The sequence below is a fragment of the Rattus rattus genome, chromosome 5 (assembly GCF_011064425.1).
Source record: "Rattus rattus isolate New Zealand chromosome 5, Rrattus_CSIRO_v1, whole genome shotgun sequence".
NCBI lineage: Eukaryota > Metazoa > Chordata > Mammalia > Rodentia > Muridae > Rattus > Rattus rattus.
This window is the reverse complement of record NC_046158.1, coordinates 81,916,466-81,988,554: the sequence shown is the minus strand read 5'-3', so window position 1 is coordinate 81,988,554 and position 72,089 is coordinate 81,916,466. Positions and strand designations below refer to the sequence as shown.

Below are 72,089 nucleotides of genomic sequence, written 5' to 3'. Positions count from 1 at the left end.
ACCATGGGAAAGAGAACCAGCAGTGTCTATTAACCTGGACCCCCAGATCTCTCAGGCACTGGATCACCAACTAAGCAGCATTCACCAGCTGATAAGGAGGACTCAAAACATACAGCAGAGGACTCCCCAGGTATGGGTTCAGTCAGAAAGATGCATCAAACCCTCAGGAGACTAGAGAATACAGGAGTTTAGGAGGTCTGACTGGGTGGGTGGGTGGGGGACATCCTAGGAGAGATTGGGGTGAGGTGGCAGGAGGAGGTATGGGATGTCAAAGGAACAGTAGGAGGGTTGACTGTTGGACTGAGAGGGGAATAAAATATTGAGGTAAAAATTTTTAAAAATTAAAATTCAAACGCCAAAACCCATGTTTTCTCTATGAATCCAGTTATACTCACAGTGTATGAGGAATTTCTCCCCTGTAGGAGCTTTGGAGGCTTAGCACCATGCTCTACATTTCACTTCAATTAGGAAGTCTGATGGCAAGGAAAAGGGAAATTATTTACCTTATATAGGCTCTATACATTATCAAGAGTTATTACAATTTCTGAGCCATGATAAAATTATAAAACTTATCAAATCATAGAAATTTAGGAAGTTTTTTAATATATATATATTCCAACCCTCTGAAGGTCTCGATGCGGAGAAACCAGATGAGCTTATAAAAAATGTTTGGATGCCAGAGGACTTAAAAGAAAAAACAAAACTACTTCCATTCTTGTCCACTTAGTAAACAAAATGGGACAGTACCTTGAAAGGAAAACTGATGAAACTTATGGGATCAGTTTCTTCTTATTGGATTATGATAATATATCTCTAATACTCTATTTAGCTTCTGACTACAAAGAAAAATTATTCACCTGGCATAGTAGGCACTGGATGTCAATTTTACCCACTCATACAGGGTTACATTTACAGTCCCATTCTTTGTCCTGAAGACAAAGGATTCTCAATTTTCTGTACACAATTTACTGTGAAGGATGGTTATATAGATGATATAAACACTAGCCTTTAAAAAGGATTTTATGTTTTTTAAAAAGTAACTAAAATCCCCAACTTCATCTAAAGGGAGTGAGACCGGAAGAAATCAATTCTAGCATGTGACAAAGGCAGAGTCACAGTTGTAAAAACTTGGTGGCATATTATGTCAAATAAAAATATCATGCAAGGGTATTTAGAAACTCCTACCACAGCTAAATATGTAAACAAACCAGCTATGAATGATCCCTAGGACCCTAGGATATATAAATTTTCACACCCACTTTTCATCAGTAGCCTAGCCTTTCCTTTATATATGAGTTAGGGCTTCTCTTGCCATGATAAAACATGGAAGTCAAAACAACACTTGGATAAGAAAAGTTCTATATATTACTACCAATTCAAATCATTCTTCATGTGAAAAAGTCAGCGCCAGGAATTAAAATGGGAACCGAGGCAAAGAAGTTAGAAAATGTAAATGCTGGTTCTGGCTTGTGCAGCCTGGTTTCCTATAGAGCTCATAAAGTTCTATAAATTTTTTGAGTATGTGAATGTCATGAATAATGATATCAAATGCAAATTTAATATTTTAAATATATATATATGTGTGTATGATACATATATGCATATAAAGCATATATCAAACACACACACACACCTACATACACACACATACATAAATATGAGTGTGTGTGTATGTAAATGTGGAATGACTGTGTTTAATATGAGTGTGTGTGTGTATGTGTATGTGTGTGTGTGTGTGTGTGTGATTGACTCCATGTTCCTGAATACATGAACATGAAATAACTTGTGGACTGAGCTAACAGTATCACAGATAGCCAGGACTTCAAGACTTGATCTTAACAATCTATAAGGTTGGGTTGGCCAGTAAAAGGGCTGATTTATAAATGACATGGAGAAAGGGAGAACTGCTAGGATCTTGTTAAAACTACAAGGACAACAGATTAAGAAGAAAATATAGAATAGAGTTTAATAGAAATCCAAGTGCCTGACACTTTTACCATATATAGTAATCCACAAAAACAATTGAGTTTTCTAGACGTTCAGAAAACTTTCCCTTTTAAAAATATAAGAATTTGCTATTAGGTACAATTGGATGATCCTACTGGTTTAATATGAAGTCCTGGCAAAGAAACATATATTTCTCTGAATGTTCTCCTGTCTTGAGGTTTGCACTGCCTGAGACTGCCTTGAGAAATCAATCCAGTCGTTTTAAATGCAACAGTTCAGGATTTTTCATTATATGGCAGGATCACCACTTGGTTTGACATAATAACTCACCAAATTCTTCTTGAAAATGATGTGTGCAAGGATCAAAGCTGTACATTTTTTCCTATGCAAAGGAAAATAGATGGACACTTCACAAATGCTTTAGCTTAATTAAGAGAAATGTCACAAAGGTAGGTTGAAAATAAAATGTCGTAATAATTGTTGTAAGTTTCATGTCGTAGATTGGATATCATCATATTTCTCTATCTTAGTCTTCTGAGCTATTTTAGGTAAGTATCAGGATTTGTACTGTGTATGATGAGTTCTACTTATTTATTGTGCAAACTGATGTTTTCTGTCATAGTGCTCACAGAAATGCATTGAAATAAGCTAGCTATTTCAGAAGTTACAACCCACACTGGTATTATTCCAAATATTGGAATACATTCAATTATTCCAAAACAATGATATTATACAGTTTGTCTATATTCTTCATGGATGATTTTAAATATGTAAATGAGGAACTAATAGATTTTTATGGTATATCAGACTCTTCAAAGCCCAGAGACTCAAATAATAAAGGAAGACAGTTACATTAGTGTTCTTGCACAGAAAAGCAGACCATGAATATGTAATTAATGTTATAAAACCATTCTGTAAAACTTAGAAGTTGCTTTGTATATGTATATGTGTTGTGTCGGTATGTTCCAAAAGAAGTCAGAGAAAGGAGACTGGAGAAATGTGTTCAGTAGATAGGGGTTGAGGAAATATAAATACAAATCAGCAGCTGTGTCCACTTTGTTTATCAGGTTTGCAGGGTACATAGAGCTTTTGAAAAAAACTAGTCATCAGTTACAATGGCAGTTTCAAAGAGAATTTGATTGATCAAATCTACAATTTTGATACGGAATTTCCTTTTGCTCTGTGTGTAGTAGACAATCATTTTCAGTATAAATTAATCAAGACTTTCCTAGTAAACATCCATATTTCCAATAAAGGTGAATTGTTTTCCAAGACTAAATACAGTTAGGACTATCAACAGTTACATCTTCATATGTTCTATGCTTCTCCATTCATATAATCATTCACAAATATAAATCTTTATTTTTAGTAATAAGACCAATAAGTACATGTTTTTTTAAAGATTTGGAACAATTTTTGAAAAAATCTAATACATTAAGTAAGATTGACTACTAAATCAGTTGTTTTTTATCTATAAATCCTTTTCCATTCAATGTTTCATCAACAATGTTTATGCTTCAGGAATTGGCTCTTACAATAAAGATTTTTAAACAAATGTATTTATATCATTGCAGTTCTTGAAAAATGAAATAGACTATTGTGAGGGCTGTCAAATGATATATTAGTGATCTAACTCCACCACAGGTAAAATACACCCTCCACTGTCTGGCAAAGGCTCCTAACACCACAAACATTACTTTGTTACGAAAATATTTATTACTCCAAAATAAAACTATTTTTCCAACAGCTATTGGTACATTACAAAAGAAGAACTATCTCTCCTGTAGTTCAGGCCTTTTATACAAGTAGAGACTGAGTAAAAACAAGCATGTTGATAGGCGGAGACTGGAATGAGACAAGATTACTGACAGCAATCCCAGAGTTAAATCTGGCAGAATTAAGCAACAGAGACAGCAAAAGACCTAGGTTCAATAATTTTATTGAAAAGGCCAGATAAAAACAAGTGTAAATGTTACTGCAATTATCTTAGGGAAATATTTTAATTGTAAAAGAAGTGTCATAAGAGGAATCTTCAGCTCAATCTATTGTTTGATGCTTTTTCTGTAGGGGTGGTTTCTACTTTCCAATTTGACACATCACCCTTGATTTTTGCCTATCACCAACATGTCCTTCAAATCCATGTTGCTCCTCAGTTCAAACAATGTATCCCAATGGGAATCCATACGAAAGCAAGAAAATGATAATGTAATTCTCACCAAGATTCCTCACCCTCTGTGCATAATCTTGTTTCCTCAGCAAGAAATGTGTAAGCCAATATCATATCACATTAAAATGTTATTTTATGCATTAGCACATGATACTATGCACCCATAAACTCTCACTCCTAAATACTTCCTCTCTCTCCATCACCTAACTCCACCTTCCCACACAGCAACAACCTTCCGTATTTATGTCTACTCACATTGTCTGGTAACTCACAGAAATTAACCAAGGAAATCTATACGACTCTCAGGTGAGAGCCAATCACTCAAAGCCCTTTTGGGACTCAGTTAGCATCGGGTCAAAATTAGAAGACAGAAATTCTCTCATGTCCCAGCCTCTATCAATAGCCACATACTGTAAGAGTAAAAGTACTGCTCTGAACCTCTCTTGGTTCTTGACCACTATTTGCTTATGTGGGGCCCAATGAAGATGATGCAGTGCAAAGCAAGTCTAGAGGATCTCTATTTGTAGATGTTCACCCTGTCTTCTGACGATATATGTGTGTGGTATATATATATATATATATATATATATATCCTGTCTGCTCATCCACAATGTTTTCTAAGCCATGGGGTTGTGGGGAGATATAATTTCTTATTTTAGGGTTTGCATCTTGTGCAACTATGAGCCTCTGCTTTTACCATTACCCATTTTAAGATAAAGCTTTTCTGATTAATGCTATGATCTGCTTTTATTTGTGTTTACACAAATGGGTATTCAGAATTTAGTATGCTATGGCTATGTGAGGTTAGATAACCATCAAAATTAGGCTCCGTGCACACACCTAATATCTTCCTAACCTGTGGTTATTAGTCAGGCTTTATTCAGGCTTACAGTACTTGGTGGGCATTGTTAGATATTCATTACAACAATCAAGCTACAGCTTGCTGTAAAGAGAAAAACTGAGAACTTCTATTTTTACATTATTTTTCTGAACATATTTCTTCTGGTTAATACACTTTCAATTACCGAAAGTTCTTAAATTGTTCTTTTCTTTTTGTTGTTCCACCCAAAAAGAGTCACAATATCAAATATTTCTCAGAATTCTTTTGCGTGTATTCACCATGACAGTTAATGTAAGCAAAGCTTATGAACGGTGGAGTGTAATCACAGTGATCGCATTCTGCAGAGCAATAAGTATTAATTTGTTGAAATTTTTCTATTAATTATTCTCTCCACTAAGAGTTTTTATTTATTGTTTATATATTTCTTTGACTTGGGCCCTGATTGCTTGGCATTTTCATAAGATTGTATCCCTTCAGCAAGAACTACAAGATATTTCAGATGCTGTTTGCACATGAAGTCATTTCATTACCATGTCCTCTGTCACCTATGCTGACACAATTGTCATAATATTTCCCAATAGATAGAACCATCAAAAAGTCCTCTGAAGAAAATACTGATGCAACAAAATCCCTCTACTGGATTTCTATATCATGTAAACCAAAGTAAGATGTTTCAATAGAGCAATTTTCAGATATAAAATTAAGAAAATATTGTAGACAGAAAGAGTGTTAGAATGGATGCAAGACATGAAAGAAAGAATACAATGTATTATTCTGGTACTTACTTACTTTCTTGGAACATGTAGTGTTTTAAAATTTTTAAAAAACTAAATTTGAGAATCATAATAAAATAAATATGTAATAATGATCTCTAATACTATTATCTATTATTGAAAAATACCAGACAGCTGACAAAAGAATAGTTAATCCAGGGTTGGGGATTTAGCTCAGTGGTAGAGCGCTTGTCTAGGAAGCGCAAGGCCGTGGGTTCGGTCCCCAGCTCCGAGAACCAGAATATTTAATCCATATTATTTAGTACTACAATGAATTATATTCAGTTTGATAATGCAGCAATATGTTCATCTGGTAAATATTGAGATTTGAAGGTGTCATGTCCTCACCAAGTAGAGGACAGACGACCAGAGTACATATATGACACATGCTTATATTTGATTTCAAATGGCAAATAATATATGTCTCCAAATGGAATCTAGACAGACAAATTATTGTAAACAACAGTGAGAGTCATTCACTATTACCTAGGATCATGTCTATAATAACAGTGAACAAGTAAAATCAACTCTATCCTCTTCTAAAAAGAAGAAAAATAATTAAAGCAAACATTCTATCTAGGGTAAAGAAACAATAAACAGTACAAATAAAAAAGCTGCAAATAAATGACCTTTAATTTCTCTCTCCATGATAATAAAATCTTTCTAATAAGAAAGATCATAAAAACTTTACTAAAAAACAATTCTACAAACTAAAATAATATTTCAGTTTCTGATTAAAAGATTTTCTTGCTTAGAGTTTTTCTCAAGGCAAGTTTAACATCTTTGTTCCTCAAGCTATAAATTAAGGGATTCATCATGGGAATTACAGAGGTATAAATAATAGAAGATGTCTTTACATTATTTATTGCTCCAGCTGAGTTGGGTTTGAGGTAAATAATTGCACCAGATCCAAAGAATAGAGAGACAGCAATTATGTGGGAACTACAGGTGCTAAAGGCCTTTGACATGCCCTCAGTGGACTTCATTTGGAATATGCTGGAAAGGATGAAGCCATAAGAGATAAAGATGACAGTTGTGGGCACGATAATGTCTTTCCCTGTTACAATGAAAATTGCTACCTTATTGACATAGGTGCTGGTGCAGGAGAGCTGCAGCAAAGGGAGGAGATCACAGAAGTAGTGGTTGATGGTGTTTCCATCACAGAAGGTCAGTCTCAGGATGCATCCAGTATGGATCAGGGCACCAGAAAACCCCATTAAATATGAAGCAAGCATAAGATAGGAACACACCTTAGGAGACATGACTATGTTATACAAGAGTGGATTGCAGATTGCCACATAACGATCGTAGGCCATTGATGTGAGAATGTAACACTCCGAAATGACACAGAAACAGAATAAATATAACTGTGTCATACACCCAACATAAGAGATAAGATTTTTCGTTATCACAAAGTTCATCAGCATTTTTGGTGTAATTACAGAAGAGTAACAAAAGTCTATAAAGGATAAGTTAAAAAGGAAAAAATACATAGGGGTATGTAAGTGAGAATTCAACACAATAAGAATAATTAGAGCCAAATTCCCCAATGCAGTTATCATGTACATTACTAGAAAGACCACAAACAGGGGTATTTGGAGGTCAGTCTGGTCTGTTAATCCCAAGAGAATGAATTCAGTAACCATAGAGCTATTTACCAAAGCCATCTTTTATAAGATATTTTGGGAAATATAAATGAATGGTGGATTAGTGGATCATACAGTACTGACCACCATTGTGTTACAGAACTAAGAGCAGGGCTGACAAATCCTAGAACGGCTGTACTCGACAACCAGGGGAAAGCGAGAAGTATGATGCACACAGCAGCATCGCCTTTATCTTATCTCACTATTTCTTTTTGTTTTATTGTCTCCCTGACAGAAATAGAAACAAGCAACTGGATTTTACAATCCATCCAGACTGAGCTCTGGGTGACTTAGAACCATGAACACTGTTTCTAATTTAATACATAAGAACCAGTATCTAGGAATGTTGAGCCTTCTGCCACAGTCACATTAGGCTCCATAATGTGAGAAGTGTGCATGTACAGTGAACTTACTAATTTAAACATTACAATACAAGTATCTACTGACTTAGAAAAGCATTTTGTTTGCTTGTCTTGGCCATCCATCTGGAAATTTTTTGAACCTTAGGACCTTAGGAGATGAGAAGAAAATAGCACAACTCTTGTTCTTGGACTGTATCAGTATGAAGTCACTAAAACAAAGCACATTTTGAGACATATTACATGACTTGGACTCCATATGCAGACACAGTTACATTCTAAAAAGAGTATAGTGATATCAGCTGATGCTCAGGAGGTAAAAATTAGATAATTCTGATAAAAATTAAATAAAGCTCTATTATCTAATATGACTAGTCTCTAGACTGTTCAATATAATACTGAAAATTAGATATGCCACATTTCACATCCAGACTTCTTAACATGATGCATAATAAAAGAAAGTTCTCATTACATATGTATGCACACAAATGCTTTCTAACATTGAACAGAATATAGGACAATTAGCATCATTGAAAAATTACTTCAAAGTGAACAAAATGAGCATATATCAGTTAATAACATTAAAGTTATTTTACAATGAATTACAAGAAATTTTTATATATGTGTATATATACATATACATATATACATACATGTATACACATATATACATACACACACACGCACACACATATATTTACCTTTTAAGTTATCTCAATTTGTTTTAAATGCCAGGCAACTAATGTGACTGTTTCTAAACTTACTTTGTCATTTAATGCTGTCTTCCTTGTTAAACAGCTTTTGTCTTGGCAGTATTGTTTCATTTTATTCTACGAACTTAAAGTAGAACAACAAATGCTCTATTTGTACAAACTTTTTCATATCTTACAGTAGTAAATCTTAATCCAGTAAAATATCCCTGGAAAATGAGGATCCTGTCTATTATCACACTAGAGAGGGAGAAAATAGACATTTCAAATAAGGTTAGTAATATAATACACATGACTATTTGCAAGGTAGAAACTCACTCAGTATTCCGAAGAACAGAACATAAATATAAAAACAGAATGAGGTGATAACACTTACATACTCTGCCATGATGGGTAATTCATATCTTGGGGATTTGAGTTGTGCACAGATTTCTCTGTGGAGATTGTGCATATTCTGTGCTTGAGCCAATTCTGAACTCTCATCTTCCAATCAGTTTTTTTCCTCAGGGATAGCTTTTGTTTTGATGGTTTCCCCTATTGTTCAGAATTCTCCATTGATAATGGTATATACAATCCCCTAATTATTTGATGTAAATATAGTAGCACAATTCAGGTACTGTCTCTCATGACATATATCTCCAATCATAAAAGTTTTGTCTTCTGGAGTGGAAACTATGTGCTGCATACATATCCAGAAAAAGTAGTCTACTACACAATGTATTTTGTTAGCCCTCAAAATCAGTATAATATGTTTTGGAATTTCTAAGATTTTGCAATTTCTACAAATTGCTTTTTAAATGTCCTGCTATTTCTCTTTAAAACCAACTACGTTACTGGCCCCAAACAGCAGATTGTTCTTCAGTGATAAGATTCTGACAGAGAGGACCGTATAAAAAGCATTAATAGGGAACTGTCAATATTGGAGCATCATATTGTCCATTCATATTCTCTGTCTCACAAATTAATGGTCTTCTTTTTCATTGATTGTTGTTATAAGAATAAATTTATATGTATATACACATATATTCCTCAATATAACCTGAACATCATGTATAATTTTACTGATAATTATGTTTTCAGGGCTGATCATTTGGCAATAAGTAACTAATTTGGGTGTTCTCCTTGGAGGAAACTATTTCTTTTTGTCTTTTGTTTGTTTGATTGCTTCCTTTAACTATTTATTCACTTTACATCCTGATTGGAGCTCCAAGTTTTTCTTTTTCCCCCAGTCACACCTCATACAGCCCCTACCACCATTCTCTCTTTCATTCTCCTCTGAATAGGGAGGACTTCCTGGGTACCAACCCACTCTGGAACATCAAGTCACTGCAGGACTTGGCATTCCTTTCCTACTGAGGCCAGAACGGCAGCCCAGTTAGGGGAACAGGATCCATACCCAGGAAACTGAGTATAGTCTCAGTATTCTTCAGTTGCTCATAGGACTTTTCTATATGGTTAGCATCTTTTTTATTTCTTTCCCCTTTACTTTATACTTTAAGAATTTATCTTGTGTAGAATGTAATTAAATTATATTATTAATTATATCATAGTATAAAAATTAATGTGCATAATTTTGTCTTAACTTGTCTACGTTGGTGGTAAAAGAGATATAATTAGAAGTTAGCAACTGAAGTACTACAAAATGCTAAAACAGTTTAAGTGCTTATCTATGTATTATACAGAAGTCACTTTAAATCAGTTTATATATGCAAATAAGTGAATAAATTAATATATATTTCCTAATGCCATAATCAATAAGTTTCTCCATCAGAGACCACAACTGTAGTCTTCCTATGTTTGAATGTGCTTGTCCAGTTAAGAAGCAGGGTCATAGCACATATAATCATGATTTGTACCAATCAACAAAAACAGAACATTTCAATCATTAAGCACTGCCATTCAGGTAAATATAAAAGAGGTCATCAATTGATAGAATGAAAGAATAATACTGAGCACACAATGCCTAATTTTGACTTCATCAGCTTTCAGAAAGAGGGAACCTTATCATGGCCTTGCATTGAATACTAGCTCTGACAGGCAGCAGCAGCTTGCATAAGAAGTGGTTGATTGTAGCAGTATCATACTAAAACTGCTCTATGCTCCCGACAGGTGCATGCACCTCCTCTGTACCTGGCCAAGGGCTCTGGGTTTACTAATGAAAGACACACACACACATACTGGCTTTCTTAATTTATTTATTTTACTTTTAGTATGTACACCTCTATGTCTTGATGCTTCCAAACCTCCCCACAGCTAAAACTTCCCCTGACACCTTGCTTATCTCTGGGTTATTTTTTTTACTAAATCTATATTTTATCTTTGCTACCCACAAACCCTCCTGGGCAATCCTCCTGGGGCTGCTTTTCCCTTTGCACCTACATTTCAGTCATCTCTGCCTCTAGTATGTTGCTCATATTGTCAGTTCTACACCCTCCTCATGCTGGACTCCCCTCTTTGTCCTCTATGTTTCTTGGCCAGGAATCCTAAAGTCCCAACTCTGTCTCCCTGCCCAGTCATTGGCCAATGGCAACTTTATTTCCCATCAGAGCAACTGGGGTAGGCTTTGTTAGCCTGCGTTTTGGGGTAAAATAATTAGCATAACACAATCTGCGACAGTTTGTTAATTTAATTGAGTGTAGTTCTAGGAAACTTTGTTGGCTTTTTATAAAAGATACATATTTTGTTATAGACTTAGAATTTAATAGTTTTCCACTAAAGTAGAAATACATATTTCTGGCTAAGGTAGATTCCATGGTTTCCAAAGTAACTCATTACTTTGAATGTGACAACTCATTAAAATTACCTTTTCTCACATATATTCTGTATGCATTATATATTAGTAAAACAGGTATAACCTTTGCTTTACCACAACAGACATGCTAAAGTAGATAGGAGAAAGAAAAATGGCCCAAAATGAGCACAAAGACTGCAGTCAAATAAACAATACTGAAAGCAGGAGAACCAAATATTCAACATTGAAAAATAACGTAAAAGTGAAATCATACATATGTAGCAGATTACATATATATGTGTGTGTATATGCATATATTTATATATACATATATACACATATAGAGGCATATTTATATGCAACAACAATTAATTCAAGGAGGGTATGAATAAGAAAGAGAAAGGCTGTATATGAAGTGCTTGAAAGGAAAAATTAAGTCATAATCAGAAAAGGAGACTGAAATGTAGTGAATGGGAAAGATTGGAAATTAAGCCAGGGGAACTTATATTATTACAAACATTTCACAGTTACTATATGTTATATTTAAACAATTAAAATGATAATTCCATTTTAGTGTTTTTTTTTAAGTAAGATCTCTCAATAGATAGAAGTATGGCTCAAAAGTAAAATTTATCGCTATCACAGTATAGGAGGTTCTAGATTTCATGTGTAGCAAGAAAATATGATCAAATACTATAAATATTGATTATTTGCTTTCACTTTTAAATACATAGTGACAAAAGATTTAAAATTATATAATAGGATACATTTACAATGATAAGTCATGTTTTCTAGCAAAGAATTAAAAAGTGCTGAGTCATAAACCTTGCTAGAGTATAGAAGTATTATATAATTCTAGAATATAAATGTAAGGACAAGGGAGGTCAAACTCACATTTTGTTTTGATATGATAACTGGTAACTGAACAAAATTAATGAGCTGCCTATATATATATATATATATGAACGTTCAAAAGGAAAGGGGAAATTTTTAAATTAAAAGAATTCACAGACTTATTGCAAATAAAATGAATACTATAGCCGTGGAATAATGTGACAACTCAGAAACACCACTGTAAGGATGAAATCACCCACAGTGGGCAGAACCTTTGAACACTGATTATTATTCAAAACAATAACAAACTTGACTAAAGCAAACAGTACTGAGAAATTTTCTCAATTAATATTCCCTCTTTCCCCATTTCTAGGTTGGGTCAAGTTGGCAAAAACCACAATACACAGTGTGTGGCAGGTGGAAGTGGATGTGAGGCTGGAGAGTACCCTTTTAGAGGTGAAGAGGACAGGGGATGATGGGAAGATTGCAATGTGTGACCAGGAAAGGGGTGGGAGTAACATCTTGGATGTAAATAAATAAAATAATGAATCAAAAATATGTAACACAAATAATATAAGAAGAAAAAGTAACGAGTACTTAAGTATGTATTTAAGTACTTAAGTGGATGAGAGGATTCTCTGGTTCCCCGCTACCAGGAAGACAGAAATAGAAGACCACGCTAAAGATTAGTCCTCTCTTGATGACATCTCTACCATGTACTCTGGATCCCCAGGTTGTTGTAGTTTCCTCTTCTGTAAGTTCTGGACACTGGCAGTGAACTCTATATTTCCCAATATTTGGTACAGTTTGAGCAATGTAGATATCAGAACTTTATATTTGGGTTAAATTTTTTTTTCGCTAGCAGTGGAGATATCCATATGATAATTGAACAAGTTTGTCTTATTCATTGTAGTAAATGACATAGCCTAACTACTCAATAAATGTCCAATATAGGTTTCATGCCTAAATGACTTAAGTGATGAGTGAATACCATTGAAACATTCATATTACAAGAGTATATTATTGCTGATATAGAGGCTACAGAGCATCATAAACTCATTTGAAGTTGTGCATATATGCATACTTGAATGTTTATATATTTAAGACTGAGCAATATGAAGAAGAAAATCAGGATGGCATTTGTAGCTCCTTCTCGAAATCAAAGTTGCTTTGACTGTTTGACACTGAGAAAAATAATATATAAACATGTGAAATATTTCCTATATTGCATTTGTTTTCTTGCTATACATGGCAAATATCTGAGAAATATTTTCCAGAAATAAGCAACGTTTTTCACATTTTTTGATTAGGCTAGGATGGGAGGAAGGTCATTACTGGGACTGGTGTCACTTAATATGTTCCCATTGAAGAGGAATTTTATTTGTAGCAATTTGTTTCTCCAAATTTCTCCGCAATTTTTCACTTACAATAATCCAACAAGTAAACACAGAATATTTATCAATCCTTCTCATGTCACATCAGCTCTTGCAATCAGAGCAAATAATCTATTATATTCTGTTTGTTTTCTTTCATCCTTGACTGCTGCATGAATGCCAACATACACTAGAGAAAGCCTACTTGATCATGTTGGATGGTAGTTTTGATGTGTTCCTGGATTTAGTTTATGAGAGTTTGATTGAGTATTTTTCTTTGATATTCATAAGGGAAATTGGTCTGAAGTTCTCTTCTTTGTTGGGTCTGTGTGAAACAGGTAGAAGTGTAATTGTGGCTTTATAGAAAAATTGGGTAATGTTGCTTCTGTTTTTATTTTGTGGAACATTTGAAGAGTATTAGTTCTCCTTGAAGGTCTGATAGAATTCTATAATAAACACATCTAGTGCTGAGCTCCCCTTGGGAAACTTTTAATGACTGCTGCAATATCTTAATGGGTTATGTGACTCAATGGTTTACCTGATCCTGATTTAACTTTGGTATCTGGTATTTATCTAGAAAATCATGTCCATTTCATCCAGATTTTCTGATTTTGTTGAGTATAGGCTTTTGTAATAGGATCTGATAATAATTTCCCTTTCTGCTGTTATATTTTCCTTTTTATTTCTGATTTTGCTAATTTGGATACTGTCTCTATTCCCTCTGGTTAGTCTGGCTAAGGGGTTATCTATTTTGTTGATTTTCTCAAAATCCAGCTCCTGCTTTTGTTTATTCTTTGTGTAGATCTCTTTGTTTCTATTTGATTGTTTTCAGTCTTGAGTTTGATTATTTCTTATGGTCTACTGGTTCACTGCTCTTGGGTGTATTTGCAATTTCCTTCATCTTTGATTGTGTGTTTGCATTCCTTAGAGAGTTATCTATGTCCTTTTTAAGTCCTATACCATTATTGTTAGTTGTGGTTTTAAATCTAATTTCTTTGCTTTTGGTGTGATGGGGTATCCAGGATTTGCTGTAATGATTATTGTAATGAGAGCTGGTTTCTGGATGATGCCAACTGGCCTTGCTCTCTGTTACTTTAGTGTATTGTGCTTCGCCTCCTACGCCCATCTGGTTGGCTTCTAGTGGCACTACCTGCTCTTTGTCTACCCTGACTGGAGCCTGTCCCTCCTGTTTTTCTCATTGTTTCAGAATTCCTCAAAGTACAGCTTTTTCTCAGATCCTCAGTGATTCTGGGATCCTGGGATCCTGAGATTCTCAGGTATTTCTAGTTTCTGGGGAGTCAAGCTTTCTCAGAGTGTTGCAAAAGTGGGTGGGGAGCCAGAGTGCTGGGTTTGCTCTGGGCACCAGTGCATGCTTGAAGGAACCCATGCCTCTGGCTGAAAATGTGGGTTTGATGTTTCTGGTTCTTCTGTTGGGTCCGAAGCTATACTGGGTGTTGGGAAAGACAAGCTGTGGCCTTTTAACTGTAATCTTGAGGGTGTCAGAGCTCCAGTACTTCTTGGCTCCCTTATCAATTTCCTTGGAGTGAGCTTCCTCTCTGATCACATGACCTTGCAGAAACTGGAGCGTTTCAGAGAACCTGGGAGTAATGTCCCTCTAGGTACGTAGAGTGGACACAGAGCTAGGAAGCACCCCAGGTCTTCTCCAGGTCCAGGTTCAGTGGACCAAAAGAACTCAAAGCTACAGGCTGAGCAGGGGTTCCTGTGTCCCTGGATCCTGAGGTGCCAGTTACTCTGGGTATTGGGGTGAATGTTGTGGCCTCTCCTGTGATCCCTGGGCATTACAGAAGCTTTTGCACATCATGGCTAGTTCCCAAATGCTGATTCTTGGATCTTGTGAGCCTGGGCCATTGGTGTTCTGTTCGGAAATTTCTCCAATTGCCATGTGTTTTGAGGATCTTCCCCACTTTTTCTTCTATTAGTTTGAGTTTCTCTGATTTTATGTGAAGGTCATTGATCCACTTGGACTTGTGCTTTGTATAGGGTAATAAGAATGGATCAATTTGCATTATTCTACTTGCTGACTGCCAGTTGAACCAGTACCAATTGTTGAAAGTGCTATCTCCACTGGATGGTGTTATAGCTCCTTTGTCAAAAATCAAGTGACCGACTAGGTGTGTGGGTTCATTTTCTGGATCTTCAATTCTATTCCATTGGCTGCTGTATCTGTCTTTGTACAAATACTATACAGTTTTTATGACTATTGCTCTGTAATACTGCTTGAGGGTCAAGGCATGGTGATTCACCAGAATTTCTTTAATTGTTGAGGATAGTTTTGCTCTCTCTGAGTGTTGTTCAAATGAATTTTCTTTTTGCTCTTTCTAACTCTAAACAAGAAGAACTGAGTTGGAGATTTTGATGGAATTGCATTGAATCTGCAGATTGACAGTCAAAATGGCCATTTTTACTAAATTAATGCTGCCAATCCATGAACTTTTATGGAAGAATCTTTCCCATCGTCTGAGATCTTCAATTTTCTTTCTTCAGACATGAAGCTCTTGTCATACACTTAGCTTTCATTTGCTTAGTTGGAGTCGCACGAGGTATTTTATGTTACATGTGACTATTGTGACAGGTGTCATTTCCACACTCTCTCTTTCTCAGCCTGTTTATCCTTTGAGTAGAGGAATGCTGCTGAGTTTGTTTGAGTTAATTTTATACCCAGCCACTTTGCTGAAGTTAGTTTATCAGGCAGGAGGTCTCTGGTAGGAAATATTGGGTCACTTAGTTGTACTATCATATCTATCTGGAAATAGTGATGTTCTGACTTCTTCCTTTCAATTTGTATCCCTTTGATCTCATTTCTGTATGCTTGCTCTGATTTCTAGGATTTTAAGTACTACATTAAATAGCTAGGAAAGGTGGGCTGCCTTTGATCTAGTCCCTGATTTTGAGTGGGATTGCTTCAGAGTACCTTCATTTTGTTTGATGTTTGTTTATGTAGTGGATTTTGTTGATGGATTTCCATATATTGAACATCCCTGCATCCCTGGGATGAAGCCTACTTGATCATGATGGATGATAGTTTTGATGTGTTCTTGGATTCGGTTTATGAGAATTTTATTGAGTATTTTTGCTTCAATATTCATAAGGGAAATTGGTCTGAAGTTCTCTTTGTTGGGTCTTGTGAAGCCCTAAATGTAATTAGGGCTTCATAGAAGAAATTGGGTAGTGTTCCTTCTATTTCTATTTTGTGGAATAGTTTGGATAGTATTGGTATTAGATCTTCTATGAAGGTCTGATAGAATTCTGCACTAAACCTATCTGGACCTGGGCTCTTTTTGGTTGGGAGACCTTTAATGACTGCTTCTATTTCTTCAGGAGTTATTGATGGTTTATCTGTTCCTGATTTAACTTTGTATCTGGTATCTGTCTAGAAAATTGTCCATTTCATCCAGATTTTCCAGTTTTGTTGAGTATAGGTTTTTGTAGTAGGATCTGATGATTTTTTTAATTTCCTCAGATTCTGTTATGTCTCCCTTTTCATTTCTGATTTTGTTAATTTGGATACTCTCTGTGTGTCCTCTGGTTAGTCTGGCTAAGGGTTTATCTACCTTGTTGATTTTCTCAAAGAACCAGCTTCTGGTTTTGTTGATTCATTGTATAGTTCTTTTTGCTTCTACTTGGTTGATTTCAGCCCTGAGTTTATTTCCTGCCATCTACTACTCTTGGGTGTATTTGCTTCTTTTTGTTCTAGAGTTTTTAGGTGTCCTGTCAAGCTGCTAGTGTATGCTCTCTCCAGTTTCTCTTTGGAGGCACTCAGAGCTATGAGTTTTCCTCTTGGAACTGCTTACATTGTATCCCATACGTTTGGGTATGTTGTGCCTTCATTTTTATTAAAGTCTAAAAAGTCTTTAATTTCTTCATTTCTTCCTAGACAAAGTTATCATTGAGTAGAGCATTGTTCAACTTCCAAGTGTATGTGGGCTTTCTGTAGTTTTTGTTGTTATTGAAGCCTTAGTCTGTGGTGATCTGATAGGATGCATGGGATTATTTCAATCTTCTTGTATCTGTTGAGGCCTGTTTTGTGACTGATAATACAGTCAATTTTGGAGAACATACCATGAGGTACGGAGAAGACAGTATATCCTTTTGTTTTAGACCGAAATGTTCTATAGATATCTGTTAAATCCATTTAGTTCATAACTTCTCTTAGTTTCAGTGTGTCTCTGTTTAGTTTCTTTTTCCATATTCTGTCCATTGATGAAAGTGGGGTGTTGAAGTCTCCCACTATTATTGTGTGAGGTGCAATGTATGCTTTGAGCTTTAGTAAGCTTTCTTTCATGAATGTAGGTGCCCTTGCATTTGGAGCACAGATATTCAAGATTGAGAGTTCATCTTGGTGGATTTTTCCTTTGATAAAAATGAAATGTCCTTCCTTATCTTTTTTGAAACTTTGGTTGAAAGTCAATTTTATTTGATATTAGAATGGCTACTCCAACTTGTTTCTTGGCACCATTTGCTTGGAAAATCCAGTCTTTTACTCTGTCCTTGTTACTGAGGTGTGTTTCTTGTATCCAGCAAAATGCTGGACCCTCTTTAAGTGTCCAGTCTGTTAGTCTATGTCTTTTTATTGAGGAATTGAGTCCATTGATATTAAGAGATATTAAGGAATAATGATTGTGTTGGAATTTTTCATCTATTATCCTTTGTAGGGCTGGATTTGTGGAAAGATATTGTATAAATTTGGTTTTGTCATGGAATATCTTGGTTTCTCCATCTATGTTAATTGAAAGTTTGGAAATAGTAGCCTAGGCTGACTACTTTTTGAAACAGTTAAAACTAGTTTAGTCAGGCAAGTGTGGCTTATAGAGTCCCTTCAAAGTTCACAAGCAACACAGGGACTGTGCTGTAGTTTCTGGAACCTGGCTGTGTGAATTATCAATAGTTGCTTCACCAGTCTGTTCTTTAGGGTACTTGTGTATAAAATGGGCATGCATGTGGTCCTATCTCATGGGATTACTGTGAGAACAAATGGGCTGATGCTGGCAACACTGTATGGAGGAGGGAGGCAGGAAACAGTGGTACCCATGGCTTTCAGACTCTACCATCAGTGAGTGATGCCCTGTCTTCTGCCTCCTTTCCATCCCAGTCCTGTAGGCATCTTCCATCTGCTGTGAAACGTGTCCTGCACCAAGGAAAGGACTAACCCTACCTAAAGGGAACCTTCATGAGATGTAACTGAAGATGGGTTTGGTGATGGGGACCTGAAACCTTACCTGTTATTCCAGCACATACTTTCCAAACAGCATGGGCCAGTGGGATATTCTAACCTACTCAGTCTTAAACCCCACTGTACATGATAAACAGCAGGCTATGGGACAGAAATGCTGGAGCCTGCCCCCTCAGGCTCCTGCCGCATGCTAGAGATGTTTGCAGCAGAAATGACATTGAAGACTTGGATAGTTCTGTCTCTCCCTGCCCTGTCTGTGTGGTCTCAGTTTTCACCATTTGGAAGATTAAAAGCCAATGAGGAAACCGCATCCTGTCTCTTCAGCTTGCCCAAAATGCAGAAACCACACTGTCTTCTCAACCTATGGCCTCACTGTGATTGCAGTGGGCCGGTGGAATGAAACGTGAATTTTTGCAGCAGAGAGGTCACCAAACTCTTCTTTAGACCCCAACCTGTGCCGATAAGGGCCAGTCTCGTTTTATTGGTGGAGACTCATTTGAGATGTAAGCTCAGAAGGAAGTGGCTGCAAAGGCTTCTCCACTGCTCTGCCAGCCTTCCACAAAGGCAGAGCCCCTGGAGTTTGTTTTCCAGAAGTAGCTTTCTAAATATATCCCTGCTTCCGGCAAGGCAGGCAGCATGTGGGCCTGTGAGATCCAGAGCAGGCATTAAAGAGGGGGAAGCTGTCCTGTTTAGTGTGGGCCCCGGGACCATGATTGGTGGAGAGAAAAAGCAGGAAAGGAACCAGTTCCATTTATCATGCCTGGGGTTTATCTTACTAGCTACCACCCTCGGCCTGCTCTTGGGCCCCTGCCAGGCACGTGTAGAATTTGTGGAGACTGTTCTCCTAGTAGGGTGGAGCTGCTGATTAATACCAAGCAGAAAAACAGAGCCTTGTAGCAAATTGTGGGGTGGCAGGGGGGATTTTCAATGTCTCATCCTCTAAAATGCAGTGTTTGGGTGCGGCAAGTGTGGAAAGTAGAGACCTTTAGAACATTCCTCTACTTTGAGGCCCATGCCTGGGATTCTGGATTGCATGTTCTTAAAGACCCGCAGCTCCACTTGCAGTGTGTCTGTCTTGTTTGTCCTAGAATTGTGAAAATGCCTTTCCTGCTGACGACCTTTAGACAGATGTTCTTTAGGATTTCAAAACTATTTTTGCGCCGTTTCAGTCAATGAGTATTTATTGTGGTCTCACTGTGTGCCATCTGGGGACTCAACAGGGAGCAAATCCCTGCCCTCCAGGACCTTGCAGTCCAGTAGAACAGAATCAAAGGTACAAAGATGGACATGGGAGTGCCAGAGGGACACTGGAGGTCCAAGAAGCAGCTGAGGCAGTAGAGGACGATAGGGGCTGATCTTACTGTCTTAGCCAAACATAAAGGTCTCTGGGAAGACTGCTTCTGAGCAAGGACTGCAAAGTAGAGCCACACATGTTAGCCCCCCAGGAGAGGAGTTCCCAGTAATGGAAAGGTTCAGACAAGGACACCGACTCGGGGAGCCCAGAGATCATCAAATGTATGTGTAGCAAGAGTCCTCTGAGGAAAGGGACCAGCCTGACTCCATCCTTTCTTCTTCAGTTCCCCCACTTCCAATCCATCAACGAGCCCTGTTGGTCCTGTGCCAAAATGTCTGGAACTCACTGGCATTGTCTTTGCCCATGACCACTCTCATCAAACTCCTGCCCTCTCTTCTGCCTGGAATATTGCAAGAGCCTCCTAAGTAACTTCCCATAAATCCCAGCCACTCTTCCCTCCTGCTTAGAAGTCTCTAGGTGTTTGCAGTTGCCCTTTGAAAACAGTCCAACCTTCTTACTGTGGCTTTTGGGACCTTGTGGGATCAGTCCCAATTCTGACAATTTGGGCTTCAGCCACAAGGTCATGTCTTGGTTTGCTAGGACACAAAATGGTGTCAGTAGTGGAAGTGTGCTTCCTCAGAGCTTTAGGGACTCAAAGTCTTAGGTCACCATGTGAGGAGGATTAGTTTGCTCTAGAGAATGGTAGGGAGGATCTCCTCTCTCCTTGGTGTGTAGATGGGAGTCCTGCTGAGTGCTCTGTTGTCCTCCTCTGTAGATGTCTGTGTCCACCCTTAGAAGGACGTCTGTACTATTGATTTAGGGCACACTCAAATAACTTCATTTAACTTAATCTAACCTCCTAAGACTCTTGTTTCCAAACAGGATCACATTCTGAGGTCCTAGGGAATACCAATGCAGGGCATGACTTTGGAGTCACAATTTCATTCCATAATGGTTTTTCTTTGTTGCACATCCTAAGCTTTTTCCTATTTTAAGATGCCTAGCTTAAGATCTGCTGCCCTGTGGTAAGCACATAGCCAACCCCTTTGCCTTCAGGTCTTCAGAAATATCATCTCCTTAGGCAGGTCAACTGTGAATTGTTCCCCATCAAACCAACATACTGTTTCAGCCCATTTTTATTTATTTTATCATGGTGAAACTGATATATTAAATATTCATATCTGCAGTAAATGGGAATACCTTATGACCACAACCAAATAAAATACAGAACCCTTTCTCTCTCTCTCTCTCTCTCTCTCTCTCTCTCTCTCTCTCTCTCTCTCTCTCTCTCTCTCTGAGAAGCTCTCATCCAGATAGTTCCTCATCATACCACTATCCCAATATCCACCATCATTCTGTTTTCCCTGACTTGTATAAAATGAATTAGTTGGTACATCCTATGTGTCTGACTTCTCCAACTCAAGATTCTCCTATCTATTGTGTTACCAGTGTCTTGTTCTTTTCTATTACTGTTCTCCTTATAAATTCAATGCCATTTGCTTATCTTTTCCATCCTACTGTAGGAAATTTGGGTTGTTTTTCACTTTAGTGCTGGTATAAAATATACTTTCTGAGAATTTAGTTATATTGTAAACACATATTTCTCATCTGTTTCAGAAAACCCAAAAAAAAAAATTCTGGGTTGTAAAGTAGGTACATAGGTCTGACTTTTTTTCTAAACTGCAGACTTAGAAATCATCGAATCTTTCCCTCTTGTAGTAGTGGCTATTCAACCCTTTCTCTGTCTCACCAGCACTTATTGTTATTAGACTGTTTTATATAACTCATTCTACTGAATCTGAAATGATACAGTTTTCCCAGTTATTGATATTTCTGTGTATTGGACATTTTATAAATGTCCTTTGTTGGAAATATCTTTCAAGCGTGTTGTACCATCTTCAAGTTGGATATAGATTTATTCATTTTATAGATGTATTTGCATATCCTGAATATAGACTCTAATATTTTCTGCTGGTCAATGGTTTTATCTTTCCATTAGTGTATTCTTTTTTCAAAACTAGTTATTAATTTTGTTTGAAGACTTTAAGCTACAAAATGTTCCCCAAAGGCTAAAATGGTAGGACTAAGTTTGTGAAATAGTTTCCATAAGTCCTCTAAGGTCCTTAACAGAGCTATAATGTCCCTCAAATTTGTTCCCATGGGGTTTCAAAAGAAACTGAGGTCACATGGAGTTTTTACCCACTGCATAGGCAGCCTTGGTGTATGAGACTGGCACTGCTTTTGGAAAATGACATGAGGCCCAAAAAGTTGACTCTGAGATACATTCTGCTCTTCAGGGACCCAGGTCCAATTCCCAGAACCCACATGGCAATCCAGCTGTCTGTAACTCAAGGTTCCAGGGGATCAACTCCTTCTTCTGACTTCTGCAGGCATGAACACAGCACAACACTTGTACATGCAGGCAAAATATTGCAACACATAAAATAATAAAGTGAGCAAATAAAAAAGTTCTTTTAAAGAAAAGAAAACAATGTGATTAGATGTGGTGCTAGTCCAATGGGAGGGCACCACAAAAAATCAAAACAGGCCCCTGTGTTCAGGGAATAAAAGAATGGTTTAATTTCTCTATGGGTTGTGATCCACCATAAGAAATTTCATAATGAACCCAAACCTAAAATACATACATATTCTCTATACCAACAATTCCACTTGTGTAAATTTAATCTAGAGGTAAATTCGTGGCTGTATGCAAGTTTAATCACAAGAATATCCTTTAGAGTTTGCTATATGTAGTGAGATATCAGATCACAGAGTAGAGTATATTAACTATAAACTTAAAACTCCTATGATATAGTTATGAATTCTTTAAAATGATTTCTGATGAGTGCATATCTATTGACATATAATATTACATATAGTGCTTATATATGATAATATATAGACACATAAATGTGTATTTTTTGAGCCTTACATGGTGCCTGGAGATGGCTCTGCAGTTAAGGCACTTGCTTTTTCTGCCAAAGTAATTCCCACATCAAACTGGCATAAACCACCTGAACTCCATTTCAGAGGTTCCAACACCTTCTTCTGGCCTCTGAGGGGCTTTTGCATCATGCCCACATCCTCCACACATGCATACACATGCACATAAATAAAAATTAAACTTTTTAAACTTTATATATTGTATGCATTTACATACATATATATATTATTTTCTGTTTTAAAAATCAATAGTATATTCTGAAAGAGTGTCTAAACCAAAAGAACTATGCAAACAGCAATAATTTGTGACATCTCTAATCCTCTATTCATATTTTTCATATATGTGACATCATACTCAGCGGTCATGCTGGTTAGTTTTATGTCAAATTAGCACAAGCTAGTCATCTGGGAAAAGGGACTCTCAACTGAGACAGTAACTCCATAATATTGAGGTAGAGACGAGTCTACTTAGCATTTTATGAATTAGTGCTTGGTGTGGGCAAGCCCAGCTCACTGTGTGTGGTGACAGCTCTGGTCAGACGCTCCTGAATTACAACAAAAGCAGACTGAGCAGTCCATGAAGAGCAACCAATAAGTGTCTGTTATTCCTTCTCTGCTTTCGGTCCTCTCTCCAGGTTCCTAGCTCAAGGGCCTGACCTGACTTCCTTTGATGGTGGATAATGTGAAGTGTAAGCCAAACCAATCTTTTCCACCACAATTTGCTTTAGGTCATGATGTTTATCATAGCAAGAGAACCCCTGACTAAGATGTGGGCCTTTTTAAGTTCTCCTCACTTTCTCTCCTTCCCACTTGGCAGCTACTTCTGTTCCTCTCTAGAAAAAGCCTACTTAAAAAACCCTATCTTCCACAGCCTTCCTCTCTCAACTGTGCTGCCCACACTTCCTGTTCTCTATCACAGAAGCCAGAGGATTTGGTGTCAGAGTATGGCCCACTTAGAAGGGAAGGCTGTCGTGGGCAATATGTCATTATCTGATCTGTCGGGGTTGGCAGGTAGAGGTGCTGGGCAGGGGCAGTATGTTGGAAGTGCTCCAGCATTTATGACCTGTAACCTCTTCCATATACACAGAAACATCTGGAAGGACATACACGAAGGTCACAGTGTTAGCTACAGTCACCCTGGCAGATTGCAATGGGTTTCATTTTCTTTGTTTGGATCATCTCTGTGTTCTATTTTTATTATTATTAGTAGCAGTCATTCCTTCATTGCTTTTTTTCTCCTTTCAGAATTTCTATTGAGGCATATTTTGATTAACACACACACACACACACACACACACGCACACACACACACACACACTAGCTTCCCAGGATTTTTCACTAGGGAGTTGAGAAGTGAATGTGCTAACTTGCTGGTTAGTCTTAAAAATGTGTTCTCATTCCCAAATATGGCCCCAGACAGACTTGGCACCCAAGCCCACCATCAGTCAGTGGAGGGAGGCATTAATTTTGTTTATCTAAGCATAAGACATCATCAGTGAACCTAAGGTAAGAGAAGGGGCACGGGCCAGGTAAGCCAGTGGTCATGGTACCCCTCATCTGAAAATGGACACATCTGTTATATGACCTGAGGCTAAGCAGGGCCACATATGGGAGACTCCTCACATCACAGGTCCTCGAGCAATGGATACCCACTATATAGATTTCTCTCACTTAACGGCTGATCAATGGCTTCAGACATATAGCTCTGGATTGAGCTATGATGACAAATGCAGATGGAACCCCAGAGGAGGTCAGAACCCCTGAGGAGCATTGGGAACAGTTGATTGCTTATTGCCACATTGCTGCGAAGCACTTGTGCTTCTATGGTGACGCTTATATCTGAGATAATCCTAGTAATTTTTCCCTCTCTGTCCTTGCCTCAGAAGTCTATTCCTGCTGGCCAGAGCACACACCTATGAGATGGCAAAAGATCTGTTTGTGTGTACAGTGGGCAAGGGCTTTGTTTGAGTTTTCAGTGCCTTAGCTTTCTCATCTGTACAATAAAAATAATTATATGAGTTAATATTACACTAGGTTATCGTAAGAGTAAAAAGAGTCAATGTACACCAAGTTCTGGGAACAGTGCCTGGCACATAACCTTCCCACCACTGTCAGTTTATACTCTTACTCTTGTTATGCATCTCTCCTATAGGACAGTCCTTCAGGGTCAGGTCACAATTTTATTAACTGCTCTATTAGCACAGCCTAAAAAGCAACTAAGGCTGAAGGCAGCACCCGTCCCATTAAAACAAGAAGAAACACAGCCTCATTCTGCAGGCAGAGGTCTTGGAAGGTGCTTCCCTTCCTATGTGGACCTTAGATGACTCAAAGGACTGCTGTGTTGGGAGGGATGTGGCCTTCCCAGGACAGTTGGAATTCCAGAGACAGTGTCCTAGTTGGGGTTTCGGTGCTGTGATGGAACACCATGAGCAAGGCGTCTCAGGAGAAAGGGGCTTCTTGGCCTTACACTTCACAGCATTGTTCATCACTGAAGGAAGCCGGGGCAGGGACTGTGTCTACCTCCTGTAGCTAAGGTAGTGCTACCCCTCACTAACACGGTTCAAGGAGGCACCCTGCCCCACCCCCACCCCCCCACATTTCACAGCCCCACCAAGGATCTTAAGGAGGAGAGGGAGAGCACGGACCACTACTAAGACACGCACTCTTGCCCTGCCTAACACACAACTATAAATTCACACTATATATTTACTTTTCTGACTACAGATGCATAACAGCTCTGAACAGTGGTAAAATCAGAGCTCAGCTCACCTCAGTGACGTTAATCTCCCACCTGGAAGTGATCTGGCACCAAATATCCATTCTGTGTTAGGGAAAAATTGAAGATGGAGGGAGGAAGGCCGTGTGTGGGTAGCAACCAGCACTGGTGAGCCTGAGGCACAGTGGGATATGCCCATGACAACGCACCCACCTCCAGGCAACTTTGAGAAAATCATTTACCTGCCTTACAATGGAGCTTGAATCAAAGACCCTTAGGCTTTGAACTTCAATTCCAAATGTCCTCTGCATTATACAGAAATGTTCTTCTAGAAGTCGGATTCATTATCTAGAGGATCTCTCCAAGCAAAATCTTTGCTGGCTTTTAGAAAATCACTTCCCAGGCAATGATCAAAAGCCCTCAGTAACACGACATGCCCTCACATAAAAGGATAATTTTATGTCCTATCCCATGATCTGCCTTTGAATGTTAAAATAAAACAGTAATACTCGAAATTGCTTACTATAGTTGTTTGCTAATAAACTTAGTCTTAAGCTACATGGAGAGCCTAATTTTGATCTAGAACTACATACAGACAAGTTCTAACTTGGTGACAAGATTAGAAGAGATGACTAACTTCTTTTTCATGCTGCCTGTGTTTTCAATTTATTCACTAATGTATATGTACTAAGTTAATACTAACAAAAAGTAAAAATGCTTTTACAACACCATCCTCGTTAGGATTGCTATTGCTATGATATGTAGCACTATCATAGTGCTACTATGACCCAAAGCATTGGTGAAGAAACACTTAAACTTCCATATTTGAAGTCCATCACTGAAGGAAGTCAGGAACCTGAAGGCAGGAACTGAGGCAGAGGCCATGGAGGAGTGTGGCTTATTGACTTGATCACCATGGCTTATTCAGACTGCTCTCTTATAGAACCCATGACCACAAGCCCAGGGATGACGTCACATATAATGGACTTTGCCTTCCCACATCAATCACTAGTTAAGAAAATGCCCTATAGGCTTGTGTATAGCCTGATCTTATAGAAGCCTTTTCTTTTTTGTTTTTTAAGATTTATTTATTTACTTACACACACCAGAAGAGGGCACCAGATCCCTGTTGCAGATGATTGTGGGCCACCATGTGGTTGCTGGGATTTGAACTCAGGACCTCTGTTAGAGCAGTCAGTGCTCTTAACCACTGAGCCATCTCTCCAACCCATAGAAGCCTTTTCTTAATTGAGGTTTCCTCCCCTCCGATGACTTTAGCTTACGTCAGGTTGACATAGAACTATCCAGCACAAACATGAATATATCTGTGATCTTTGAGAGCATGACTTGCCTGTGTGAATGAATTCCCCACGGATTCCTTCCCACAGTGTTTATTTTATGCAGCCAAGTGCCTCATGTACACAGTGATTCAAGTTCACGAGCATCGCGGGCTAACAGCAGTGGCGGTGATGAGAGTGTGGATGATGGAGACTACCTTTGTTGTGTCTGTTCCTGTCGTACTGTTCTGAATCCTCCCAGAGACATTCACCAATTCCTTGTTCAACCCTCTGACAAGCAGTATGCCATCCTTTTACATATGACAAAGTGGAAAGGAAGCAGCTTTCCAAGGCTGGGACATCTTCAATGCCCTTCTCGGTGCATCTTTGATCTCTTGCCATAACAACTCCTTAATCACCTGAGCCATCCCTTGTCTCCTGCTTTTCGAATTCTGAGATTTGTGTGTGGCCAGCGTGACAGTGTGGCTTAGAACTGGTAAAGAATAAACACTCACAGGCGTCCCACACAACATAATACACGGTTTACTAAACATACCTTCATCAATAGGCAACCTAAGCTGACAGTCCATGTAGACTTCCCTGGGAGCTAATGGGATTCAGTTATCCACCCCACTCAGTTCTGTAGCTACTCCCTGGATAACAGGGGCAGCTGAAAGAGAATGTTCTAGATCAGTAGATCTCAACTTGAGCCAGCATCTGAATCTCCTGGCGTACTCATGAAAACAAGACACCGGGCCCCATTCAGAACTGTTCATTCATGCCACATTATACTTGTAGATCATCTGTATGTGAAAGGAAGATCATGTTGCTCCCTGTGATAAGTGGAATCAGGAAATCAGCAATTCCCTGACCAATGGCTGGTCCCAGGCTCAGTTAGAATGATTTGCCAGCCTTTGGGGTATAGGCTACTCGGTGCTCCAGATTCATATACCCAAAGGCATCAGAGATTTTGAGAATGCCATTAATTTAATCAGTGAAAGCCGTTTCTCATTATTATGCTAATTAGCAAGTCTGCCACACTGGTGTAGCTGTAGAGACCTGAAGACTACAACGTTTCCAGTAAAACCTAAGTTTGACTCCTGTCGGGGAATTCCTAGATAGAACACATTGGCTATGACTTGTTAGCACAGGCTGCTTGACGATCAGGCCCAGCGAATATTTTAGGATACAGGAAAGCACTTCATTAACAGATCATTCTGTTTGATCCCACAGACTGAGCCCGAGATCATAGAAGAGACCAACGTGGACAGAGTCCATGAGCCCCTGGGCTCGTAGAGCACGCAGATGAAGGGCCACTCGAGACCTCCACACTGAGCTCGCAGCCTTCCATCGAGCGAAGTCCGGCAACAGATGCACATGCTTCTGGAGGAAGCCTTCAGCCTGGCATCTGCTGGCCATGCGGGCCAAAGCCCGGCACCAGGGAGGCCTATGGCTCCACTCAGCACCTGCTATACTCAGAGGTGGTGACCAGTGCTCCAGGACCATGACCCCCAGGGCTGGAGTGCAGTGGGTGCCCACCTACCGACCAGAAATGTACCAATACAGCCTGCCCCGGCCGGTGAGTCTGTCCTACCATCTTTGGATTAGCGCTTCCCACTAGATTCCAACAGGGAACCCAGAGCAAGGATTCAGAATTTAGAAACAAGCAGTGCTGAGTCTTTTCTCACCCTTCACTCACGATCCACAGACAAACCTTGTTCTTAAGGGACAGGTTCCTGTGAAACCCTATGTGACACCCCAGCATATTTCCATTTCTGCTTTCTCTCCTGAAAGGGTTAACCCATTCTCCACTCACTAGTGGTTTCCCCGTTTTCAAACATGAACCCCAACTTAAATGTCCAAGAGCCCTGTGTGAAGGGCCTGTGTGTCAGGGTAACTTGACCAGGATTCCCACCTTGACCACTTTTCTGGTTTTGAAACTTCAGAAAGTTGCTTTAAGTTTCTGCAGGTAAATAAACAAACAGATAAGAACAACAAGCTACTTCCTGGTATGACGGAAGTCCCTCCTAAGTACACCAGAGTTAATACTGTTATGCACTGAAATGAACTGAGCATTGCTTGTATGCCACGCAGTCTGTGTAATGGGCCTCTGAGACAAATCCAGTGCTATTCGTCTCTCACAGAAGAGGGTGTCCAGTGCCCCAGAAGCTTAAGTTACAGACATTAGTGAGTTGCCATGTTGGTACTGAGAAGGGAACCTTCATCTTCCAAAAGAGCTTGCTCTTAACCACGGAGCCGTCTCTCCAGTCCAGAGCACTCAGCATGTTACTCATTTTAAAGTACACAGTTGCACGTATAGAACTTTACATTCTTGTGCAACTCTTCCAGGACTCTGCAGCTTGCCAACGGGACCCCTCTATTCATAAAAAGACAGTTCTTTTGTCTCCCTCATAGTCCCGGAAACCAACACTCTACCTCTGTCTACAAAGTAACCTTTGTCTTTATGGTTGGCTTATTTCACTTAGCGTAAACTTCAAGTTTTGTCCATGCAGCGGGCATCAGAAACCCTTTCTAAACTTTAAGGCGGAATAATACTCAAGTGTACACACACACTGTATCATCTTGTCTGCGACGCTGAAGGGGGCAGAGTTGTCTTCACTTTTGGGCCACATTAAGTTGTGGCAGTACTCACACAGATATAAAAATGTCCTCCAGTTCTTGCTTTCATTATTTTGGATATCTCTACCCATGAGAGGGGAGGACTGAGTCAAGCAGAATTCTGTTTTCTACTGACGTATTGTGTTCTGTAGTGGTGTACCATTTTCATTCTTCAACAAAGAATTTATTTCTTCACATCTCACTGATGCTTGTTACTTTCTGGTCTCTGCACAGTAGGTATCCTAATGAGTTTGAGGTAGGTCTCATTATTTTTTTTTTTGCATTCCTATAATGATACAATGTTACACCTTTTCCATGGTTTCGTTTGCCACTCACATGTCTTCTTAACATAATTTAAAATATATACTTTTGAGCAATGCTCAGGCATCAGGAATATAAATTTGTCATTGCCCTCAGAGAACTTTGATGAACATTGAAGCCCTGCATTCCTGGAAAATGTCAGCAACTCTAAGACCACTCAAGTCACATTCCCAAAAGACTGGATCTAAAGGATGGAAAATCTCAAGTGACTTTCATATATGCCATTATAAATGCTTCCCATGACAGCATTTATATTACAGTTCCAAGTTCACAGCGTTCTGATAATCGCAGAGGTTGGCACCTGCCCCATCGGGAGGAAAATTTCCTTCTAGAGATCTATGAACACCGCAATCTTAGCAATTTCTATACTCCTCCTAGGAGGCTGGCCTCTAGAAAAGGCCACTCATATCCATTCTGTTTTGATTGTCACCAACTTCAGTCTCATTGACTCATCTCCAGTCTCATTGTGAGGCTACCTGAACTTGACCCCCAAAAAGTGGAATGGCTCCCACCATCCAAATGGTCCTAGGAAGCAGTTCAGAGACTCAGAGTCTGCATATCGTGATGGTGATAAGGTTAGTTCCTGAAAAATTATTAGCACAGGTCTTGCACCTAGCTAACACCCTACACTTGTTAGCTGATGGTCAGTAGACTGCTTGGTATGGTACCAGCACATTAAATTACTTGACAATTTTCATTATTGTCCAAATAGTTTTCTGTGGTTTGGGCCTATAGTCTATGTCTCTTTTCAGCTTTCTGAGCCCACATCTCCTCTTGCTCTGTTAAGACAGTTTAAGACACACCCTTGATGCCTGATCTCAGACAAGGCTCAGGAGCCACTGGCTCCCCTAGCTGGCTGGAAGCTTTAATTCTAAGAACCCACAATAGCTCTGGGCCTCAGAGAAAAAAGCTTTGATGATCAGGTCAAATCCAATTGGTCACAAGTGAGAAGTTGCCATAGCCCCTTATACTCAGCTCAGTGAAGCCATTTACAAACATTGTGAGACACGTGATCCCTCAGGCAGCTCTTCTCTGTACTTAACACTGAGCAGGGCAAACCCATCAGAAAATGGGTGCGCTTCACAGGAATAAGGACTGGCACATAAACCAACCTGAGGGCAAACCATCCAACTAGAATGCACTAAAAAGCATCTCTTCAAATGTCAAGGTTTCCTCCTCTGCCCAGTGCATAGAAGACTCTGTCTTCACAGAAGGAGAAAATAGTCAACAGATGCAGTGGAGGTGATGATGCTTAACTCAAGACCTTGCAGAGCCCCTGTCTGTGATAATGTGAAAATCAATGGGGAAAACAGTGATTTAGCAAGATAACCGTGATTACCTTTTGTCTTGTGTGTGTGTGTGTGTGTGTGTGTGTGTGAGAGAGAGAGAGAGAGAGAGAGAGAGAGAGCGCTCTCCAGACTCTGCCGGGGGATAATTGGGAGCTGCTGTTCTTAATGTGCCAGGCCAGCCTCGTGGCATTTGCATCATGGGAAAGGTTACTGCTGGGCATCTTGGGATTTCTGCAGTGCAGTTTAGGAAGCTTTGATCATATTTTTACCTCTTGAATCTATAAAGAAATTGGACTCGACACCTAATGACCAATCCAATTTTGCTAGTAGCCATAATGGGTCTATGCCAAGTGGAATGAAAATACCCTACAACTTTCCTGCTGCTGAGAGAGTAAGGATTCTTAAAAGGCATCAGAGTTGAAGCACTTTCCCACTAGACGCTTCCCAGAATTAACAGCAGTAATAACAATAACACTTGCCATCTACTGAGCTCCATTGTTGAATGACACTGATGTAAGTGCTGTGTGACATGCTCTCCCTAGTACATCCACCCTCCTGTGACACTGCTATCCTTCACCCCAACTACTCAGTTAGGGAAACAGGCTTGAAAACTAAAGAAACTTGTCCAGTTTCTAGCAGTTACCCCTTGATGTCCACAGGGCATAGGTTCAAGGACTCTCAGGAAGCAGCAAAACCCCTCAATACTCAATTCTCAAGTTCCTCATGGGCCTCATTTGCATATGTGCCTACACACATGCTCCGATGGCATCTCTAGGTTACTTAGAAAGACATAACTCAGATACTATGGGATAGCTGTCATCTCAGTGTTTGGGGAATAAGTGTAAGAAACGTCTGTGTGTGCTCAGTACAGACTCAGTTTTCTTTTTGAGGCCATTCCATCTGCAGACATTTGAATCCCCAGTTGTGGAATCCATGGACCCAGAAGCCAAATGAGCAGTTCTTAATGGCAGAAATGTCAAACCCTAGTGATGTGTCACACTCACGCCCACGTGCTTTCTGTCCTCTGATTAGATGTGAACTGTAGGGATGTCTGTCCTTCCAGCTCTAATGAAAATGCAAATATCTACACGCTTGGTGTATGTTCTCCCTCATAAGGAAGCTGACTTGGTTCATGAGGAGCTTTTTCTATTCCTGTCACTGGCCTAATAATGGAGACAAGTAAGTGGATTTGACAAGCTTGTGTTCCTCCTCCCCCTTAGAAACAGAAAAGCCCTCTCCCAAACCTTTAATAATAAAACCATGCCAACATTTCAGGCATGTTTATAGCCACAGCACCTGGATTCCCAACCTATCACATTGCTCCTATTTCTCCAAATAAATTTTGAATCTGTCCTGAGCTTCCATCTGGCCAGGTGGGTAAGGAACCGGGAGATGGTCCCACCAGTCACTGCTGATCGTGCACTGTGACGCTCTCGGGATCATTGAAGGCAGGATCACTGCCGTACTGACCGAGCCTCTCTGCCCTTGCTTGTCCCTAGGCCCTGCCCCTGAAAGCTAGGGGCAGAGCCTTTGATGTTTGACTAAAGCGTGCTCCACTAGACTTAGGAACGTCACTAGTCACTGGATCCACAGGAGGGCACTGCATGGGAAGAGAAGAGAACGCTGAAGGACGCCTCTCCCCTGCCCACTGTATTAGATTTACCCTCATGTCGCTCTGTCACTGGCCAAGTGCCTGAGTGAGCAGCCTGAAGGATAAAACTGAGTCTAGCCCATGTTTCAGAGTCTGGCCCACGTTTTGAGGAAAGAGGAGACTAGAGATAAGATACCCCAGGGATCCGCCCTCAGCAACCTGCTTCCTTCAAGCCCAGCCTACCTCCTAAAGGTTCCATAACCTCTCCCTTTACATACTGAGTACCTATTATTTCAGAGCAAGCTAGAAAAAGCTTTAGAACAGCTTTGAGGAGCTGGAGAGAACTCATGGTTAGGGAGTGACTGATGCTCTTCCAGAGGAACCGATGTCCTCTTCTTGATTCATTGGGCACGTGGCTTACCTGGGGCATATAACACACAATACATATGCACACATACATGTGGAATTTTAAAAATTTTTGAAACAGCTTTGAAATCAGGGTACGACTCTATTCTCTTCTATGCCTAATGAGACAGAAGGCAGGAGATGGTAATGTGCCTCAGGCCAAGCAGCTGTGAAGGGCCAGTTAAGAACCAATCTCAGGTTTAAAGCCAGAGGACACTCTGTACTGCCCTCCCCAGCTCTGAATTACAGACAGTGTGCTTAAATCAGCTCGGTGATTTTTGACCAGTCAGTTGACCTATCTGAAGCGCCAGTATTCTCACATACTGAAATAAGGACCGTGGTCTCATCCTTTCTCTCTTTGTGGCAGTCAGTGCGAGCTATGGACAATGCTCATCCGTCCATAGCTCTCAGGCAGTGTTCCAGCCATTCCTCTCGTTGTCTGATAGAGCAAGATGAACAATGTGCTCTGTCCTCCTTGGAGTTAGATCTTAATCATCAAGTCCCTATCTTCAAATAATTCAGAACTATCTTTCTAGAAGACTCAATCTGGACAAAAGTTGCCTGTAGCTGTGTATTAAGGGGTGGATGCTTTTCTCCATTACTGAGCTTGGGCAATGCTTTCTGCTGTAGTTTAGACCTGAGCTGTCCCCAGGCCATGGTACTGTTGAGAAGGACAGAGTCTTTAAGAGGTGAGGCCTAGTTGGGGAGGGTTATATTCTGATCACTGGACTGTGCCCTTAAAAGTGTTGCTTGGAACCCCCACCAAGACCCTTGGGGTGGGAGTAGGAAGGCGAGAGTCAATGACACAGATTCAGGGAGTTGGGCAAGTGGCAAAGGCAGACTAGTTTATTACAGGACCTGTGCCTCCCAGTTTATACCCCACCTCCCAGCATCTCATTGGCGCTCAAGTACCCAGCTACAGTGCTGTCTTTTTTCTCACTGTCTCCCTCCGTGCCTGGTCCAGCATCTGCAGTCTCTAGCTGTGCTGGCAGATTCTACATTGGCACAGGGAGGAAGCATCAGCAGCACATAGTCCAGCATTGCTCCTGGGCCTGCTTGGCTGCTTCTCCTACATAAAAGGAGTGATGGGAACCCCAGATCTCTTTCTCTTTCCATCCCAGGCCATGGGACACCTCCTGTGACTCAGTACCATTAAGACCAATGCGATTGGACCAACCAATCATATTCTGAGGCATCTAAATCTCCAAGTCAAAACATAAAAGGAAAAACATAAAAGGAGGCCCCTGCTTCTCTGTGTTCACTGACAGAGATTGCTAGGGAAGGTGGCTCCCTCTGATCCTTCACCCCAACCCAGGTGGGCCTGAAACATCACCTTCATTCTTTCCACATTATAATCAAATTTCTGAGTCTAAAGGTTCCCCTATTTAGTTACACGCAGCCATGGAGATCTGAGACCCATTTATAAAGGTTTCCTTCAGTTCTCAGTCTCCAGCCTTTCCTGTCTAGAGAAAAGGACCCCTCCAAGCCCCTAAACACAAAAGATGTATTCTTAGATGTCAAACTGAGTGCAACAAGCTTGATTATGGAGTTAGGAACTTGGAGGCCATCCATGTTTTGAATAACAGCTTCTAGTAGCGAAGGAGAAGTGGATCCCATCACATAAGACCTAATACATGGTGTACCCAGAAATAATAAATGCATGGACCCAGGAAGGAAACCGTGATGGGAGACAGGACATGCAGAACCTCTGTACTTACATAAGGAAGTGTAGCAAGATTTTTCTTATCCCATGCACACATGACAATGGCCGCCTCTGCTGTTTATGTGACTACCAAAGTTCTAAGGACATAGAGCCCAAGAGTGTGGGGTCTGTTCTCCTGTGTAGTTGTGTGCTTCAATCCCGAAGATGCCTACAATAAAGGGAACTCCTTCAATGCTCAGCAGAGGTGCAGGACTTTTATCAAATCATTTAGTGATTTACTATGAGACAGACAGCGGAGGAAGCATTTTCCTGCCTGGCAAACTGTGTTGGGCGCAGAATAAGCCTCCCAAGAGCCAGAGATAAAAACAGAGGTCTGCCCTCTTTTCTGAATAGCATCAGAGACCAGGAGAGGCAGGGGTTGCTCACCCTTTTATTTGGGGAAGGGAGCACTTCACTTGTAGAGTTGTTGAGAATCACGGAAGGTTCGGCTGGGAAGACATCCAGGACAATGGCTTTCAATCCGGATAAAACCGGGAGTTGTAGAATAAGGGAATGGTCAAATCAGATAAGCTGCTTTTGTGTACATCTTAAGGTCTCTCAAAATGGCTTCACAGCTATTGAAGGTGGCCCAGTGGATAGAGCACTTGCTGTGTTCAGTGGGAGACTCTGCCCAAGAAGATTAAGTGGGAGCAATGTAGTAAGTCACCCAAAACCATTCTCCCACTGCCCTCAGCACCTAGACTTACATGTCAGGCCTGTTCACCCCAACTCCACACATCTTCTTGTAGTTTCGATTTTCTCTCTTCCTTCCTTCCTTTCTTTCTCACAATTTATTCTTACTAAGTTCCTCAGTTCTAGTTCCAAGTTTCTTAATTCTCCTCATATTGATGCACACTTTAATTCCCTGACAACTGAGTGCTTTATCTCAAGAACCCTGTTTTACATCTGAAAATTGTTGGGTTTTTTGTTTTTTTGTTTTTTGTTTTTTGTTTTTTGTTTTTTTGAGTATGTTCTACCATTCCTAGTGACAACCCAATTTTGTCAGTTAATACTTTTTTTTTAAAGGTATCCTTATTTTAAATTATGTGATATGGGTTATGTGAGAACCTGGATTTGTTAAAATTATGAGTGGGATTCCCGTAGGGCCAGAAAAGGGTATTAGGGCTGAAGTACAGGCAGTTGGGAGCTGCCCAATATGGGTGCTAGGAACTGAACTTGGAGCCGATGGATAGTTTGTGTCCTTAACCACTGAGCTATCAGGCCAGGTCAATTAACGCTTTAAGAGCATTTGTTACAATGTTATTTTTTGGTTTATATCTGAAGAGCTGAAACTTGAAAGTGTTTAAAGGTCTGTGTCTGCATCTTTGGTACTGACTTTCATTCTACCCTTCTGGTCTACTTCATAAGCTCCTGTTTGTAGTACGAGCTCCTACTTAATTTTTAATTGTGCTACTCCTGTGAGCCTACTTTGGGGAAACTCCACTCCAAAGAGAATTTCCAGGTGTTTCCATCTGGGCCTTGGGACCTCACCAGTTCTGCCCCCAAGAAGACGTCAAGGCTTGCCAGGCACTGGACATCTCAGGCACAGCTGCCTCTGCTTGCCCCGTGCAGAGGCCTGATCTCACAATCGGACTTCGGCTGCCCGCTTTGTCTCCTTGGCAATCACATCTTTTGCATTTGCTTCTTGCTCACTTTTTCTGCATCTGGTGTCAGCTCACAGTTTCATTTTAGTTTGCTGAGATGAGGGGCGGGAGGACGCCAGGGTTGTCCTTAGAGATTTCCCTTACAGCTCACAATTTTCACGGTGCATTTAAAAGGTGTGTTTTCTCTACGGCCTCACTGCTGTTACCTGGGTTAGCCCTGACAGGTAGGCTGTTTGCTTGTAGTGCTAGAGGAAGGCGGGGACCTCTTTCAGCTCAAAGAGTCCTACTTATTGGGTCCCCTTGCTGCAGCATTTTATCCTGAAGCTTGGGGGTTTAAAGGCCTGGTATGTTCTGTGAGAGTCTAGCTGGAAAGCACACTGCCCTAAAAAGACAATTTGGGCTTTGTCTAGCCCAAGAGCATCTCTAGATTTTTCTCTCACTACAGTAGGCCTTGGCCTGAGCCTCTCTGATCATGTCTTTCTTTTAGCCCCTCATATGCTGATTAAAGTCTTTGCTTTGCTGATGGTGCCCATCCCTTATCTGTGAAAGGTGCTTTTGTATGTTGCAAAGTCCGTGCCCACACACGCCCTTGCCAAGCTTCTCAGTAGCCCTTTAAGAGCAGCATCAATGTCTCCGCTTCAAAAGAGAACATTGAAATCCACAGAAGCCACCAGACGTACCTAGGAGTTTAAAGTGCGTTCATCAGATCCTCCTGCCCCCAAATCCATTCCTTTCCCACATTAAGCCTGCGTTCCATGAGAGAGGAAGCCACCGCCAATGAGTCATTCATTCCTCTTCCACTCTATCATTTATTGATCTTCTCCTATGTATCGGTCAATATTCCAGGCATGATATTACTGACAACAGAACCTTGCCCTTAAAACCTCAGATTACAGTCTAGCTGGCAGCAGATAATAAACAAGCAAGCAGCCATATAATTTAGCCAGAGAGTAGTCATTTCCTTAGACTTCTAGGGGATTATGGGACAGGATGGACGGTGTGAAGGAAGGAGCTAAGGGCAGAACCAGGAGAAACTCCTGCAGTACGGAGAAGCAGCCTGTGACAACACTGTGTTTTGTGTTGTGTTCTAAGGCTCTGAGGGGCTCTGAGACTGCAGGGGTCTGTGCAAATGAGAGATGATTGATGAGATTGCGTGTGATGAGATGGGGGACTGCCGTGAGGAAGAAAGCAGAGTTTGGCCTTTGGAAGTGTACTTCCTCCTTAAAGAAGCTATGTGCTCCGTGAATTAGGTTTTAACAACTCTCTTATTTGCTTGTCTCTTCACAGGCTTACAGATTCTCCCAGCTTCCTGAAATGGTCATGGGCAGTCCCCCGCCCCCTGTTCCTCCCCGGACAGGCCCTGTGGCAGTGGCTTCCCTCAGGCGGTAACATAGTCCTCTCTTGGCTTTGTTAGGGATATTTGTAAAATATTTGAATCCCCCTCCCCTGGGCTGTTGACTCCTGTGCACGCCACACCAGTAACCTCAAGTGAGTTTATTGGTTCCTGCCCCTCTTCAAGAAGGTCCTGTGTGGCTGGAACACAGAGGAATCATGGAGGAAGTAGAGACCACTGCACACTGAGCAATTTGCATGCCTTTCTAAATAGAAGGTTCCTGAGACCTCACAGTCAAAATCACCCTGGACCTTGATTGTGCATACCCTAACCGTGAAGATATGAAAATAACAGGCGTGGCTGCTTCCTGCTGTGTTTGCATACCCACAATTCCCTTTGTTACTCACTGGGCAGTGTCTTGGGGGCCAGGGAGTAGGTCTAGGCACCGGTTCCCAGCCTCGACTTTATGGAGAGAAAGGTTGAAGTCATGCATCTCAATATGAGGCATTTGCTGGCTCTCCTGTTTGATACGGATGCAGCTAGCACACGTCGTTAATGAAGTGGGACAAGAAATAGACAAGCCAGGAGCTCTGGGGAAGGAAGGACTAATTCTGATGGCCAGGGAGAAGATGACCCTGCCATGGGGAATGCATAGGTCACTGTCCTGGCGCTGACCTATAACATACAAGTCAGCCCATGTGTGGGACTCAAGCGTGTACTTTGTGAGGTTCTTTGTTTTGTTTTGTTTTTTAATAAGTGAGTTTCCCTAGAAAAAGATGGTGTTTTCGGCTCTGATGGTTCAGTGTCCAGCTGGCTTGTCATCGCCCCTGGAGGCCAATGGCAGCCTGGGTGTGTGGTAAGAAGCTGACCTGCCGAAGGTCTGCCATGTGGCTCCGTGCAGAGTGCCTTGCCTCTCGAGGTCCTGATTAGCCCCTGATCTGTAAACTCTGTGGGATTTCTCAGGAAGGGCCCTCAGCAGAGTGTATGGGGCAGGATCCGGAAGCTTCTCTGAGAAGGTCTGGAGCAGGATTGTGGGAGCAAACAGGCAGGGAAGAAGTAAAGACACCAACACTGGCTCTCCCGCCCAGCAGTGTTGCCAGATCTCCCTAGCCTCCCTAAGGAAGCACAGGGCTGGGATGGCAGTGGAGGGGGCTGAGCTATTATTCCCATTAGTTCCAGATCAGAGGTGCTTTGTGGCGGGTTTGCTAATAGCCATCATCTGTCTATCTATCCATTGCTCCTGCCAATCCCCCACCCCCACCTCCTGCACCATCCACCATCCTCACCAACACGAGGATGTCACTTCCCTTCCCAGAGCATTAGACCAGGAATACACTTTAGAGGCAAAGCTGTCCATCTCATTGGCTACTGCTGATGTCATCACCTCCTAGGTCTACTGTCCCCAGCTAATACCCAGAACTAATTGCCTTTCTGCTTTTACATGGAAATTAAATATTCTACTACCCAGAACCATCCTTAGAGAACTAACCTCAAACAGGGGGAGAAAAAAAAAACACCAAGCCCTACTGCAGGTTGGGGAGCCTCCAGCCATGCTGACACCACCAGCAATCCTTTTGCTAATTGGGGCAAATCAGTCCCAGGACTTCATGAGGATGGGGCTGGAAGGCATTAGGCTACTTCTAAGTGCGATGTGACCATTTGATGCCTCAGGCATGCTCACACAGCCCCTCCACCCTGCCCAGGTCCACCTCAGACATCGGCAGCAAGACCCGGATGGCGGAGTCCACAGGACCTGAGCCCACACAGTTGCATGACAGTGCCTCCTTTGCCCAGGTGTCCAGAGGTCCTGTGTCCGTGACGCAGCTGGATCAGTCGGCGTTAAATTACTCAGGTGAGCCAGAAGAGAAAACCTCCTTCCCTGTGCTGAATCCTCCCAGTCCACACAAACCCCACCATCAGGAACCAGAGTCCTCTGACCTCACTGGCATCAACCAAAGGAGATACTAGTTCTTACTTCTCAAAGGAAGGAAGGAAGGAAGGAAGGAAGGAAGGAAGGAAGGAAGGAAGGAAGGAAGGAAGGAAGGAAGGAAGGAAGGAAGAAAAGGCTGAAACTAGGCAAAATACCCAATTATGCAAAAGTCAAAGTAGTGTTACTATGTCATTGTATTTAAGATTGTCTTAGGGTTTTGCTGCTATGAACAGAGGCCATGACCAAGGCAACTCTCATAAGAACAACATGCAATTGAGGCTGGCTTACAGGCTCAGAGGTTCAGTCCATTATCATTAAGGCAGGAACATGGCAGCACCCAGGTAGGCATAGTACAGGCAGAGCTGAGAGTTCTACATCTTCATCTGGAGGCTGCTAGCAGAATACTGGCTTCCAGAAAGCTAGAATGAGGGTCTTAAAGCCCACACCCACAGTGACACACCTACTCCAACAGGGCCATGCCTTCTAATAGTGCCACTCCCTGGGCTGAGCATATACACACCATCACAAAGGTTTCTGTTTATTTTACCTTCACAGCTGACACACATAGCCATCCTTCCCCAAGGTGACCATCACCCTCCGGCTATAAGTTTTAGATCTATGCAATGTTATGTACATTTTCACAAATCACATGCTACACGTTTCTTTCTACACCATTGTCTTAACTCAGTAGCTTTGTAGGGCTTCTCCAGAGGCTGTATAAGGAGAAGTTAGCCACTCATTTCCACTTTTATGCTGGAGTCCTGTGACATGATCTGCAGCAGTTCATCCTTTTGATGGACAGAAGGGTCATTTCCAGGTTATTGGGGTTTTTTGTTGTTGTTTTGGGTTTTGTTTTTTTGTTTGTTTGTTTGTTTGTTTCGGTTTTTTGTTTTTGTTTTTGTTTTCTTTTTTGTTTTTGTTTTGTTTTGTTTTGTTTGTCACTGACAGACAATGCCAAAATGGAACTGGAGGTTTGCACATGCCCTAGTTTGTATGTGACCTGGTTGGATTTTTATTGTATTCATGCCATACCCTCATGGCTAAACCTGCCAGCACCAGTTGCCAACACTGTGGTTTCCAGGAATTCCTCTGGTCAAATCCATTCCTTCTGATTGCCTTTGCTGAATCTTTAAAACCATATGTCCTCCCAGGAAGAAAGCACCTGCACCCAAGGTGTGATTCCCTCTAGACAAGGTCAAGGCTACTGGGATAAGATGAGGGAGTGGATGGGTGCTCTCTAGAGGGAGTCAGACCTTCAAAGCCTAGAAAGCCGGGATCTCAGCCACAGCAGATGATGCCATGTTGAGTAGGCAGGTGATGGGGGCCGACTGAAGCCCCCCACTTCCTCCACAATGGCCTGTGCATCCCCTAGCCTGGACCAGTGTCAGAGTCCTACCTACATTTCCAGCTTCCCAAGGCAGGCTTCGTGGGAAAGAGGCCAGCTGGACTCTCTACTTCCTCTGAGGGGATTGCAGGGAGAGCAAAAGGAGGCACTGCTAGCCCATGAAGCATCTCACGAAGTAGAGAAACAGTAGATGCAGCCCCCACCCGGTACAAAGAGAACACAGCCTGGACCTCAGCCCCTCTTGGCCTGTACCAAATACCCTGAGTAGGGAGCCACCTGCTCCCCTTGGCAGTCACAGAACCCTTAGAAGAGCTCCAGTAAGGAAAGCCAGGTACCCTCCACGTTAGTCACCCTCCCCGCTGAGGCACTGTGTAGAATCTCAGCCCCTGGAGCCAGGGCTCTGCTCCGCATTAGGTGGAGGCCCTGTGGCCTGAGTCTTCTCTGCCTTATATGGAGCCGCTTGGAAATTATAGCCCAGAACATGAATCTCACGTCAGGCCTGATTCACTGAGGCAGCCAGGTGTCTGTGAAACGGGGTCTACTTGGTTCTTGTTGGGTAGGGGTCTGGATCCAGAGTCCAGCTTCTCCTGACCTTCAGCCACTTCCTCTGTGCAGGTAACACGGTGCCAGCGGTGTTTGCCATCCCAGCTGCCAACAGACCCGGCTTCACCGGCTACTTCATCCCAACTCCACCCTCATCCTACAGGAGCCAGGCCTGGATGTCCTATGCAGGAGAGAGTGAGCTCCCTAGCCAATGGGCTGATTCGGTGAGACCCTTGTGATGCTCTCATAAAACGCCCCTTGTTAGGCACAGCTTGGGGAGATAATGAGATGAAAGGCAAAGATCAGCGTCTGGTTCCCTCGGGGCCCCTCTCACCACGCTGGTGGATGAAGTGAGGATCTTAAAGGAGGTGGTGTGGTAAGGCATGTGACCTCGATGGAGGAGTCTGAACTTGTCTTCTGGCAGACATTCAACCTTCCTAACAGGGTGGCTTTAACCAAGTAAGTTTTACAGTAGTAACTACCATGTGTTTAGTGTTTTTGTGTCAGACCCCATGTTAGATGTTTCATTACACTGTCCTGTTTAATCTTCACGACAATTTGATCAAGTGAGTTTTGTGATCCCCATGACTACTCCCATTTTGCAGATAAGGAAACTGAGGCTTTAGTCGTGTGATATATAGCATGTAAGGCCACGCATCTAGAAAAGAGCGAAGACCAGAGTCGTAATTCACTTTGAAGTGTTTATTAACTTGTTTCTTTCAGTTGTCACATTCTATAAAAGTTTAGATCAAATGTCAGCAAATGAAGCCTCAGGAACCCTGAAACCACTGTATGGTAGATCCCAAGACTTCCTGCTTGACTTCTACCTAAGGCTTTGTTTGTCCTGGTCATTTGATATCTCCCTTCAGTCCACGCAGGAATGTGACACAAGAATTCCCTTCAATCCATATAGGAATGTGAGAACTGCCTTTGGAGTTATCAGACGTGGCCATGCAAAAAAATAAAAAGATACGAAAGCAGAACCACCTATGCTGTCCTTGGTTCCTAAGCTCACCTGGTATAGACTGGGAAGGCTACTCCCCCAGCTGAACTCCACAGTCCCTGCATGCTTTGGTCACTTTCAACATTGGCCTCTGCATGCTTTGGAATACATTCCTACCATTGGGAAACACCTTGACACTGAACTCTGACAATATCTTTGTCCAAAGCCCTGGGATCATCATACCCTGCAGCAGGTAGTTACATCAAGTTTCAACTGTTGTTGATCCTATGTGTATAAACCTTCCTATTGACCAAAGCTTACATCTTTGGTTTCTAAAATATAAAAATACTTGCCACATTGTATAGAGAGTATTTCTGAAATGAATGTTCTCTATTCCTTCTCCCACCTCTAAAAGATTTTAGAACCTTCTGAAAAATCACCACTAGCTGAAGATCAAGTTCGAATACACAAGCCTGTGAAGTACAGTTTACATTCAGGATCACAACATAGGCTTAACAGGAGCTTGTGCTGTGATCGATTGATGATGTCTGTCAAGGAGTAGTATTTGCTGTCCTGGATTTCGGACAGCAAAGCGTAATAATGCTAGCCTACAAAAAGCCTTAGTTTCTCATCTTCTCCATTCCTGAGACTACTCCAGTTGGGCTGTCCCTTGCTGATTCTAACCACTAGTATGAAGGCTTGATGTCACAGAAGGGGTTGTGTATTGACTCTCTGTACTCTGGTTCATGCAGTTAGCTAAATGTGAAATGTTAGCAGCTTCCTCCCCACACATTTGGCACCTATTGGCCACCCTTCGGTGATTTCTTAACTGTGCCTAGAACCCCAGGCTCTGGGAGAATTATACTAGGCATAATTGTGAGCATGGGACAAGCAGAGAGAAAGTTGGGGGAGGGGTGGAAGGAGCCTGCCTTCACAAAACTGATAGACTGAGACAGGTGGTGATGGCCCCAGGAGGAATGTCCACCACACCAGAGAACTACATGGAAACACTTGGCTGGTGTCAGGCTGGGAAAAGTCCCAGAAAGAATGGAAACTTGAGCTGTGACCTTAAAGACTTCCTGTATTCTGACCTTGGTACTTGGTCAGTTCCAGTCACCCATATATTCTTAGCTCTTGTGGCTGGATAAGTGGGACAGTCCAAACCTGGACTCCCTCCATAGTGTGGGGGCAACCTTCCAGTCCGTGTGTGCAAAGACAATAGCATCTCTTTGTCCCACTCCCTTTTTATTTATTTACAAAGTCCTGTGGTGAAATTTAAATCCCAAACTCAAACGTAAGGCATCAGTGCAATTATTTCCTTTGAGTGGGTCCTCTTGGCCTCACCTGGGCCACTGAAGCAGCCTCAGAGCCCATTTCTGCCAGATCCACCCAGACCTTGGCTTCTCTTCTGCTGACACCCATGAAGGCTTCCCAGCCCATGGTCTCAGAAACCTACCCTCTCAAGAGGGACCGTCAGAGTAAGCCAGCCTCCTGCCATGCACTCTCCTATCCAAAATGTCTGAATGTTTGCGTCCTCTTCGTGATTCTTGTTCTAAATTCCACAATGCCATGGTGATGTCTTTAGTAGGTAGGTCTTGGGGAGGTGGTTGGTTTGTGAGGAGAGACACTTGAGAATAGGATAAATGTTCTTATAGAGGAAGTCTCCATATAGCTCCCTGCTGCTTCTGTCACGTGGGTGACAGGAAAAGGCAGTAGTTAAGAAAGAAGCCTCTCCCCAGACACTGGAGTCCCCAGCCTTCCTGAGTATACGAAGTAACTGTTCTTTACAAGTTCCCTAGCCGGTGATGTTTCGTTAGAGTAGGCTGAAGAGATTAAGACAGCTATCATGTTCTGTCCTCTCTAATGACCCCAGATGAGCATGTTTGTTAATGGGGAAGGAGGCCAGCTATGGTGGTGCATGTCTGTAATCCTGGAAGTCAGGAGACATCTGTGAAGACCACTAAGGCCAGCATGCTGCACCGTGAGTGGGACAGCATGATGCCTGCATGGTCATCAGGCCCACGACAGAGATCCAGCCTTTACTTCTCACAAGTGTGTCCAAGGCAGTGGGTAGATGCTTTAAAGAAGCTCTGTGGGCTAGCATTCACTTGCTTTTAGATAGGACACCTTAGGGACATAATTCCCACTCAGCCCACCCCTCACCTCTGTACCCCTTTGCTCTTGTTTTCCCATCTGTCTGGCCTTCCTACCCAGCCTCTTGAACCCAGAAACATTTTCCCTGCACGTTTTCTGTGCCTGCCCCATGGCACCGTGCACAGCATGCCCCACTGTGTCCTCTGTACTCATTTATCCAGCGTTCCAGCCAGAATCCAGGGATATGAAGGTCTTTGTAGACCATTCCACATAAGGTACTGTTTCTATGGGCAAGACATTCCAGGATTCGACATCTTTTGTTTGCCTCACTCTTAGAGATTTCCATACGGTTAGGTAAAGAATGATGTGTCTCCACTTGCAATGAAAGGAGTTTTGTTTATTTTTTCAACAATGTGATAGTGTACCCATATCAAAAACACCGTAGTGCACGAATTAATTCTCTGTGCTTGGGGCCAGGTACACCTGTGTAGAGTATGTCATTGTGGCATAGTGGCCACTTCCTTAGATGGCCATGTCCTTTGCTTTATTGTTGTCACCTATGAAATGAGGATAATGATGCCTATCGGCAGATTGCTGCTTGCAGAACTAAATGAGATACTGTGTGAAAACCATTAGGGCTCAATGGATATTAGCCATTGTTATTAGTAAAAACTACAGCACTTCTGTTTACTCAGTTGTGCTTATACTAAAAAGAAAGCTGTGGTCATTCAACTGTGAGCTCTGGTATATTCTTAATGTTTTTGGCAAGGTTGAAAGACATCTATTTAATTTATCCAGATATTGTACTTAGTGGATCCAAGGCTATTAGCTGTTTGCTAAAGAAACTGACTGCAGGTTTGGATGGTTATAGCCCATGATTACAGTTCTACTTTAAATCTCTTTTCTTGACCTCAGTTACTTCCTGCTTCTGATATTGAGTGTATCTTATGCCTTGAGCTTCCTCCTAACCTGAGTCTTCTCTTCTCTCCCAACCTCTTGTTCAGGTCCCTCTTCCTGGGTACATTGAGGCCTACCCCCGGTCACGTTATCAACAGAGCTCCCCCTCCAGGCTCCCTCGCCAGTATAGCCAGCCAACCAACCTTCACCCCAGCCTAGAGCAGGCTCCTGTCCCCTCTGCAGCGGCCTCACAGCAAAGCCTGACAGAAAATGAGCCTCCAGACACTCCGTTGACTAACATCTCCACTGCGGCCCTTGTGAAGGCTATCCGAGAGGAAGTAGCCAAGTTGGCCAAGAAGCAGACAGATATGTTTGAGTTCCAGGTCTAATGCCTCAACTCTGAGGGGATCTTCCCTTAAAGACTGTGAGGCAGCCAACAGGCTTTGGGTTTCTCTCCCCTAATGTGTGGAGGCGCCAGATGATTAAAAAACAGTAGACAAGCTCTTTCTCACCCTTGGATTCTGAGAGTCAACAGTGGGGCTTCTGGAAATCAGGAAACTTGTAAACAACTGGATTCTGACTTCTGCAGCCAATTGTGGGTCAACAAGTCCCTAACTGGGACCCTGTGCTTGATATTCTGTTGGGCTGAATGTTTGGACTGTGGGTGGAATGTCCCTGAGGAGCCCTAGTTCTGAGAGGCACTAGCTAGCCTGCAGGTTCCTGTCCAACGTCCCATTTTCATAAATCACCAGAAGGGAGAGAATGCTGCTCTGTCTTCAGTGACCTCTGCATGTTCTCTTTCTGTGTTAAAGGCAACACAGGAGTGTGATTAACCACCAGACTGTACTCTCTCATTGAGCCATGACCGTGATCGCTTTAAAAAAAAAAAAAAATCACCTCTAGTCTGTAAGGGAGATACTGACTCTCCAGCCAAGAAACTTGATTCTTTTTGCTTTTAAAGGTTCATGTTCAAAGTCAAATGAATTGGATGGAAATCAGTTCCAATGACTGTGCCTATAAATAGTCCCGACTCCTTTTCCCCCCACCTGTTAATTAAAGGCCAAGAAAGAGAGCCACTGAGCCAGAATGGCAGACTTGTGTTGACAGCCTGTTTAAAAGGTGTTGTCAGTTTGGAAATAGAGTCTCCTGCCAATCGGTATCCAAATGGAAGAGAATCGGTGCTAAGAGGCTTGGGAGCCTACAAAAGAGAAGCAGTTGTTTGTGAGGTTTTGCTTCATCTGTATTGAAAATGGCCTGAGAACCTGGCCATCCGGAGGGAGTAATAGATACATCGACTTTAACAAGATCTATCTCCTACTCAGAGACGTTCTGCACGCATTGCTGAGTGGCACGAAGCAGACCGTTACAGGTCCCATTAGAAATGGGAAAGGTGGATCCATGTCATTCCAAGCTGCAGCCTCTGTTCCTAGAAACTTCTGAATGTAGAAAATCTTATCTGAAACTAAATTAAAGCATCTTTTTAAACGTTTGTGGAGTCTACCAGTTCTCCATAGTGGATGGACGCAGGAGGACATTTGCTGAGATGGCAGGGATGCTACCTTGTGGGAGTGACGTCCCTTGTCACTCTCCCTGGCATAAAGCATCAACCCACAGCGTCCTGGGTAGAAACACTGCCTTGTAGCTCTGGGGTACCAGCCACAGATGACCCTGATGATCTGTGCAAATAAAACTGATTTGAGGTTCCAGAAATAAAGGAAACTCTAAGTTTCCACCCTAGCTTGGGAGCCATGTATGGTGTCAGTGGGCCAATTTGGTGTGTATTGGGGAACATGGTCCTACCCGCCTTCACCCATGACCCATCTCGCTTCCGCTGTACCCGTGTCCCTCTGAACCCATCTATGCACTGTCTTCATGAGTTTCTTTGGTCTTTACTGAAGGAAGGGAGAGGAGAGTAGGATTGGAACTGATTAGAATGGGAGATTCAAACTGTCAAAGCACAGAACTTTCCCAAGAAGCTGTTTTTATTTCCCTATGGCAAACTGTCCTTTCTGGAATGTTCAGAGACGGTAATGTCGTGGAATCCCCAGACAAGTCTCTTGTGGGGATGATATTAGGTAGCGCCTTTTAGTATGCTGGTTGGTCTTTCATAGTGTTAGTCTTTTGTTACTTAATAAGAAATCAGCTATAAATAAAATGTATTTTTGTAATTTCCATGTGTATATATGGTATATTTCTACCAATGGCCAGTTATAGTCCAAATCCAAAATCAGCTTGCAGAACACTGTGGCTGGTGCAAGATATTACTGACAGACTAACGGGATGCCTAAACCCATCCACACAGGCATTCGACACACCTGAACGAACAAAGAGCCAAAGAAACTCAGCCTTCTCATGCAAATGGTGGAAGTCTGGTAACGCCAGCTACAATGCTCCACTTACTCAATAGTATCAGCATCCCATCAACGCAGCGTATCAACCCAATACTTTGTGGACTTAGTAAATGCTTGGGGTGTGAGAAAGAAGTTTTTGGACCATAGTACATGATTGCTTCAAAAAGACAGTGTCCAAGCTTTGGGCTCCAATAACTTCCAGATAGATCAGGAATCTAGAGTTAACAATGGTGTGGCTCCAGACTGCTAGGAAAATGGAGCTGCCACTCAGTGGAGAGCCCCATGTAATGTTTAGTTGATTCGGACAAGTAAAATAAAATCAGATTCCCTTTAAACTAGACACCGTGCGTTCAAGAAATCTATGCAAAGAAAACCTTAAATTAATGAAAAAATTCATAGTCATATTTTCCCACCATGATTAAAGCCTCCTGGAACTGAGATGTTGTTCCTTCCCTAAAGAGTCTCCTAATCTTAGCATAGGAGACTCTGAGAAGTTCAGATGGTTAAAATCATGAGATATAAAAGTGAGCTGAAGTTCCACAGGCGCCCAAAGGAGGCAGCAGTGAGCTCAGGTCATCATGACCTTCCAGACAGTCCCAGAAGCCATAGAGGATCTCAGTGGTTTGGAAGGAGGAAGCCAAACTCCAGACAAGTGGAGGGTTGAGCCCCAGCCTGCTGATTCATGCCCCAGCCTGCTCTCCATTTCACCAAACTGCCTGTTCACTTGGGGACACATTTCTCTAACTGTGCCCAGAAAGAAAAAAAAAAAAAAAAGGCAAAAAAAAAAAAAAAAAAAAAAAGAAAGCAAAATAAAAAAAAAAAAAACACAAAAAAAAAAAAAAAAGAAAGAAAGAAAGAAAAAAAAAGAAAAAAGAAAAGAAAACCAATTTGGCTGTTTCCAGAGAGTTCCACTGGAGAAACTATGTCCTTCGTTGCCATGGGGGTAATTTACTCACTCAGCACCGTGGATCAAAAAGGCAAGCAGGGATGCTCTGGCACTGTCACTGCATCAGGTGACCCAGTAGGGTGGGAACAGGAAGGCCTGCTGCGTGGTCTGGTACCTGAGATCTGAGATTGTACAGGGACAGGATGGTAATTGTGAGCTGCGGAATGGGGGGGATGCTGCCTCTGGAAGGGTTCACGACAGCTCGCTCTCCCTGGAGACATGATGCTGTGCACTCATTATTTTAAGAGCCCAGGGGGGGAAAACAACAATCAGATAGACAAACAAAAAAGATGTGCAACTTCTGAATAATCTTAATTCAAAAAAAAAAAAAGGTAAGATCTGTGATTCAGAAGGATGGGTAGAATGGCAATTCTTACATCGAAGTAAAAGCCATGTTTCCCTGCCAGGCAAAACTTGAAATTGATCAAAAAATATTGATTTCATATAAATGAGTCCCAGGTTTTCCCCACATAGCACACAAGTACTCAAAAGTGCAGTGAATAATGGATGTAACAGACGTTTTCAAGTTCTAGAGAAAGGTTTGAACTTAAACCCAACCTCAGAGTTTGGACTTCCCTTACCAGGGACAATCCTAGCCCCCAAAGGTGTAAGTGTAATTTAGCTTGTGACCCAGGGTCCAAGCATTGGAAGTTAGCGTTCTGTCATCTAGTCCACCCTCACAGGTGTTTTAGACTCGAGGACCAGAAACCTGTCTAGGCTTGTTCCCCCTCAGGGAAGAGACTGGGACAAAGGAGAGAAGCCAAATGCAGATGTGGCAAAGGGCAAGGAAGGCATCAGCAGTCTACCTGCTTGCTGGGTCTCTCTCTCTCTCTCTCTCTCTCTCTCTCTCTCTCTCTCTCTGGCACTCTCTCCTCAGCAGCTCCCATCTGTCTCTCTCAGCACATCTGCTTCACCCTGTCACTTGCCTAGGCCATCCAGCTTCCTCACCAATGCACATGGAACCAGATACCAACCTCAGGACTCACACCACACCTTTCCTGCCCAGGGCACACTACTCTTGGACTAGCATCTTTGAGCCTCCTTACACAAATGCTTGAGAATCTGATTGATCAAGTTCCTATTTGCCTGAGGTGGATAAGCCACCCTCAGGGCAGGTGCCCAGCCAGCCAGCTGTAAGCAAAGAGGCAGGGAACCATTCGGCAGGGGTTCTTGTCGAGGGTTGGTACCCCAAGGAAGGAGCATGATCAGCAGGACTCCTTAAAGGAACCTGCCACAGACTGTAACTGACTGTATCCCTAAGATACCACCTGGCGGCCAGGACTCGGAGGGCAGTCCTCTGGATACCACCCCCACCCTGAGGAAGAGGCATCTCCCACTCGTACATGAGGTGAGAGTGCACACACTTGATCAATTGATGGACTGGCCAGACTGCCCCCAGACCCTCCCCACCCCTACCCACCCTAGTTACCACTGCTGGGCTCCAGAAAAGATCTCTGACCAAGGCCCAGTGAACCCAATGTCTTGCTCAGCTCAGCAGACAATAAATACTTGTAAACTGAATTGCATGATCTTAGCTCGGGTGCTATTAATGTGGCTCCCAGCCACACATTTGCATGGATGAGAAAACTGACGAGCCTCTCCATAGAGTCTCTCTGAGACAAGATTGGTTTCGAGTGAAAATGATAACCACAGTGGCTCTGAGCTTCTGGCTAGAAGTTACGTGTTCTGAGAACGGAAAGGGCTCCCGATTGCTTAGGTGAACTGTTACAGAATCTAGGTGGCCGTAAATATTGAAATGTAGGTGTTTCTGAGAGGGGGTATGTAAGAAATATAACTGTATCTGAAACAGATTCTCTTAGAAGATACCGAGTTGCTTTGATTAGGTTTCAAGAAGAGGGAGACTTCGAGAAGGTAGACTTTGTCCTCAGAGGTCAAGCCCGTACTTGATGTAGAGCCATCCTGTTGTAACTATAGAACATCCTACGATAAATCTAGAAACTAATCGTTTCGTCCGCTGGCTTGCCCGGACTCTTGTAAATTATGGAAGGAGGCCATCCAATGTACTTTACATAAATTAACCGTGGCCTCACCTTGCGCTCCTTCGTCTCTTCTTTGGGTCTAAACTCACCTCCACCCTCACATAAATTAAGGAGAGAAAAGAAAAAAAAATGTACCAAACAAAATGAGAGGAGTGTCGCTGGAGTGGAGATTCTGAGAGGGTGTGAATATTCTAGGACTTGAGTGACTCACTCTGGCCGGTCCGTGACTCCTCTCGGGTCAAATGGAAATACTAACATCTGTACTTCCTACCTCCATGAGGAGCATGTGTGCAATGTGTCTGAACCTGGTTTGGGAAGTGTACTGGAAAGATTGGCTATTAAAGCCATTTGTTTTACAACTCAGTTGGGTCCAGCTCCTGCTACCCACTGAATTAATTTGTGTTGTCATGTGTTCAATGACACAACTTCTTATCAAGGAAGAGTAAAGGAATTCTGCAGTTTGTAATTGCCCACAAAGGTCAGCCCACATGGAGTTGCTGTTATTGCTGTTCATTGCCTGTGGTTTGGAGGGTATGTGAGTGTTTCTACGTGTGCTTTGACTCTGGGTGGAAAAAACCCAGACTGTGAGTCTCTCAAACCACTTTAGATGCACTGGGCAAAGTCGTGAACGGGAGCTTTGAATGTAGCGGTTGTTACTTCGATGCTTTGCTTCCTAATTAACTTTGTACGTCCTCTGCCTCTGCCGGGAACAGAGTGTTCATATGCTGTTAGAATTTTTTATTGTAAAATAAAATGACAAAGGCTTTCATACCCCAAAACCTGCCTGCTTCTCATTCCATCCCCTCCATATGGTGTAATGGAATCTCTTTACTACCCATCCACACAACAGTGTCTACTGGAGGTTCACTACAGAACGGTGACCAACCTCGAAGTGCGATCTCAGAAGTCACACTTCCTTGGGCACTGGATCACAGGCAAGAAATAAATATTCCCCTTTTGTGTGGTCCCCACATCCTCAGAAGCAATTGGGGCTTCAGACAGAAGCCAGTGTCTGTTAGGGTGTGCTTTCCAGAACAGAAAGACGTCCCATTAAGGTCAAGGGCCCCTGATGAATCCAAAGACAGCAACAGTCTTGGGAAATTGGCTTCCCATAATCATGTTAGCCTACTCTGTGCTACATACACACAGCAGCCATAAAGCCTGCCTTGTGTGAGCCCTGCACAGAGATTGGGGTGAGGGGGGGCTCCTGCCTGCTCTGCCCTCTGCCTTTTGGTTGACTAGAGACTCAATCCAGGGCCTACAGACACATAAGTGGTCCAGCTCCAAGAATGTAACTCAGTCCATGAACAAGGCCAACCATATCTTCCCACTAGAAAATACAAAACACAGTCTGTTAGCAGCACATGTCGAAACTGAATGGTCAAGACCCAGACGAACCACCATGGGCCCATTCCAAGTGAAGATTTAAGAAAGCAGAATATGAGTAGGGAGAAATCTTGAGACGTGGGGAGTGGAGAGAACAGAGATAAGAAAGCTTGGCTCCTGTAGCACCACAGACAAGCAAATCAACCCGAATGTTTCAGGGGTGTCCTCCTGCCTAATGGTAAGTTGCAAACCTTCGTCATTCAAACTCAGGCAGCATCTCCCAGCTGCTTTTCACTGCCCCACCCACATCTGGCTGAATCCTTACAGGTCCTTGCTCAGAGACTCAAGGAGCAAGTTTTATCTCCTCCTGCTACTCTGTAAAGCAGACCAGGATGTGTTCTCCTAACTGAGCCCCAGGGCACTGTCACACGACACTGCTGAGGGATAAATGTAGAGACTTCACCGTGTGCTTTTCAATGAGGTGCTCCAATGGATAGAAGCTACTGTGGAGATAGGGCTTTCCTACCTCCATATTCTCGTTCTCCTTCTTCCTGGATACCGGTGACTCCTGACTCTGCAGGACAAGTGAAAGGATCAAATGACGGTGCCTACGTCTGCCCAAGGATTGGGAGACAGTCCCAGAGCTGGAGAAGGCACACTTACACCCAAATTTCCTGGTAGAGCAAGGACAGCAAACTCATTCCAAGATATAGTGTATTGGTTTCATTTCTCTTGCTGTGGTAAAAGAATACCCCCGACAAAGGTGACAACAGAGGGAGACAGTCTGTCATGGTGGGGTAGGGATGGCAACAGGAGCATGAGGCTAGCCCGTCACATTATGTCAGCAGATTTAGAAGAAGAAGTAGAACCAGCCTATAACATCTCAATGCTCACCCACAACATACCTCCTCCAGCCAGGCTCCCTATCCTGGAGATATTGTTACCTGCCAGGGACCAGTGCACGCCTCTCATTCCGGCTGTAAGAGACACCTAGACTCACCTGAGCATGCACTATACCTCCAGTTCATACGCTTGTGGGCCCCGCTGCGCCTAGGAAGCAGCCTGGGGCTGAGAGTGAAGTACCAGTGTGGAACGACTATCTGCAAAATGCTCACAGATGTCAGTAGATGCTAGACACCAAAAGTGTTCGCGTTTCCATGCCCATGTTCCTCTTACCCCCTGATCTGGTGCAGGGGGATTTGGAGGTTGTGATTCTGTCCAGAGGCCCTCCTAGATGAAGGGACCCCAGGGAACTCCCTCGGCCCTTTCACTATCGGTCAGGAAGCAGGCCTTAGGCAGAGGCTTTGATCTCGAACCTCTCAGATCAGTTGCAAGAAGTAAATTCCTGCCGACTCTCAGCCACCCGGCTTACAGTTCGGGGTTACAGCAGCCCAAACAGACCAAGGCAGCAGGAAGCAAGGCTCTGCATGGCTGCATGACCATGTGAAGGAGAGGTTATGGTCAAAACCGGTTTGCACCGCTGGGCAATTTGTTCTGTCAGCATATGTTAACATATACACGGGCACAGAGCTGAACTTAGAGACCATGTGACTGACTGGAACTGAAATAAAGTTTGGTTAGCATGACAATTTTATTGCCACCCTGTCCTCCAAGCCTCTGGACTCTGAAGGGTCTTTGATGAACATGTAGGAAGAGCTTGCTTATACCCCTTCCTCCCTCCACAACCTAGTCCATCAGCTCTGGGGCTGAGGCCTTCAGAGGACACATGGGTCTGTAGAAACTGTTTCCCTTGAGGCTGTGTGATGCCTGCCTGTGATGGTAGCCAGGTGCTTTGCTAACAGAACATTTAGAAACAGCTGGATCTGAATCCCAGGGTGTTCCAACAGCTGGATGCTGAGCTGTACTTCCTAGACTCTGTCCCAACCTGCAGGGATTCAGGGAGAGGAAGAAAGAGGCTGGTTTTAAGCTCTTGGGGATGTCCATCATGTAGGTCAAGTTTGTGGCTTCCAGAGGAAGGGCTTAGTTTCAAGACTTGTCTTGAGTCTGAACTCTGTCAGAGTGCCCATGTCACCTTGTATGTTGATATCTAGGGGACTTGGGAACTAAAGTTTCTGTCTCTTTAAGGTTTTGTCTCTCACACTGCTAGGTTCCAAATGGATCTTCTCCATGACTCTTTTAGAATGGTTTTTGGTAAAGCAGAACCAGTGGCTAACAGCAGAAACCAACTGAGGAGGCATTAACCCAAGAGGAGGACTACAGGGCCATTCATGTTGTTTTACACACACACACACACACACACACACACACACACACACACACACACACACACACACACACAATTAATATTTTACTTAAACTAAAACTTTCCAGGAGGTAACTTTCATGTGGCCAGACCTCTAGTTCTCCCTCAGTTGAGCAAACATTTCCTGAGTACCATGTCAGACATTGATGCCTAGGTGACGAGGCTACATGGTGGGGGCAGGGAGGTCACAGCATCACAGAGTTCATGGTCCAGGAAGGTTGGCCCTGGAGACACAAAGCCCAACATGAAAGGGGCCTTGCTACTTTTCTACTCCATGAAAGAAAGTCAAATGAAAACCAAAATCCACTTCTTTCTGCAGACACTTAAATTTGGAACAGGACTTTTAGCTACAAGTTCTCCCTCTAAATTATCTTTGGCCAATTAGAGGAAGGCAGCAGGACATACCTTCTCCATGAAGAGAGAACAAATTGCCAACTGCCAAGAATATACAAAACCAAATTTCAGAGTGATCACCACATGATAAAATGAAGAAAGGAATAAGCATCTTGAGAACTGTCTTACACAATCTACATCAAGACTTCAGGAATCACAGAAGCCACAACACACAGCTACGACTTTAAATTAACCATAGTAATGATGTGCCAATCAGAGCTCATTAGCTATTGCTGTATGGTGTGGGGACTGGCATGAGAATGACCCCCATAGGTTCATATATTTGAACACTTGGTCTTCAGCTAGTGGAACTGTTTGGAAAGGATTAGGAGGTGTGGCCTTGTTGGAGGAGGTGTGACATTGGAGTGAGCTTTGAGGTTTCAAAAGCCCACACCAGGTCCAGTGTCTCCCTCTTCTGCCTACAAGTTGCAAATCAGATGTAAGCTCTTAGCTACTGCTCCAGCATCATGCCTGCCTGCCTGCCTGCCTGCCTGCCTGCCTGCCTGCCTGCCACCATTCTCTCTTTCATGATGGTCATGGACTAACCCTCTGAAACTGTAAGCAAGCCCCCACCTGAATGCTTCCTTATACAAGTAGCCTTGGTCATGGTGTCTCTTCACAGCAATAGAAGAGTCACTGTGACACATGGGTTTGGGTTTTAATCAGCCTCTGGAATGTACTCTGTGCAGCAAATCTAAGCAGGTGAGCCCCTGATCTTGTGGTGATATCATTCCTTATTGCATTAGTCTGTTTAGCTTTCTGGAAATTTTGTTTGTTTTCTTCTTGGTGAATTTACATATGAAATAAAGCACATCCTCTCAATGGTAATTTTCCTTCCGAAATGTGGGCAGAGATTTGTGCTTACAGCTTTTGTTCTCTCGAATTTCTCCAGTCTCCACAGGAAAATATTTTAACAAGCATTTACAAAATCCTCAGCGTATTAAGCACCGCTATTGGATGAACTGATGTTGCTTGTCGTTTTAGAAATGATAGGATCCAGTCAGGCAGTGGTGGCAGAAGCCTTTAATCCCAGTACATGGGAGGCAGAAGTAGGCAGATGTCTGTGAGTTCCAGGCCAGCCTGGTCTACAAAGTAACAACTAGGATAGCCAGGGCTACACAATGAAACTCTGTCTTGAATGGATAAAACGGAAGGGGAGGGAGGGAGGGAGGGAGGAAGGGAAGAAGGGAGGGGTAAAGAAAAAAGAACGAAAGAGAGAAAGAAAAGGAGGGAGGGAGGGAGGGTGGGAAGGAGGGAGGGAGGGAGGAAGGAAGGCTCAGTGGCTAAAACTCTGGTCCCTTTTCCAAAGACCCTGAGTTTGGTTCCCAGCATCCACATGGCAGCTTACAGCTGTCTGTAACTCCAGTCCTAGCAATCCAACACCCTCTTCTGACCTCTGGATGCCAGGCATGGTCATGGTTCTCAGGCAAACACTCACAAAATCAAAAAGAAAAAGAAGAGATAGAATTCTCAGGCTCTGAATTAGAAGGGAAGCAGGTGGAATATTACTCAGAATAGGACTTTTGTTTGCATGAAATTGCTTACCTGGCCAGAGGTTAAGTAGAGAGAGGGCTTCAGAAAGTCTAGTACGTCAAATGAGAGGGGGCTGGGCTGGACAGATAGTACTTCAGTTAATCACAATGGCTGCCCTTGAAGAGGACTCAAGTGAAAGTTCCCAGCCTCCATATAAGGTGGCTCATGACTGCCTCTAACTCTGGCTCCAGGGGATCCAACGCCCTCTTCTGGCCTTGGTATGTACCTGCACATATGTGGCACACACACACATGCACATACACATAAATATAAAGAAATAATAAATAAAACGAGAGGACATGAAGTGGAGTGAAGCGGTTGGGAAGGATGGAGAGGCCTTTAATATATTTCAATATTTAGATGGAAATTAATGTCAGTACTCTGGGATGTTGAGGGAAGGCTGCACCATTACTGATATTCTTTCTACTTATTTTTTTAGAGCTTAGTATTATTATTATCTTGATTTAAAATTATACATGAGCCGGTTGTGGTGGTGCATGCTGGTAGGATTTGCTGAAGGAGGCAGAGGCAGGAGGATCACGAGTTCGAGGCCAGCCTGGGCTACACATTGAGGTTGGGGATTTAGCTCAGTGGTAGAGTGCTTGCCTAGCAAGCTCAAGGCCCTGGGTTCGGTCCCAAGCTCCCCCCCCCCAAAAAAAGAATAAAATTACACATGAGGTGATAAGCCACAGAAAATGTTTTCAGTTTGGAGCCTAAAAACCATTTTATTCTGGCTCTGAATCTATTTCATGGCCAACATGATCATACTTGAAGTGGACCCCTACTGTGCGTTTCTGATACTGTATTGAAATACCTGATGCAATCGATTTAAAAAGAGGAAAAGTTTATTCTGAATTCTGACTTCAGAGTTCCTATGTTATTAATCAGTTGGTCCTACGGCTTTGTCATGTATGAGGCAGAGCCCCACGGTGGAACCAAGCTGGTCAGCTTGTGGCTAGAAGTGAAATAAACAGGAAAGACAGGACCCCCTTTCTGAAATGTCCCTAGTGACCTAAAACCACTAACCCACCTCTTTGTTTGTTTGTTTTTTCAATTGATAAGATATAATTGCCCACCTAAACATACAGAGCCCGGTACCATCCATCCCTTAAGAACATTGATAACTTGTAAATACACAGAGCGATATCTTTACGTCAGCCTCCATTGTTCTGCCACGGCTTCTTGGCCTCTCCTCCTCCTCTTCTCCCTCTCTCTCTTCGTTCCAGTCTCCTCCTCTTCCTTCAAACTTTTCTCCCGCCCATCCTTCCTTCTCATCCAACGACAGACCTCCTTCTATCTTGTACCTGCCTCACCTGTGACATCATCCCACATTTCACCCTTTTTGTCTAATTAAAAAAAAAAAACTTTTCTCTCAAATATAAGCTGAGCACAACTATTATTATTTTGTAATTAAAAGCATAAAATATATATAACATCCAGTCCAATACTATATCAGTTAAACAGAACATGTAGTTACCCATTCCCGCTTAAGAAAAGCTTAAAATCTATATTATATCTTGGCTAGCTTGTATACTATCTGATAACTATCTAATAAAATATGTATATTCAGAGTTAAACAGCCTGATAGGCTATGAGACTGTAATCAGTCTTCAACCCCATCAGAAATCTTTGAATGACCAAATATCTATACACATAGGAAGTCTAACACGGCTTCCAGAACTGAGAGGTTGCAGAGACAAATCTCTACTAGCACAGGCCCCTGTTAGCAACATGTGAGTGCAAGTCCTCAGCCTTCTGGCCTAAAATCAACCCACAGACTCTTGAAATCACCCTGTCTTTGCAGGGTTTATCAGTCAACTATTCTGCATAATTTGTCCTTTTCTGGACAGTATTAGTCTGCAGATGTAACAGGCAGTTTTGTGCAGTGGCTGCCTAGCCATAAAGTATTGCCTCATCTAGAGGTAGAGATGTTCAAATTCTTCATTAAATCCACCAAAGGGGAACAGCTAGGAGCAGATATACTAACCCACCTCTTAAGGTCTCCTCAGCTGTTAACCACTGTTGTCTGTGGAGAACATTCCAGACCTGAGCCGTAGCACTGATGTTGGAATCTGGGACCTTCCTGATATAGGTTTGAACTTTGCCTTTACCACACTGTAGTTGTGTGACTTTGGGCAGCTTGTGTCCTGTCTCTGAGTCGTCACTTCATTGAGAAGCTTTCTATACAGGAGAGGATACTGTAGAAGGGGAGAGAGAATGCAAAGCTCACAGCTAACTGCCTGGTACTCTGAAAACGTGGTGGCCACTGTTATTCACAAAGTTCTCACAATACTTCAATCGTGTGGATCTCTTTATTTGCCAGAGCTGGTATGTCACCCATCGGTCACCTAGCAAACACTCCTCTACTCAGCTTCACTGAGCCTTCCATCCTCTGTGCAAATATCTTTTGTCCAAGAATCCAGATGACCCATAAGCCAGCCAAGCAGAGAGGAAACTTAGGTCCCTGGGCAGAGGTGACAGTGCTGAGAAAGGAATGCCTTCTACCACTCACCAGAGTGGAAAGAGAGGATCGGATGCAGGTCTTCCCAGAGCCCCTATATTCTGCTTGTGGTGATGCCTCCCATCACCTCTGGTAGTCATGCTGTGCACTCAACTCCCCAGGGCAGGCATTCCAGCAACCTCATGAAACAGCTGGCTCTGGTGTATCAACAGGTCTGGCACAGCATCAGGCGTGGTCTGCTTTGTTCAAACAGCGAGGGTCCCAGTCCCGATGTCACGTGGCGAGCCAGTGGGAAATGCGGTTCTCTTGAGAGCATGCCTGGACCTTCCTACATTACCCGCTCAGGGGCGACATGTAAGGTTTTGTTTTGCTTCTATGACAAATCTCTGACATCATCGCTTACAAGAGGAAAGATTTCTTTTTGGTTCTGGGTTCCAGGGGCTTCAGCTCATGGTCAGCTGGTTCTATCACCATGAACCTCAGGAAAGGTTGAAGGGCTTGCCTCATGGTAGACAGAAAGAGTGGGCTGGGCAGAAAATGGTCAGAGCAAAATATCCCTCAAAGGCACACACACACACACACAACACACACACACACACACACACACACACACACACACACACACACACACACACACACACACACACACATACACACACACACACACACCACACACACACACACACACATACACACACACACACACACACACACACACACACACACACACACACACACACACACACACACACACACACACATACACACACACACACACACACACACACACACACACACACACACACACACACACACACACACACACACACACACACACACACACACACACACATACACACCACACACACACACACACACACACACACACACACACACACACACACACACACACACACACACACACACACACACACACACACACACACACACACACACACACACACACACACACACACACACACACACACCACAGCCCTATCTCCTCTAGCTGGTCCTCACCTCACACAGGTCTGCCCCTTCTTAAGCCCTCCATTCAGAATTCAAGCCTATTGATGGCTAACTCACTGATGAAGACAGGACCTCATAACCCTGTCACTTCCCCCAAACTTACTTTTCAGCATCACTGGTACTGAGGACCCAAGGCATCAGTGAATGAGCAGTCTGGGAGGATGCTTCCTCTCCAAACCATAATACTCCGTGTGGTTTACAGTAGAGTTCGCTTGTCCTGGAATTGAGAGATTCCTCCCCGTCCTCGCTTTGGAGTCCAGACCTGGTAGTGTGTTATTTATTCATGAAAACACGCTCAGTCTTTGTTGGTAGGCGCGGGCTGAAGGGAACAAGGAGAATGTGACAGCTTGAATCACCTTATCAACAAGTTAACTGCAAGGCTTTGGCGTGGCTTGGGTCCATCACAGATGTTTGCTTCTTGCTGTGTGTATAACCGAGGGTTTGAACATATCTTACTGGCAGGTAGGGGTGGTAAATATGGTGCGATGACTCTCTTCACTTGTTTGGGGTTTGGAGGGACAGAGTCTCACTATAGAGCCCTAGCTGACCTGGAACTCTCTGTGTGTACCAGACTGACCTTAAAACGATTGCAACCCCTGCCTCTGCCTCTCCAGTGTGCTAGGAATGTCTGGTGTATGCTAACACACCTGGCTTCTTTTTCCTTTTTGCAATAGGCTCTTATTAAGTTGTCCGGGGCGGGCTTGAACTAACTCCATAACCCAGACTGACCTGGAAAATGTAATCCTCCTGCTTCAGCTTCTCACACTGCTGGGATTCTAGGTGTGCACCCCCACCCCCACCCCCAGGTCTGGCTCTGTGGTACTCTGCAGCAGCAGCCTCAGCAGCCAGGTAGACCCACACAAGCAATATCAGTCAGTGAGTCTGGTCTAGTTACTTTCATTCTTTGCTAACTGGACATTCACCTCGAACCCAAATCTTAGAAGGGCATATTTTCCGGGAGCAGGTAGAAAAAAAACATCGTCACTCAGCAGGCAGCCACCGCTGGGAGGGGCCAGGTGCTACACCTGTGTTTGTTTTTGCATTGCTTCAACAGCTGCCTCTGTGTCCCTGTGTCCCCTAAAGGCGTCTGGATCTTCTAGCTAAAAACTGACAGGCAGGGAAATGTCAGGCTTGTGGTGGTGGTGGCCGTGGGGGGGGGGCGGGGGGAGTGGAGGGGGTGCATGGAGTGAAGCCACACTTCTGAATCTATGCTGCCATCTAGTGGCTCCCACCATGAGAAACATGCGATGAGACCTTGATGCAAATTGTCTAAGAAACTGAGATGACAGTGAATACCTCAGGCAGCAGAGCCAAGCAGTTTGTAGGCACTACCTCAGTTCACTGGTGACAGCCTGTTATTGTGCATGCTTTCTACACAAGAAAAGAACAGAGGGGTTGGGGATTTAGCTCAGTGGTAGAGCGCTTGCCTAGTGCGCAAGGCCCTGGGTTCGGTCCCCAGCTCCGAAAAAAAAAAAAAAAAAAAAAAAAAAAGAAAAGAACAGAAAAAAAAAAAAAAACACATGAATGAACATGTTGAGGAAGGATGAGAGCTTACTTTACGTGTGCGGCTTTTGGAGTTGCGGGAGGTCTGCACTGTGTTCAAACCCTGAGATGACAGTCACTGACCTGGATGAGTCTGGGAGAAGAGACACGGGCAAGCTCTTGCCTTGAGCTGGATGATAGTCTGAGCAATTGAGTTACCACCACCACCACCCCCAAAAAATGGCTCACGGTGTCTCATATATGCTTATGATTTTGTACTGGGCTACATACATAGTTATCCTCAGCCATCTGTGGCCCCTCAGACAAACCAACTTTTCCTCTGGTTTTATACAAGTTAATGTTTCAGTAGGCTGAACCAGACATCAGACCCTAAGACTGGGAATGGCGAATTTCCCTCTCAAGCTAGTAGCCATCAGTGTGAAAACATTTGAGGTATGTGTGGTATGAGCGGCTCAGAATGTGCTGATGGCAACACAGCCCTCGTCCCTGAGATCACAACGGAGCTGGGAGAAGGACAGGCAGGTGATCCTGCCATCTATTCATACCAGAGTCAGGAGTCCCCTCTCCTGGTGGTAAGGTGCCAGGAGAGGGAATGCTGGGGTGCTAAGGGAACTCAGAGCAGGGACACCTAAGCTAGATTAGTGAGAAGCATCCAGAGACACTTCCTGAAGGAAATGACATGCAGGGGAGTGGGGGTGCGCACGGCTTACATTAGCACAGCTATCATGGCTTCTCTGCCTCTTTCCTTGCTCATGCCCTGAGATGAAGCGGGACTTGTGTGATTCGTAATTAGAGGATCAATAAATGGGGCATACATGACTTTATGCTGACCTTCATCTGCTTTAAGGAACCAGGCACTCATAACCCACGCACTTGGACCCCAGGTTACCCTTCTAGCTCTCTAGCAGCTAAGCTGTAGAGACGCTCGCTGCAAAGGGCAAAAGAGCTCAGCAGCGAGATGAGGGGTGAGCTCCCTGAGTCCTTGCTGGGTTCTGAGTGAGATCCAGAAAGGAGCATGGAGCATTTTGTCTCCAAGGACTCCTTATTTTAGGAACCAGGGACTCCTCTGTTTCAAGCAGCTGCAGCCAAAAACCCCTGACCATCCTCTTCCCAACATGGACAGAGCCAGGGAAGGGGATGTTGACCCAACCCATGAACCTCGCAAGAAAAGGCTGAGGAGCTGGGCTTTTCCGTGGCAGGTACTTCTTCCTTTCCCTGTGTCCTGAGGACTTCTCTATAAGTTTTCTCTAGGCTACTTTCTATGGCTTGTCCCCCAAGACCTGTACTGTCACCCACAATGCCGAAGGAAGCTGTGTCCTAACTGTACCCAGAACAGGTGAGCAGGCAGCTTCATGCCATGGACTTCCCAGACAGCTGGTGTGGATGGATAACGGACTGGCCAAACATCAATGGCTCTTTCTTTGAGGTGCCACCTACAGTGGGACAGAGCCCTAGGCCCTGTCTGTTGGAAAAGAGTTACTTCCCCAACTGCCTCCCAGCTGCACCTATCTCCTTGTCCCCATTTGTGAGGCTGAGCCCTAGGGTTACATAATATCCATGTTTCTGCTTCCCCATGCCTCAGCATCCCACCTGCTCAGAGCTCTTAGCTACCATCTCTCCCTGCACAGCAACTCAAACACTGAGGCCCATGTCCTACAAGGACTAGAAATCACCAAGGTAGATGACTCCCAACGTGGAGCCTTTTCACAGCTGCCCCATGCTGCCCCATCTCTGCCCTGCCAGCAATCATCCTGTGACAGATAAGGAAGCAGGCTCAGAAAGACCAACATGGCCACGGTTACATATCTACTCTGTGATAACACTGAAGGAAAAAGGCCAAAGTATACCAAGACACAACAGCATGCTTGCCTGAAGCTGAACTGAAAACTTAGAGCAGTTTTTAAAGGCTCTCTCACCCCACTGTCCTCACAGGTGTCAAATCCTGCCTGGCTCCACCAGGGGAGCACACAATGATTAAAATAGTAAGGCAATGAGAGATACCCCTTACACCAGAGGACTCTGTTGCCATGACCAAAATGGTCACCCTATGACAGCTGGTTGCAATTTCTAGTGGGTTTCATGTTCTGTTGTTGCTCATGTTGTTCATGTTCTTGCTCAAAACAGTCACCAGTGGTAGACAAAGGCCTTTAGTCTCTGTGCACGGGCTCCTGTCTCTGCCTTGCCCTTTACCTTGCTTTACCTAGAGCAGAATTTGTTAATCTGCTCAGGTTGCAGGACATCCCTCCCCCTGTCTTATGAGGTCAGGAGTCAGTAGCAGTGTGCAATCCTTTATCCCCTGCATCTACAGCCAGGCAGCCCCGGGCCAGTCTGCCTTCCCTGTAGACAGGGCCAGCTGCTCCTTTCAGGCCTTCTCCTCCTCCATAACGGAGGGGACAAATCAAGCTGGAGGAAGCAACTGGCTTTATATATGAATACATAGACGCAGCTTGACCTTGATTGCCCCGAGCACCTGCCCCTGTAGCTCAGTGACAAATGAGGCTGTGCTTTTGCTCCCCCTTTGGCTGGCCGTGTGCTAGTAAGTGTTTAACAGCATTCTCTCAGGGGAAGGGGACAACAACCCCACATTGGTCCATGTGCCTGTTTCCACAGTGTAAATGTTCTACACTGCAATAACGTGCTATTTCCACCCTACAGACACAACGTGGGTAAATTATCTTAAGCATAGATAAGAACCAAATAATTAGGAAGTTCAGAATTGTCAACATGTGTTGTTGTCATTTTTTTTCTAGTTTTACTTATTTTTATGTGTATTTGTGAGTATCTGCATCGATGTGTGTGCACCATGTGCATGCTGTCCCTGAGAAGGCCAGAAGAGGGCATCAGTCTCGCTGCCTGACCCTCCTGTCTTCACCTTCCTGGGGCTGGGATTACAGAGTGGTGGCACCGCTCTGTTGTAAATTGATCTACTTGAACTTTATTTTTTGGGGACATGTTCTTGCTGTGTGGTTCATGTTGGACTTTTATTTATTTTTTACTTATTTTGTTTATTTATTGAATAAGCGCTCTGCTATATGTGCACTTGCACGCCAGAAGAGGGCATCAGATCCATTTATTGTGAGCCACCATGTGGTTGCTGGGAATTGAACTCAGGACCTCTAGAAGAGCAGCCAGTGCTCTTAACTACTGAGCCATCTCTGCAGCCCCAGACTTGGGATTATTATAAAGCTCAGACAGGCCTCAGACTCCTAGCTCCCTGTCTCTGACTCCCAAAAAATTTGTTAATGGGGACTGCATTTGACAAGCCACTCACAGAACTCCTGAAAAACAGACAGTTGGCTCCCCTACACCGGAAGCTGACTCTTCTATTCCTTCTCAAGCTTCCCTTGTGTTGGGATCAATGCCCTTGAAGCCCTCCATTGTTGATGTTATTATTATGGTTAGAATTAAGTATGATTGGGTTCATGGAAAATCCCCAGCCAGCTGCAGAAGACTAATACAAATATGGTGGTCAAGATAAATAATAATATGATTAAGTTCTCCTGCTGACTAATAATATGACAAACCTGTGACCTTTCTAACATCCTGTCAACATCAGCCGATTCCCTGACTACACGAATACTGTGTCCTTGGCCTGCGTAAATGTTTCATACTTCCCCCCTCCCTCTGTTACCCATGTTATGGTATAAATTCAGCCTTGGGGAAAAATAAAATTGTCGCCTTGATCAGACTCTTGTCTTGGCGTCCTTCTTCATGTCTCTTGCTCCCCATTCTCTTCCGGGTACTCTGCACCCTTCGCTTACACCATTGCAGTCTCCTTCATCTGCCAGGCGTCCTTTTCTTTGAAGAAACAGCGTTTCCTATTCTGTCTTGTCACCAGAAAAGCAATCACATGATCAGCAATCACGTGATCCCGCAGTACTGGGGTGAGCAAGCGGGTAATACCAGAATAAGGGCCACACCTTTTGCCATGGGCCCTGTCTACACAGTCCTCTCTGCTCCCGTTCCTTCCCTTCATACTTGAGGCCTCGAGCTGCTAGGATTTTCTTTCCCAAGTGCACCCCACGGCTCCCAAAGTCTGTACTTGTTCACTTGGGTTATAACAAAACACTGCATTTGGAGTAACGCCTAAACAACACATGTTTACTTGTTACACTTTTGGAGACAGGAAAGTCCAAGATCAAGGTGGTAATGTCAAAAGATAACTTTTGGAAATCAGTCCTCTTCCTTAACCATGTGTTCCAAGGATCAAACTTGGGTCATCAGACTGCGTGGCAAAAGCTCATTTTGCCGGCCCTGGGATCTCATAAACAGTCACTCAGATTCAAAGAGCCACCTTTAACACCATTAGATCCAGGTTTAGATTTCAACAAACGAATCCGGAAAGTGAGCATGGCTTTGGCTGAAGTCACTATGTGTGCAAAAACTCTTCAGATCGCACCCTGTCTGACGTACACTGACTGTACGTGCTGTGGATTCTTCCTTGGGCTTGTCCAGATGTTCCCTGTGCACCAAAGCCTGAGTTGGGAAGACCTGTGCCATGGGGATAACACAATGGGTCCCCTTCCATGATGGCTTTGGTTCCCAGTCAGCCACCGAAAGCCTCTGACTTTCCACAGGAGCTCCAGGCTCCTTGCAGGAAATGGGGTCACTTTGGTAAGTGTGAATGAAGTCTGTGTCTTACTGCTGCAGCTGTCTGAGGAGGGCAGGTCCAGGCTATCTCAGAGATACAGAGCAGGCAGTTACACCTAGAGTGAGCGGACGGTGTGTGGGCGCTGAGGGGACAGGGCCAAGCAAATGCCAGGCTTACTATCCTCCGTAGCCTGCGGCGTCGCCTATCAGATCCAGAGCAAACACCAGGAGAACATCTGGGAGGGATCAGAATTCTACCTTTCCATTGTTGTGTTACACTCAACTTTTATAGCTCCTAGTTTGTTTGGGAGTTTTGTTTTGTTGGGTTTTTAGAGAATAGGGTGTGTGTGTGTGTGTGTGTGCGTGTGTGTGTGTGTGTGTGTGTGTGTGTGTGTGCGTGTGTGTGTGTGCGTGTGTGTGTGCGTGTGTGTGTGCGTGTGGTGTGTATGTGTGGTGTGTGTGTGTTGTGTGTGTGCGTGCCCTAGTGTGCTAATATGTACTGAGTCTGGAGGAAGACTTCAGGCATCCTGCACTGCAACTGTCTTACTCCTTTGAGACAGGGTCTCTCGCTGAACCTAAAGTTAGACTTGCTGGCCTTACCCCCAGCACTGCAGTTACAGGCACTGTGGCTGTTCCTAGCTTTTGTGTGGGTGCTCAGAATCCAAACTCAGGTTCTCACATGTACACAGAAGAACTCTTACCCACCCCTCCCCACACGCTGTTCTGGTTGGTGTGTTTTGTTTTTGGGACAGTGTCTTGTTACATAGTCCTGGGTGGCCTTGTAGTACGTGGAGCAAAATGGCCCTAACCTTGCTGTGGTGCCTGTGCCTTGACCTTCCCAGCTGGGTGATTGTGACCACTATCCCCTGCTCTGGTGGGGCTTCTGCAGCTGTGCTCACTGAGGAAGAAGCATACAAGGCAGCCTTGGCAGACCTGAGTTCTGAGCTAGCTCTGCCGCCCCTTATCCTATGCCTGCAGGGAAGTAACCCGGCTTGGGAGCACCAGCCTCCTGTTTAGAAAATGTGCTGAGAGCGACCTCTCCCACAAGGTCGTGGAGGGGATTAAATGGGATGTTTGTCAACTCTAACACCTGAGCGCTCAGCAGGAGCCACTTATCTGAGTAAAGCACGTGAGGGACTCTGGACTCTCTGGAGATAATGATAATGGGCCATGCCCCTCCTCCCCACCGCCTGCCCCACCCCTGTGGAGACAGTGGGTTTTCCTGGCTGATTCTCACTTGTTCTCATTAAGATTGTCTAGCCCCCAGCAGTCACTGCTCTGGAAGTCCAAAGTTTTCAAGGAAAACAAGAACTTCTCTAGTAGCACCCAACATACCCGGACTCGTCTGTCATCTTCCAGGCACTGGGGGAAGGATCCTGAGTCACTGTCAGGGTGCAAGGGTCCTACTAGTAGAACAAAGTTTGTCAACTCAAGGAATTTCACGTCTCATCCTTTTGGCCTGCATAGTGTTTTGGGACCACTGGAAGGAGATTGAGAAACCCTGACCTTGTGCTCACACTCCGGCTTCGGCAATGGAAGAACGACGGACAGGCTGCACTGGGGAGCTATTCCTTTAACTTCCCTGCAGCATGCCCAGTCCCACCTAGCCCGCAGCTCCAGGATTTCCAGCCTGGAATGCTGGAAATACTCAGAAATATGGGGCATACTTGTACCATGTGAATCTGTATGCTCAAACTGGGATTGCTGCACAAATCTTTGTACACGTGTCTACGTGTCCAACTTCCAGGGTCCCCAGCACCCATTTATACCCACGTAACACACAGATCCTCCCTACTACCTGAGGTGAATCTTCAATGCCTCCCTTCAAGCCAGTCTCTCTCTACTGGGTGCTACATAACCTGTGCTGCCCTGTGAATATTTCTGTCCTGCTTAACTTTCATCATAACTGTGTATGGTAGAAAGCAGGGCCTTACAGGGGTGTTCAGGTCATGGACCCATCCCTCTTTCATCAAATTATAAAACCAGTTTGCAGGCGTAAGTTCCCTCTTCTGTTAGGCCTCTTTGCCATATGGGGGAGGATATGGTGTTCTTCCCCTCCAGATGGTTCAACATTCAATGTGTCACCATAAAGGCAGAGACCAGGCTCCTAACCTGCCAGTGGGTTTCTTTGGGTTTCCTGTGAGAAACTACTGCCTTTCATAATTCACCCAGTCTGTGGAAATCTGTTTGAGGAGCCAATGAAAACGCCATCTTTTTTGCAGACTCATGCACACTGTTAGAGCAATGTCCTCTCTCTACCTCCATGACTTTCTGCTAGATCACCATCCTCAGACCAGAAACGGGCGGCTGTTTCTCCATCTTAATGAGCCTTCCCTTACCACTTCCTGCTCTCCTTGCTTTGGCTCTAGCTGGTTTCCTTCTCAGTCACCCCCAAGGAGAGACCAAGCGTCATCAGCTCCAGTTGGCCTGCTCCCAGCCTCTCTTAGAATTACCCTACTCAGGCCTTGGTCCTACTGCTCAACCAAATAGCTCTTAAAGATATCACTAGTGCAAACCGCGAGTGTTAAATCTACGAGTGGATCTGTTGCTTTACCTTATTGCCGGGCCAGTACTACATTTTTTTAATTCAAAAAATGTTTTAATTTCTTAAAAAATTCTTAAATGTTTACTGATAAGCTATTTCTCCATCGGTAGAATGAGCCAATTCAAACCAGATTAAAGTAAACTGGACATAGGGAGTCCAGGCCAATTTGAATAAAACTTTGTTTTGTTGACGGCAATCCCAACAAAATGGAATTGGCATCCCGACTGATAGTCTGGGAGCTAACAATTGATACGGAAGTGGTAACCTCAGATAAGATGGCTCTGTGTCAAAGGCTCCACCAAAACAAAGACCTGGTCTTAGTTCAAACGGGGCTAACTCTGACACAGTCACAGCTCAGCAGAGAGAGCCCAGAGGGTCCTAGACCCTGATAGGCTAGCTGAGGGCGGGCACCATTGATAGGTTATTGTTCTGTCAGTGAAATGAACCAATCCAACACAGAGTAGAGTACATTAAAGGAAGGTTTATTGGGAAGCTGCTCTTGGATGGGTTCACTGACCCCAAGGATTGAGGCCAGGGGAGTCGCCATAGGGAACGGGGTGGGGAGCAGAGAGAGAGAGAGAGAGAGAGAGAGAGAGAGAGAGAGAGAGAGAGAGGGAGAGAGGAAGGGAGAGAGGAGGAGGAGGAGGAAGAGGAGGAAGAAGAGGAGGAAGAGGAGGAGGAGAGGAGAAAAAGAGGAAGAAGAGAAAGGAGAGTGCAAAACATCTAGATTATATAGGGAGGAGCCTCTCTCGGAGGAAGAGCAACCCAGCCTCTGGGCTGGAAAGTTCAGGATTGGGGGCAGGGAATGCCAGGTAGGACTGAGGGATGCTGGGAAAACATGGAGATTAGGTCTGCTTTGATATGTAAAATAGGCACTTCTGTCCCTTGTACTGGAGTGGGAAACCAAACCTATGTGTACTTGTGTGAGTAGACTTGCGTCCTATCACATGTGTGAAAGTCAGATGACAATTTTCAGGGGTAGGTTCTCTCCTTCCATCATGTGGGTCATAGGAATCCAATTCAGTTGGTGAGGCTTGCATCTTTACCCACTGAGCCACCTTCCCACTGCCATGACAGCACTGTCAATGCAGTCGCTCAGCTCCTAGATGCTTCCCTCAGGTGTTGTCTCACAACTGACTCAGGGCTAATTGCTTTTTATTCTTTCGAGGTTCTTGTCTTTTCCTCAACCCAAGCACCTTCGGCCTCAGAGCTAACCTATAGCAAAAATGCTGGGGACCAGAAGTATCATGGATTTGTTTGAGATTCTTCTTCCCCCTTCCTCCTCCTCTCTCTCTCCCCTCCTCCTCCCTCTCTCCCCTCCTCCCCTCCTCCTCCTCTTCCTCCTTCTTCAGATTTTGAAAATGTGCAGTTCATATTTAGATATCTCGGGGACAAGGCCCAAGTTTGAGTATGAAATTCATTCATGTTTTGTTCATACCTTTTACACATAACCTGGGAGTAATTCTAGATAATATTTTAAATACTTTTGTGCATGGGACAGAACTTTCATGATGAGAACTTAGTTGAGTTGATCGTCAAAGTTTTACATTTTGGGGCATTGTGGACTTGAGATTGCTGGGTCGGGGATGCTCTGGAACGTGCTCTATTTTTCCCTTCATGCACTCCTGTGGGGGTTTCGTGCAGTCTCTACATCGGTAACTCCCTAGCCCACACTTCAGAACAGGCCTAGTCTGGATCTCCCGGCTCATATATCCCATAGCTAGACAATACTCCATTTCATGCACATCAGACTAAATTACTCATCTCCCCCAGAACCCGGACCATGCAGCTGCAGCTCAACCCACAGCGAGCCCTGATTGTTTCTCCATACACACACCCTGGGGACAGAACTCTCTCTTCAGCTGGGTTACTGATTGCTAACTGCTCTCCCTGCTTCTTTGACTGTACCCCTGATGTACTGACAGCTAGAACAGGTCAGGTAGAACCTGTAGCCCCACAAGTCAGATCCTGTTACACCTGGGCTGAAAACCTCTAAGGACTCTCAGAGACCTTGAGACCTGGCCATGCTCTAAGACCCTACATGAACAAGTGCCTCTTCCCTCACCCCTTCTGCTCTGCCATTCATCTCACCTGTTGGTTAGCATTCACCAATGCTGGCAAGCTCCACTGTAAGCCTTTGCATTGGCCCTTCTGCCTGGAACGTTCCCACATAGGGCTACGATCTTCAATCACTTCCCCACATTGTTTAAGTGCTACCTCTTGAGCAAGCATGGTAGTATGGGGCTGTAATCCCAGTACTTGGGAGGCAAGTGCAGGAAGACTTGGAATTCAAGGTCAGCCTGGGATTCATAGTTTCAATCTCAAAACAGTAACAAAATATCTCATATCTTCAAAGAGACCCTATGTGAAAGCCCACTCTGTCTTCCTTAGGATACAGTCTGGCTGTCCTTACTGCTCTCCCCTTTCCTCGTTTGACATGCCATTCTCTGTGATTGGCAGGCCATTCTCTAGGATGCCGTCTTGTAGTTCACTCATGTTTTCCCCCATCCCCATTTCCAAGTGCTTAGGTGGGGATCAAAGTGTCTAAGAAGCACTTGATAAGTACCTCTTAAATGTTGCATGTGAATTTCTTACAAAGACCATGTCTTTAAAAAGATTATCAGAATTTTGCAGTTCAAAAAATAGTATTTTTTGAAGAGCAAATACTTCTAAAAATGAAAGTTACTGGGATGAAGGGCAACTCAGGTTCTAAGTTTAGTTCTAACCTTCCAACAGTCTTTCTGGCTGAGAACCAGCATCAGGACCAGAATGGGCACATGGTTGAGTCTCTCGGACATGCTGGCCAGCCTGGTATGCCTGACAGTAGTAGTGACACTCCTTGAGTCACAGAGACTCCGAATAGCAGGCCAGACAGCAATTCTACATCCCATGAGGGAGATCCCCCAGCACCAGCACAGAGGAAAGAGGCCATGAGATTTATCATGCAAGCGGGCACTGTATGTGAAGCATGTGCTGAGAGCAACAATAACAGTAGTAAATACAGAACAGAAAATAACCATCTTTGAAATGACAACAACTAGGACACATTATCTAAGCACTAACACCTAAGGAGGCGGCTGCCCAGCTCCGGGGCGGGGGCAGCTCCTCAGGAGAAGGAGGCCGACTTTCCAGGTTGCCTGGTCGTCTTCAGTCCTTGTAATTTTTCATCTTTCAGCGCCTTCAGGAATTTATCTGTAGGAGAGCAAAACAGAGTCAGCTGGAGCTGGAAAGGTCGCTTGGTTTTTCAGGGTCTTCCTAGGGAGCTCCAGGCTGCTCTGGAACTCCCGATCCCTCTGCCTCAGCCTCCTAAGCACTGGGATTCCGGATGTGTACCACCTGCGCTCTGAGAGGGAATCTTCTTTCAGAGCAAGCTTCTGAGAAGTCATTGTGCACAGCCCTAACCTAACTCTTACCTAACTCACAGAACTGACAAGGCCAGTTCTAGGGACTTTTTCCTCCTGTAGCTATGTATGTCTCCTACAGAGTATGGATGAATTAGAGAACTTTCTTTGGCCATGCATAAGTGTATAGTTCTTTTCCTACTTCACCCTGCTGTGTGGCAGAGGGGACCAATTTAACCTGTTGAACAGAACCAGTGAAATTATCTTTCCAGACCCAGCTGCCTTCCTCTAATATCAAATTCAAGCCTTAGAACAGAGGATGCGAAAGGATGGCCTGAGGCTGCTAATTCCTGAGCAATTAGTCTTTCTGGTAACACAGCAGGATCTAAC

At 43.5% G+C, this 72,089-nt stretch overlaps 3 protein-coding genes across 4 annotated transcripts in view; 1 reads left to right on the top strand and 2 right to left on the bottom strand.

Moving 5' to 3' along the window:
- Window positions 1-6,462: 6,462 nt before the first annotated feature.
- On the bottom strand, window positions 6,463-7,395 carry LOC116901700 (olfactory receptor 8B8-like). The gene has a single exon (XM_032903828.1). The coding sequence runs from the start codon at window positions 7,393-7,395 to the stop codon at window positions 6,463-6,465; it is 933 nt and encodes a 310-aa protein (XP_032759719.1).
- A 30,128-nt stretch (window positions 7,396-37,523) lies between these two features.
- LOC116901701 (UPF0606 protein KIAA1549L-like) lies at window positions 37,524-41,848 on the top strand. The gene is made up of 3 exons (XM_032903829.1): window positions 37,524-37,718; window positions 39,370-39,518; window positions 41,557-41,848. The coding sequence occupies exons 1-3, from the start codon at window positions 37,648-37,650 to the stop codon at window positions 41,721-41,723; spliced, it is 387 nt and encodes a 128-aa protein (XP_032759720.1). The 5' UTR covers window positions 37,524-37,647; the 3' UTR covers window positions 41,724-41,848.
- Window positions 41,849-71,294: 29,446 nt separating this feature from the next.
- C5H11orf91 (chromosome 5 C11orf91 homolog) overlaps window positions 71,295-72,089 on the bottom strand; it is a 5,006-nt gene continuing 4,211 nt past the window's right edge. The window contains exon 2 of one of the 2 annotated variants that reach the window (XM_032902248.1): window positions 71,295-71,550. In XM_032902248.1, coding sequence (XP_032758139.1) covers window positions 71,465-71,550 — 86 coding nt within the window. In that variant the 3' untranslated portion in view covers window positions 71,295-71,464. The remainder of the gene's footprint in view (window positions 71,551-72,089) is intronic. The other variant, XR_004387934.1, reaches the window with a different exon arrangement.

Bases quoted from the DNA above. Each gene is read 5' to 3' on its own strand.
- LOC116901700 (XM_032903828.1), bottom strand. From the start codon at position 7,395: ATGGCTTTGGTAAATAGCTCTATGGTTACTGAATTCATTCTCTTGGGA.
- LOC116901701 (XM_032903829.1), top strand. From the start codon at position 37,648: ATGGTCATGGGCAGTCCCCCGCCCCCTGTTCCTCCCCGGACAGGCCCT. The intron at 37,719-39,369 runs GTAACATAGTCC...CACCCTGCCCAG, and splicing joins GCAGTGGCTTCCCTCAGGCG to GTCCACCTCAGACATCGGCA. The intron at 39,519-41,556 runs GTGAGCCAGAAG...TCCTCTGTGCAG, and splicing joins GTCGGCGTTAAATTACTCAG to GTAACACGGTGCCAGCGGTG.